This window comes from Pleurodeles waltl, chromosome 3_1 (assembly GCF_031143425.1).
Source record: "Pleurodeles waltl isolate 20211129_DDA chromosome 3_1, aPleWal1.hap1.20221129, whole genome shotgun sequence".
Taxonomy (NCBI): Eukaryota; Metazoa; Chordata; class Amphibia; order Caudata; family Salamandridae; genus Pleurodeles; species Pleurodeles waltl.
The window spans coordinates 204,969,729-205,041,817 of NC_090440.1; positions in this window are offsets into that span (position 1 = coordinate 204,969,729).

Sequence of the window (72,089 nt, forward strand, 5' to 3'; positions counted from 1 at the left end):
TGTTGCATGCAACATACCCATGGTGCACTCACCTGTTGGTCTGGAGGCCCATACCACTGGCCATACTGGGGTAAGACCCCATCCACATGGCACTCCAACTCCTCCAACATGAAGGCTGGGGCCCTTTCCCCTGTTGCACGAGCCATGGCAGGTTCCAGACACAGGTCACAACAGCACACTCAGTTGAGATGTCGTCCTGTGGAAAGTCAGGAATCAAGTGAAGTGGTACAAAGGAAATGGCGGTCACGTCCACGGCAGTGAACACCGTCACCGCCGGCATTGATCATCATTGGTTCCCGTTATCCATAGAGGGACATGTTAGCCAAAAAGGAATTGCACAGCAGTGCAGAACACCTTCCGCCATGATGCCAGCAGTTCACTTCCACCTGTCCCTGAATACAGGATAGGCGGTGCCATTTTTTAATGCTGGTACACATGTACAGATTAATTAGTGCATCATTGTAGTCGAATGTACTCACATACACAGTTCCAGTGTCCAACATATACACATGCTCTGTGTACACTGCTCTAGTGTGTTCATGGTTCCTATTGTCACTCCTTTCTCACATTTGGGTCCCTTAGATACCAACCACTGCGGAAGAATAGGAGGAGGTAGGCACCCATTTACAGACCCCTTGTGGACTTAGCTACACTGGAGGACCGGCACATCATATTCACCTATCGTCTGGACAGGGCCACAATCACAGAGTTGTGTGAACAAATGGAGACTGATTTGCTACCTGCTATCCGTAGCACCACAGCAATCCCCCCTGTTGTGCAGGTACTCTCAGTGCTCTATTTCCTGGCAACAGGCTCTTTCCAGCTGACAGTGGGCTTGGCTGCGGGGATGTCACAGCCAATGTTCTCTATTGTGCTTGCAAGGGTTTTGTCTGCCTTGATCAAACACATGTGCAGCTACATCGCGTTTCCGAGGTAGATGATTTACTTACTGTGAAGGCTGGATTCTATGTAATAGGACACACACCTCATGTTATTGGGCCCATCGATGGGACCCATATTGCCTTAGTTCCCCCCAGGACCAATGAACAAGTTTACAGGAATCAGAAAAGTTTCCACTCATTCAATGTCCAGATGGTGTGCCTGGCTGACCAGTACATCTCCCACGCCACTACCAAGTATCCACGGTCGGTGCATGATGCCTTTGTCCTGAGGAATAGCAGTGTCCCACAGCTGATGGCACAACTACAGAGGCACAGAGTGTAGCTAATAGGTGAGCCTGTGTCCCCACCCAATGAGTGTGGGTGTATGCCTTCAGTAGTCATGGCCCATGCCATTGTGCAGGGCTAATGTGTGTCCCTTACTTCTTGCAGGTGATTCTGGCTACCCAAACCTGTCATGGCTCATGACCCCTGTTAAGAATCCCAGAACAGGGGCTGAAAATAGGTACAATGATACTCATGGCCGTACCAGAAGGATGGTAGATAGTGTTACGACTCTGTCGTCCCATTTCTAGGGGCGCTGTAAGGGGACTGTCGGAAGCCTGGGAATCACCTCGAACACTTATCTAGAGTCCCTTGCTGAGTTCTGTTTGTTTCTCTTTTCACCATGGTATACTTTTGTAGTATTACATTTGCTTCCGGGGACTGAAAATCCCATAATGCACAGCCTGGTAGTCAGGAAAGCCTGGATTCTGTTTCCCATTGTTTTCTATGGGAGAAGTCCAGTTGCTCCTTTTCACTGGATCCTCTCCTCCAGGACTTGCGAGTGTCTGAAACTACACACACCTGAGACCTCTCCTGTGCAGCCCAGTCATGTGATTCCACCTGGGGTTTTCTGCAGCTTGGAACTGCTTATAAGCAGCCATTTCCTCAAGATCCCCGTCGTGCATTGGAGTTCAATTCCTTTGTGTTACAGACCCCTATTCGGATGGTGTTCCAGTCTTGTTCCTGTTCCTGTTCTGTTCCAGCTTGGCCCTGTTTCCTGTTTCTCTACCCTGCTCCTGATTGTTCCAGCCAGAGTCTGTTCCCTGTCTCTTAGCCTTGTACCTGTTTGTTTCTTCCAGAGCCTGCTCCCTGTTTCTCTGCCCTACTCCTGCCTTGTTTCAGCCTGAAACTGCTCTCTGTTTCCCAGCCCTGTTTAATGCTTATTCCTACTCCCTGTATTCCAGCCCTGTCCTTGCCTGTCCAGCCAGAGCCTGCTATCTGTTTCCCAGTCCTGTCTCTGTTTGTTCCAGCCAGAAGTTTGGGCCCTGTTTTCTAGTCCTAGTCCTGCCTAGCCTGAGCCTGTTCCCAGTTCCTGCCTCTGTCTCTTAGTTTGTCCCTTCTGTTTCTGTTTCCTCTCTGTATTTGTGTCTGGTAAGTGTTCTATTAGTCTTCACCAGTGTATAAGTGTCCTCCTTTGTACTATGGTTGGCTCCTGGTTTCCAGGAGGCAATTCCAGCTCCCACCCTTGTCTAGTGTTATACGTTGTCTTTCGTACCTAACAGTGACAGTGTGCTATTGCTGTTTTTACAGGAATCGCCACTGTGTTTCCAGCTGGACCCACAAGAGCGTGTCTTTTGTATGTAAGTGCTATCCTTGTTTGTGATCTATGGTCCAGAGACAGAGAGGCATATTTATACTCCGTTTGCGCCGAATTTGCGTCGTTTTTTTCGACGCAAATTCGACGCAAAACTAACTCCATATTTATACTTTGGCGTTAGACGCGTCTAGCGCCAAAGTTCATGGAGTCACCGTCATTTTTTTGCGTGAACACCTTCCTTGCGTTAATGATATGCAAGGTAGGCGTTCCCGTCTAAAAAAATTACTCCGATGCTATTGCGTCGGATTTATACTCCTGGGCAAAAATGACGCCCGGGAGTGGGCGGGACTAAAAAACCCGCATTTGCGCCGGATTTTAGCGCCTGGGTCAGGGCAGGCGTTAAGGGACCTGTGGGCTCAGAATGAGCCCAGAGGTGCCCTCCCAAGCCCCCAGGGACACCCCCTGCCACCCTTGCCCACCCCAGGAGGACACCCAAGGATGGAGGGACCCACCCCAGGGAAGAAAAGGTAAGTTGTGGTAAGTATTTTTTTTTTTTTTTTTGGCATAGGGGGGCCTGATTTGTGCCCCCTACATGCCACTATGCCCAATGACCATGCCCAGGGGACAGAAGTCCCCTGGGCATGGCCATTGGGCAAGGGGGTATGACTCCTGTCTTTGCTAAGACAGGAGTCATGTTAATGGCGTCTGGGCGCCGAAAAAAAATGGCGCAAATCAGGTTAAGACTTTTTTTTTGCCTCAGCCTGACTTGCCCCATTTTTGGACGCCCGAACGCCATTTTTCCCTACGTCGGCGCTGCCTGGTGTACGTGTTTTTTTTTCACGCACACCAGGCAGCGCCGGTCGGCTAACGCCATTCAATAAATACGGCGCCCGCATAGCGCTTCAGAATGGCGTTAGCCGGCGCTAATTTTTTTGGCGCAAAACTGCGTTAGCGCAGTTTTGCGTCAAAAAGTATAAATATGGCCCAGAATCACTTCTGCTGCCTCCTTTCTATGGGACTGGCAGTGTGACTATCTGTAAGAGCAAACTGCACAGAGGCATTGACATTCCCTGTCACTGTGGGAGGTTCTGCGCCCTACTCTGTGTACAACCCCAGCATGTTTGTCCATTAGTAATGTGTTTCTTGTTTGTTCACACAAGGGTTGCTCTGCTTTTACTTTCCTGTTTCCTGTGCCTGTCATAGCTGTCATTTCCCGTGTATGCCTTTAGCTGCTCTTCAACCCCAGTACACTACCTCTTTAGGATATTCAGTGACCTCAAGGGGTGTCCCAACCAGAGTCCTGATCAGACCCGCCCGAAACCGTGACAGAAAGGACCTTCGGTCTCCTGAAGGCTATGTTCAGGTGCCTCCATCTGGCAGGTGGATTCCTATGCTACTCCCCTAAGAAGGTCTTCAGAATCATTGTTGTGTGCTGCAAGTTGCACAATTTGGCCCTCAGATGGCATGTTCCCTATCTGCAGGAAGAGGGGGGTCACAATGCAGCTGTGGCAGCAGTGGACACTGAGGACAGTGAGAAGGAGGAAGAGGAGAAGGATGTGGACAACAGTTCACATTTGATCCAGCAGTACTTCCAATGACACTCAGGTAAAACTGTTAAACTAAACATTTCTACATTTCAGTGTTGTACTGTGTGACTGCAGAATATTGCCAGTCATTCCCTTGGTAATCCCACCTGACTGTCAGCCAGTGCTTAATTTTTGCTTGTTGTTTCCAGTGCAGAGCACTTATTTTTTAGGGCTGGCGCTTATTCTTCTGCCCCAAGCATTTGCTGCGAGTAAAAGACACATATGGAAAAGACAGAGGAATATAAAAATGAAAAAGCGTCACAATGGGAGAAAGCAGAAGGCTGCAAAAGTGAGCTAAAGGGGCAGGGATTGGCTTTAAATGGATTGAAGAGGCATGAAATGTCTTCAGGATTACGCTTTCTCAGTATTCCATGTTCCCACATTTAATTGCAGTAGCCGCATGTTTAAGAGGAGGGCTTTGAGCCCAGCACGTTTTTATTTACAAATTAAGCACTGCTGTCAGCTATGCCATCCCTTATTGCAGATGTTGGTGGTGTTCCAACAGTGCACTGCTGTGATGTGTACAGACTGCTGAGACACATTTGTTTGATGGATCAACATGGTACTGGACATTTACATAGGATCATGCAGTTCAATACACTGTACATTACCTGTAGATAAAGCACTATTACTCAAGTTGTGTCTAAGGGTGTTTATTGATAATTGTTCTACAATAGGAAGTGCAATAGAGTGGGATGATGGTTCGGAACAGTCTAGGGTAGTGGTCCAGTCTGTTGGTAGCACAGGTCCAGTGTCCAAGGGGCCATAGGAAGGGGAGAAATAGCAATTTAAAGTGAACAAGGTGACACAGTGGAACACAAGGGGGCCATTCAGGAGGGGCTCATTTCCTGGCGGTGGTCTTGGTCTTGGCAAGTGTCTCTGCTTTCTGAGTCGCAGGGAGCGTTTGCAGGGTGGTTCACCTTCTGCAGGAGGAGGGATGTTGGTGGCCTGTGGGTCCTGTGGCAGGGCCTCCGGTCCACTAGCTGCAGCAGATGTGGAGGGCTGGTCAGTTGACTGCCTAGTGGAAGGGGCCCGCTGGTGTGCTGTGTAGTCCCTCATGATGTTGGCCATATCACCCAGCATCTCTGCAATGGAGACCATGGTGGTGTTCAGGGCCTGCAATTCTTTCTTGATCTCCTGGTTGTGTTCCTCCTGCAACCGCTGGTTCTCCTGCATGATGTCTATCACCTGACCCATCTTGTCCTGAGATTGTTGGTAAGCCCCCAGGACATTAGTGAGGGCCTCCTCGACAGTCGGTCCCCTGGGCCTGTCCTCCTCCTGGCGCACAGCTGTCGAGTGTCCCTGACCCCCTGTGTCCCCTGAATGGAGTGCCCATTGCCACTGACCCAGGACCCTCATTGTCTTGCCTGTAAGATGTGGACTGGGGTCCCTGTACAGGTGGGCACACTGCTGATTGACGTGTCCTGGGGACAGAGGTCTGGGGATGTTGGGTAGCTGCTGTGGTGTTGGATACTGAGGGGGGAGGCTCTGTGGTGGACTGGGTGTGGGCTGGGGTAGCAGACTGACCAGTGGTCCCTGATATGCCAGGGAGTTTGACCAGATGCAGAACTCCAGAGTTTCTGACATCACTGAAGGCATCTTCTGGTGGGGGACTGGGTAGCCGTGGCACCTCTTCGCCGCTGACATTGGCTGGGGCACCTATTGGGATGTAAATGGTGTGTTATGCTACATGTCTGGGTCATATTCTGCATCCCTAGCTTCCCCTATTTTGTTTCTGTTGCCCTGCCACCTTTGGTAGTGTATGGTAATGTATTGTGAGATTGTTAGTTCTCTATGCTGTGTATGCATTGGTGGTGGGTGTTCATGCAGGGCTGGAGGGGATGTGCATGCAGTCGGTATGGCATGCAGGGGTTGCCATTTAGGTTTGTTAATTGCGGTGGTGCACTGTGTGTGATGGAGTGCAGTGAGGGGAGGTGGTGGCATGCAGGTATGGGGGGGTGATAGGTTAGTAAATGTTGACTCACCAGTGTCCAGTACTCCAGCAACTCTAGTGAGTCCCTCAGGATTACCAGGACTTGCTCCTTCCATGCTGTCAGCTGTGGGGGAGGAGGTGGGGGTCCACTACCAGTCCTCTGGATAGCGAGCTGGTGCCTTGCTGTATGGAAATTACCTTCCCCATAGGTCATTCCACCTCTTCCTGATGTCATCCCTTGTTCTTGGATACTGTCCCATGGCGTTCACCCGATTCACGATCCTCCACCATAGCTCCATCTTCCTGGCAATGGATATCTCCTAGATCTGTGCTCCAAACAGCTGTGGCTCTACCCTGAATACTTCCTCAACCATAACCCACAACTCCTCATCAGTGAAACAGGGGTGCCTTTGTGGGGACATGGGTGTTGTGTGGTGTGTGTGTTGTGCAGAGGATGTTGAGTAATGTGGTGGGCTGTGGGGTCTGTGGTGCTTGACGGATGAATTGAATGGGTGGCTGTGGTGTGTGTGTGTAGTTGTCTCTGTGATTTGCGTGGCTAGCTATTGCAGTCTTTTCGTGTTAGCAAAGGATTGTGGGTGATGTAGGTGTGTGTTTTATAGTGCTGTTGATGGGTGTGTGGGGTGTGTGTAATTGTGTGGATTTTTTTTGTTCTGGCTAATGTTGTCTTGTTTTGTCTTTGGGTGGTCTTATCCGCTGCGGTGGTGCTCACCGCAAATGGTTTACCATCGTTGAATGTCTGCTGCGGTGATTGGTGGGTTATTATTTGGAGGGCGTAGTGTTGCTGGCATAACAGTATGGGTGGTATTACCGACAGTTTATCATGTTCAGTGGGTCTGGCGGATTTGTGTTTGTGGCTGTTTTCTGTCGGTTTTGTATGTATGTGTCATATTGTGGCAGACGTATGTCCGCCTCTGTGGTGGTATGCTGGTTTTTACCGCCAAGGTCATAATGAGGACCATAATCATTACAAGCTAAACAGGTGGATTTTTAATATTTTACAAAACCATTCCTCACCCAGAATATTCCTAGATTGGAATGGCAGATGATTCCAAATCAAAGCAGCACAGAACAAAAAGGAAGACACTCCTCGTCTCATTCGTTTAAAGCAGGTTACCACCATCAACCGTGAATCTGCGGAGCGTAACACCTGGAAAGGACATTATTTCTGTATCCTGATAAAGAGGTAGTGTGGCCCCGTTCCATGAAAAGCATGGTAGGTTAACACTAAGACCCTTATAATGACATTGGCGGTAAATGCCGCTTACTGCCGCGGTGACGGCCATCAACATACCATCACGGAAGGGAACATCCGTTCACAATATTATGACACACACACACTAAACCAACAGAATACTGCCACAAACACATATCCACCAGACCAAAGGTTATAGGTAAAGTGTTGGTACGAACACCCATAATGTTATGCCAACAAAACAACGCCCACCACATTATGACCCACGAATCACCACGGCGGACATTTGTTGGCGGTACACACCAGCGGGGTCAGAATGGCCACCCAAATACAAAACAGCACAACATTGGCCAAAACTAAAATCACACACCTGACACTGATACACACACCACATCCACCCACCAACAGCACTATTAAACACACACCAACATTACCCACTACCCTTTACGAACATGGATAATAGCCAAGAGATTGCCACGTAAATCACAGCAACAACTACACATGCCACTAACATCCATCCATCCGTCACGCACCCCACATCCCAACAGATTATTCAACACCCACTGCACAACACACCACACAACATCCATGTCCCCACAAAGGCACCCCCGTTTCACAGATGAGGAGTTGCTGGTCATGGTGGAGGAAATAGTCAGGGTAGAGCCACAGCTGTTTGGAGCGCAGGTACAGCAAATCACCATTGCCTGGAAGATGGAGCTATGGCGGAGAAACGTGGACAGGGCGAACGGCATGTGACAGCATCCAAGAACAAGGGACGACATCAGGAAGAGGTGGAGCGACCTACAGGGGAAGGTACGTTCCATGGCAGCAAGGCACCAGCTCGCCATCCAGAGGACTGGCGGTGGACCCCCACCTCTTCCCCCACAGCTGATAACATGGAAGGAGCAAGTCTTAGCAATACTGCATCCTACTCACTGGAGTAGCCGGAGGACTAGACACTGGTGAGTCAATATTTACTACCTATCACCCCCATTCCTTCATGCCGTATCACCCCCTTACCCTGACTCCCATCACTCCACTCTATCCCACACAGTGCACCTACACATTTGACTAACCCCAATGCCAAGCCCTGCATGCCATACCAATGCATGTACAGCCCTCCCAGACGTGCATGTTCCCCCCCACCAATGTATGCACTGCATGGAGAACAAATAATCCCACAATACATCACCATACACAAACAAAGGTGGCAGGGCAACAGCAATGACATAGTAGAAGCTAAGGATGTAGTATATGTCACAGACATGAACCATAATAAATAACTTACATCCCCACAGGTGTCCCCGCCAATCCCAGCCAATCCAGGCAGGGAGGAGGTGCCATGACTATCCAGTCCCCCAACAAAAGATGCCCCCAGTGATGACAGTAACTCTGAACTTTTGGATCTGGATGAACTACCTGGCCCGTCAGGGACCAGTGGTCAGTCGGTCACCCCAGCCCACTCCTAGTCCACCACAGAGTCTCCCCCCCCCTCAGTATCCAACACCACAGTACCCACCGAAAGTCCCCACACTTCTGCCCCCAGGACACGTCACTCAGTAGTGTGCCCACCTGTACAGGGACCCCAGTCCACACCTCACAGCCCAGACAATCAGGGTTCTGGGGCCAGGCAGCAGGCACACCGTTCAGGGGACAGAGACACTCAGAGAACAGCTGTGTGCCAGGGGGAGGACATGCCCAGAGAACCGACTGTCCAGAGGCCCTCACTAATGTCCTGGGGGACATGCAGGAGAACCAGCAGCTGCAGGGGGTCTCCATTGCAGGGGTGCTGGCTGATATGGCCAACATCATGAGGGAATATACAGCACACCAGTAGACCCCTTCCACTAGCCAGTCAACTGAACAGCCCACCACATCTGCTGCAGCTAGTGGACAGGAGGCCTGCCACATGAGCCACAAGCCACCAGCACCCTTTCCCCTGCAGAAGGTGAATCACCCCACAAATGTTCCCTCTGACCCAGACAGATGCCAGAGACATTTGCCAAGACCAAGACCACCGCCAGGAAATGAGCCCCTCCTGAATGTCCCCCTTGGGTTCCACTGTCTCACCTTGTCCACTTTGAACTGCCATTGCTCCCCTTCCTATGGCCCCTCGGACACTGGACCTGTGCTACAAACAGACTGGACCAGTACCCTGGACTTACCTTTACCATCACCCCGTTCCATTGCACTATTCCTTCTATAAATATCACTACAATAAACACCCTTGAACACACCTTGAGTGATAGTGCTTTATGTGATGAAAATGTGCAATTATGTTAACAGTTACATCTTGTGCAATTGACCTGAACTTTGTTATAGCATACAAATAATGACCTGTAGCTGTCTGTAGTCATCACATCAGTACACAACTGTAATAACCCCAACATCTGAAAATTGAGATGCCATAGGTGACAGTCATTTGAGATGCAAAGGAAGTGACGGCCATCCTGCTACTGCCACACTGAAAATATAAATAATTAGAGGAATGGTCAGTTCCACTGTCTTACCCGTGTGTTACTGGAAGTACTGCCGTATTACTGATGTTCTGTTGTCCACATCCTCATCCTCTGCCTCCTCATCCTCACTGTCCTCAGTGTCCACTGCTGCCACAGTAGCATTTCCAATCTCCTCCTCCTGCAGATAAGGCATATGTCGTCTGAGGGCCAGGTTGTGCAACATGCAGAATACTACAACTATCTGGCAGACCTTCTCAGTGGAGTAGCACAGGGATTCACCTGTCAGATGGAGGCATCTGAACCTGGCCTTCAGGAGGCCAACGGTACATTCTGTTATCCGCCTGGTTCGCCCATGTGCATCATTATAGTGCTTCTCAGTCCCTGTCCTGGCATTCCTCACAGGGGTCAGGAGCCACGACAGGTTTGGGCAGCCAGAGTCACCTGCAAGAATTGAGGAACAAACATTAGCCTTACACAATGGTATGGGGGATGACTCCAGAAGGCATACACTGACATATATTGGGTGGGGACTCAGGCTCACCTATTAGCCACACCCTGTGCCTCTGTAATTGTGCCATCACATTTGGGATGCTGCTATTCCTCATGACGAAGGCGTCATGCACTGACCCAGGATACTTGGCAGTGATGTGGGTGATGTACTGGTCCGCCAGGCACACCATTCGCACATTGAATTCCTGAACACCTGTTCATTGTGGCAGGGGGAGACAAATGCAATATGTGTTCTGTCAGTCCCCCAATAATATTAGGAATATGTCCCATTGCATAGAGTCCAGCCTTCGCAGTGGCCAAATCTTCCACTTGGGGGAAAGCTATGTAGTTGCACATGTGTTTGAGCAAGGCAGACAAAACCCTTTCCAGCACTGTTGAGAACATTGGCTGTGACATTCCTGCTGCCAATCGCACTGTCACTTTGAAAGAACCAGTTGCCAGGAAATGGAGCACTGATAGAACTTGCACAAGAGGGGGGATCCCAGTGGGATGACGGATAGCTGGTATCAGATCAGGCTCCAATTGAGTACACAGCTCTGTGATTGTGGCACTGTCCAGTCTATAGGTCAGTATTATATGCCTGTCCTCCTGTGTAGCCAAGTCCACAAGGGGTCTGTAGACGGGGTCTTGCCTTCTTCTCCTATTCCTCCGCAGTGGTAGGTATCCAAGGGACACAAGAGTGAGAAGGGTGTCACAAACTGAACAATGGAACCATCACCCCAGTGTAACTGAGCATGTATGTAATCGGATAATGTGAATGGCAATGAATGTACAGTTTACAGCAATGACGCAGTTTCCAATTTCTGATTGTTGTCCACCACCATAAATGGCGACTGCCTGTCCTGTAAGTATGGGCAGGTGGAACTGATGTAACTCCGCCGGTGTTGAGCGTCATGGCGGTAGGCGGTCTTGCACCGCTGTGCTATTCCTCATTGGCTAAAATGGGGCTCTATGGAGTACAGTGTCCAATGGGGATCACCGGCAGCGGTGACGGTGTACACCTCCACTGACGTGACCGCCATTTTCTGTCTATTACCTCACTTGATTCCTGACTTTCCACAGGACAACACCAACACTGCGTGTGCTGCTGTGACCTGTGTCTGGATCCTGCCATGGCCCGTGTGACAGGGAAAGGGCCGCTACCTTCACTTCGGAGGAGTTATTGCACCTGGTGGATGGTGTCCCACCCCTGTATGAATAGCTGTATAAGCCTCCAGACCAACAGGTGACTACACTATGGGGACGATGCATGCGACAAGGGTGCCTGGAGATGTGTGTGCTGGCAGTGTGTCATTTGGGTGGGGGGTATGTCTGATGGCAGTGTACATGCAGGGCCCCGGGTGATGTGTGTGCCAATGGAGATGGAAATGTAATTTGTGGGCCATATGTGTGACAGGCTGGATTGTATGGTTAATGGTGTCCTCCTGTCTCTATTACCACTGCAGGTCAGCGGCTATCGGAAGAAAGATTTTGGTGTGCCATCATCAAGGAGGCGCGGACCCTGCGGGTCTATGGCAGGCAAAGCACCCACTGCAGGAAAAGGTGGGAGGACCTGAGACGCTGAGCCCGTAAGGCCGCGGAAGTCCAGCTAGAGATGGCCTCCCAACTAGGGCTGGGTGCCCGTCGGAACCTGACCCCCCTTATGGCCTGCATACTGTCTGTGGCCTACCCAGAACTGGATTGGCACTTAAGGGCAGCACAGCAGTCACAAGGGGCTGAGTACAGTGAGCGTGACAACCATTTTTGTTACCTGGCATGGGATCCTGGTGGTGGATTTGAGTTAGTGGGTGCCCCTTAATTCCAGCTCAGACATTGCTGCGTGGTCCAGCTCAAGGTAAATGGGTGTATAGCAAAATCTTGTATCCTAGCTAGGTGGCATTCCATGTCAGACAGGGCTTGGTGGGTCCCAGGAGGGGTGCAGTTGGGGGTTGTTGGCTCACATGTTGCTGTGGTACCTAGCCAATGGAATGCAACTGCGATGCTTAGTGCTCAATCCTGATCCCTGTGTGTGATGGTAATGTGTGTGCCTTCTGTGGTATTGGTGCTTTAACTGATCCACTGCTCCCTTTGTCCCCCCCTTTGTCATCCTGTCCATGTGTACATTAGCATCATCTGGCAGACGAGCAGGGGCACCGGTGAGTGAGGGAGCTGCATCCCACAGGACTCAAGAGACAGAGTCTACCAATGCCGAGGGGACCAGTGGGACAGAGGGTGAGGGGAGCACCACGACGGAGACAGGAGGTGACAACACTGACTCTGATTGCTCCTCTGATGGGAGCTCCCTGGTGGTGGCGGACACCTCTGGAACCACCCCAGCTACAGGTACAGCCGCCACCCCACGTACTAACACCGCCCTCCCAGTAGCCCCCCACCAAGTTGCCCCTGCCTGCTCACAGAGGAGCAGGCCTCCTTCGCCCAGACACCTCGGCCCCTGCCCAGTGAGCCTGGCTGCCCTCAGTGAGGAGGCTGTTGACCTCCTGAGATCCATCTCTGTAGGGCAGTCGACCATAGTGAATGCCATCCAGGGTCCAGGGTTACACCTCCACCAGCAGTGAGCAATGAGCCCTCACCTCCAGCAGAGGCAGCCAGGGTTACACCTCCACCAGCAGTGGGCAAGAAGCCCTCACCCCCAGCAGAGGCACAGCAGCCTTCACCTCCAGCAGAGGCACAGCAGCCCTCACCACCAGTAGAGGCACACCAGCCCTCACCTCCAGCAGAGGCACACCAGCCCTCGCCTCCGTGGCACAGCAGCCCTTGCCTCTAGCAGAGGCAAAGCAGCCCTCACCTCCAGCAGAGGCACAGCAGCCCTCACCACCAGTAGAGGCACACCAGCTCTCACCTCCAGCAGAGGCACACCAGCCCTTGCCTCCGTGGCACAGCAGCCCTCGCCTCTAGCAGAGGCAAAGCAGCCCTCACCTCCAGCAGAGGCACAGCAGCCCTCACCACCAGTAGAGGCACACCAGCCCTCACCTCCAGCAGAGGCACACCAGCCCTCGCCTCTAACGGAGGCACAGCAGCCCTCGCCTCTAGCAGAGGCACAGCAGCCCTCGCCTCCAGCAGAGGTACAGAAGCCCTCACCTCCAGCAGAGGGCATGTAGGCCACCCTCCAGGGACAGTTGTGCAAGGAGCCCCCTCCAGAACCAGTGGGCATGTTTCCCACTTCAGACTGTGGCCTTAGGCTCCCCACCAGAGACAATTGTGCAAGAACCCCCCTCCGGAACCAGTGGGCATGTTCCCAGCTTCAGAGACTGTGACCTTAGACTCACCACCAGAGACAATTGGGCAAGGAGCCCCCTCCAGAACCAGTGGGCATGTGTCCCACTTCAGAAACTGTGGCTTTACACTCCCCACCAGAGACAATCGGGCAAGGAGCCCCCTCCACAACCAGTGGGCATGTGCCCCACTTCAGCTGATGTCCCCCCCCACTGCCCTGAGGTACCTGCCCATTTCCAACATGATGCCCCTGCACAGTGGATTATGGATTGTGCCAGGAGTCAAGTTGGGCCGTGTACTGTGCCCTGTGGCCAAGTGGCCCTTTTGTACTTTGGACTGGCCATTGGCCCATTCTGGACATTGAAGCTTGCATTAGCTTTTGAATAGACAATATGGTGGCTGTTGGCATCAAATTACAGTGTCTGTTAATACCCAATGTGGTCCTTGTTTTAATTAGACGTGGGTCCGGTGACATTGGTTTTACTCTGCAGCTGGTTCTGTGTATGGTGTGTGTGTGAATGCTGTGTGTTGTGTGTGTGTGTATCTCTCTCCTTTTCCTCCCTCCCTCCTTTGTGTGCTAGATGGCTGTACTCACCGTCGTCATCTTCGTCAGCGTTGGTGCTCCAGGAGGACCATGGCATAGAAGAGCATCGAGAACACTTGAAGTTCCGATTCCATGGCGGCGGAGGTCTCCTCTGTATCCCTGAAGGTGAGTCTCTTGTCTTCTGTGCAGTATTTCTGCCAGGCTTTTGATGGCATTGGTACCGCCACAGAAATCCTGACTGTTTGCTATGTCATAATAGCTACCGCCGTGGTCAGTGGTGTTAACGCCCTGGCGGTTGGTGTGGTGCATTGGCTGTCTATGGGAGGTATCACCGTCATGGTCATAATTTGGTGGTATTAATCGCCATCCTGTTGGCGGTATTTCCACCACTTTAACACTCACCTCCCAGTAGGCGGAGGGCAATGACATTTTTTTAAATACAAACACGTAGACATCTATTAACCTGAAATAAGAGACGAGCTGCCATGTTCTGCATAACTTGCATCCACTGAATTAAATGGTCTGGCAGACCCAGGCAGAGTACATAAGGGTAGTCCAGTTGAGATATAATCAAAACTTGGAAAACTGCTCTCTGTGCTTCTCAAGGAAGAAAAACCAAGAATGTTTTCAAAGCTTTCATTATCCAGATATACATCCTCACCACCTAGAAAACCTGAACCTTAAGTGAGAGGTGACCATCATACAGCACTCCTAAAGAATTCCTAGCAACCTCAGTAGGCAGGGGATGTGCCGGACATGCCCTTGGCCAGCACCCTACCCAACCAGGCAGTGGATTGCGACCAAATAGCAGAATTTCTGTCTCATTTGGATGTCAGCCACCTCATAAATGCCCCCTTAAAATCTGAGAAGGTTTCTTTGGCTGGAGCAGAATCTGAGTATCATCTGCATCAGAGATTGCTTTAATGCCAAAAGATTCCACTAATAAGGCAAGTAGAGACATATATATTTTAAATAAAGTCAGACTCAGTGTAGAATCCTGCGGCACCCTAGATTTGAGTGTCTTGATATCACAAATATAAGGATTCCTCCAAACAGCCTGCTCTGTAAGGTTCGGAAAGTAACTAAACTATTTCCATGCCGCCTCTCCCTCTCCGAGTGTTGTGAAACATTGTAATATGATAACATGGGATATAGGTGGTCATTATGAACACGGCGGTAACAACTGCCGTGTTCATGCTGGCGTTCAAAACACTGACCGCCCTCGACCCCGGAACCCCGACGGCCACATTATGAACATTTCTGTGGGCCGGCGGGCGGAAACATTGTTTCCGCCCGCCAGCTCACAGAAAGGCCCGGCCGTGACATTGACGGCAGCTCCACATGGACATGATCAAAAGCCAGACTGAGAGGGTTGTAGAAGTTTGACTGTTTCCACAAACTCTGAAAGTTGGGTGTTGACAATTCTTTCTAAGATCTTTGAAGCTGCTGGAAGGAGAGAGATTGGTCTAAATTAGAAATAACAGAGGCATTTGCTGTGGGTTTATTCAGAAGAGGGACAACCCTCTTCCAAATCTTAGGAAAAAGGCTGTATTGCATAGAGAAAATAAACAAATTAAGATAAACTGGACAGATGATGTCAAGAACCTGTCTCATTATATATAGTGAATAGGGATGTAAAGGGGAGCCAGATTTACAATTCAAGAAGCTTGGTTTTAGCTCCTTCAAGTCAGGTGGTTTAAATTGAAAAAACTTACATTTTGGAGGAAGTATTTGGAATTTAAGAGAATTTGATTGGTATAGGCAGAGTTCAGCGACAAGAGATTCATCTGAATCTTAACAATTTTGCCTTTGAAAAAGTCTCAAAGCCTAGAACATAAGTCCAGGTTAGCCGTAAGAGACAGAGCAAAAGCTTTAGGATCCAAAAACTGGGATACGATTTTAAAGATCACTCTAGGCGTGTTATTTGCTTCGCTTATCTTCTTAGGTAGAGTTGAAGAGTTGGGTCTGAAAGTTCAATATCAATACCTAGTGCCCACTTTGGAGAAGAAGGTTCTGTAGGTTCCAACCCCCAGAGCTGTCCTGAATTTCCTGCCTTCATACACTGGCCCCAGTTTGTCTGGGGATACAAAAGACTAGTGTCAAACCCTTTGTGAGTGTGCTCATGCAGACACTTTATGATGTTCAAGTGTGGTAGGTGACAGCTCCTCCCCCTCATCAAGTCAGAGATCGCCCATCCTGCCAACACGGATTCCCCTTTGCCTCACTGTCTAGGAGCAATACACAAAGACCAACGGCCAGCTGCACACAGTCATGTGACCCAAGATAAAGACTGCAGACACCAAATGGTTAGGAAAAGAAAGTGACAACTTTCTAAAAGTGGCATTTTCAGAACTGTGACCTAGAAACTGACTTTGCCATTAAAGAGGGGTTTAAATTACAAATCTTTAGACACCAAACTTGACATTCCTACTTGTTCCCAATTGAAAGTTAAGACTTATAAAAAAAAGTAAAAGGGTAACACAATGTTATCCTAAGGGAGAGGTATGCTTTGCAGTATGAAAAACACATTTAAGGCTTTTTTTACTACCAGGACATGAGAAACTTGAAAGTACATGTTCAACTTTTTAAATACGCTGCACCCTGCTGTCTGGGCTTTTTAGGGCCTACCCAGGGGTGACTTACATGTATTAAAAAGGAAGGTTTAGGCTTCGCAAAATATGTACTTTGTCAGGTTGAAATGGCAGTTTAAATCTACACAAACATGCTACAGATGCAGGCCTGTTTAAAAGTCTACACAAGTGGGTGGGCACAATAAGTGCTGTAGGCCTACTAGTAAGTAGCATTTACTTTTCAGGCCCTTGGTACATGTATTACCACTTTACTTGGAACGTACAAGTCAAGTAAATGGGCCAGGTGGGTGTAAGCCAATGTTTCTGTGTTTAAAGGAGGAAGCACAACCACTTTAGCACTTGTTAGCAGTGGTAAAGAGTGCAGAGTCCTAAAGCCAGCAAAAATTAAGTCAGCAAAAACAGAAGGAAAGAATGCAAAACACTCGGGGAAAACCACGGCAAGGATGTCAGGTAAAACAGAACTCAGCTCTTTCTCTCTAACAAGATGACCAGCATTCAAGTCAGTAGCAAACAGATGTAATTTCCTACTAGGTTGTCCCAATAACTCCATTATCTGTAAAGAAGTCCTTACAGTGTGAAAGAAGGCAGGTATTTTAAAAGGGGACTCAGGGAAAGGCTACGGTGACATACCATATGGATGTAAATTTGCTCAGGAATGGTTTGTACCAGCTTAGGCCGGTCATCATTCCAGGGATCTCAGTCTGGGATTTTACTTTGTCTTTGTGACTATTTTGTTCAGTGTTTGTCTTCTTGTTACAATATTTTGTGTATCAAGCATAATATATACTGCAACCAACCTGTGCTTTTCTGTTTCAATAAATGCTTCATTGGATGAAGAGAAGGTGCAACGCCTACTTGAGCTCACTCACTATGTAAAAGAACTAAAACTGAGTGGTTGCCATTGACTGACTCCATAACTGTATGGAGGTTACATAGGTTTTACTCTCATTGCTGTCCAGGTGTTGCTGAAACCCAACTTGATCAGGCAGCCTCAGATCTTTGTAACCCTGGACTCAGTGCCTTGGAACACTATTTGTAGATTTTCACACTTTGTGGTCTGAGGTCTTACTTTACAAAGGCGGGCCATCCAAAATGTCCGTGATCAGAGGGATGCACAGGCTGTGTGCCTGTACAATCTCTGCAGCCTAAGAGATCTGTGCTGCATTAATAAAGGGTCTATAGAGTAGCTGGAGCCAGACAGATATCACTTGTGTTGAAGACCGATTCCTGTAATATCTGTATGACTTGAGTGATAGCTCGAGCATCTATGGACAGTACAGGTAAGATCTCTGCTCCCAGAGATAGCTGTACTAAAGACTGAGTGATCGCTAAAAACCCAAAATTCTTAATATGCACACTCTTCACTTATTTGCAATGGTGTCAGCTTAACCTATTTTGCCTGGTGCCTGCTTGTTTCTTCCTTCCTACTAAGAGTCCGGTGAGTCCAGTCAGGGGGTTTGGGATTCCTTTCTTCATGTAGGAGAGAAAGTAATAAACACATCAGCCTTCTGGATCCCCGCCCCTTGTTCTTACTCTCCTTTTCTTTCTTGTCTGATAGCCATGCTTTTCCTGTTTTCTCTGTCAACTCTTCTTTTGTCAGTAGTCTTTTCTGGATCATGTCCACAGCCCTAGCTGGGACACCATTTTGCACTTGGTGTGGGAGTCCTGTCTTTTTCATTCTGACAATCTCTGTGATCCTCCTGTGTGACACTGACTTCATCGTGTCACCATCTACCTGGTCTGCCTCCCTTCCTCTTTTTCTATGTTGTGGGCTCTATCACTGTGTAGATGGCATTGTGTCCTCCTGCAACCCCCATCACCTCTTCCCACCAGTGGCACAACAAAGGCCCCAGCAGCCCCTGTGATGCAGCGGGGGAGACAGGGTGCCCGAGCTGCAGGGGCCCCCTCAGCACAGCACCTGGCTTGAGTGAGTCCGGGGGGTACTCCATGTTCTTTGCGGGGGTGGGGGAGTGGGTGGGGGGCTTCAGTTTCATTATGGCACTGCCTCCCACAGCTCTATGATCAGCTCTTCTGTAGCCACGGTTGTGGTGACAACCCAGATGTTGATCTCTTATGTCTGTTCTATCCATATTTCTGCAAGGATTCTTAATACCAGTAACAGAGATCTTAGAAGCCAGAAGTTTTGTTACTCTTGCCTTAGGTCGGAGGCACTAAAATATAGGCAACCCAAGTAACTGCGTCATTGTCTAGAGCGTAAATGAGTGATGGAGGGAAGGCAAGGGGGTTAGAAGAGCAAAGGAGAAATATAATGAGACAGGGAGACGGAGAAAGAAAGCGAGAACCAGTAAGATGTGAATGTGCATATGATGTCCTAATGAGGGCCAGACGAGGGAACCAAAAGCAGCCCTGGCAAAAATGCTCAAATCAGCCCTGCTCCTTTCGTCTTCTTGCACTATCGCTCTCTTTTCATCTATCTATTCTTGCTCTCCTTCTCTCCGCTCCCCTTCTGATTGCTTTCTATCTTCCCCCTCCATCCCTTTCTCTTTCTTTATTGAAGCATCCCCATGCATTCTGCAATTAACCTCAGGGAGTGGGGAAAGTGACAGAGGCACCAGGGGTGGCTCTTCACTTTCAAGACCATCCTCTAAGGGCATCAGCCCACAGGGGAAACGTCTGGTGGAATAAAAGGTTTGCCCTTCCCTGGTCATAGTCCTATTCAATGTTTAAAAGGTCTGTTGGACATAGTAGAAATGTTATTCACTAGTAGCACTCTGTGTTAAATGCATGGCTGGCTCTAGGGTGGAGCAACCAGTGCCACCGCACCAGGTGCTGACTTCAGTTGGGAGTGCTTGTTTGCATGTATATTATGGGTTTCAAAGCACCTGCATTCCTTGCCTCCAGCAATTTTCAGGCAACAATAAAAATGTCAAGATATCACCAGTGGTTAATGTTCTTCCTGGAGAGAGATCAGAGTTTTGTCTATTGAAAGTTTTGACTCATTGTAAGCTAGAGCAGAGGGTTAATATGCCTGCTGCAAAGACAGTGTACCCAGTGTACCGCAGAGATCAAAAAGTGCATATTATGTATATAGGTCAGTGGGCTCCTGCTTTTGTCAGAGAAATTCTTTTGTTGCACGCAGTTTATAATTTAAAATCCTCAAACAGAACAGGAGCCATTTACTGTCATTAAAGGTTGGCATCCAAACTGCAAGGCACAGATTAGAGAATAATGATTTTTCCCAAGTCTTTCATTATCCTAATGTTGCAAAACGTGATAATTTGGGTAGAAATAAATTCTTATTGTTGAGAACCCCCAACCATGGTGTTACGTTTTAAATTATGAGTGTGTTCTGCTCCAGACCAAGCACTCTCAAACTATACTGCCTACCAATATAGATGAGTGACTCCCACACCTTGGAGTCCTCTCTTATGTAATATTTTCTATAGTGTTTTACACACACGCTTCAATGTCTCTGTGTAATGTGTGTGGTGTAAAGTGCTCTGACACCCTACGTTGGTATGAGAGCACTATAAAAGTAGTTTTATGCATCTGAGAGACAGTGGTTTTCTCCATAACTCTTAAAGGGTGTTTGTGAGGCAATCCTTGGTGGAGGTGGTCACTGGGGAGCGCCAACAAACGTTGTACCAGGCGCCACCAGCTCTAAAGCCGACCCGGTTATATGGAGGGGCTGCCTGCTCTCCCTCCATTATTTCCCTTGAAGCAGCTCTTTCAGAAGCACGGCGCTCATTACTCTCGTTGATGGTTCTGCTGGCCCACCCAGGCATGCTAAGAGCTATGAAGTGAGGGTGCGACATTAACTACCCGCCATGGCGCGGCCAGGTGATGTACAGCCGAGGCACGTGGCTCGCTCCGTGCTCTGCTCCTTGCCACGAGGAGTTTGTTTTCCATCACATAGCGATTGCCTTCCTCGAATATAGATTGTTAGAATTTATAGAGCCTCTCACATGTCTCTTACAGCGCCCAACGCTTTTCATCATCTCTCGTGCCCTCCCTCCCCGCGCCCAGAGACCTCGAGCCTACCTGTAACTCCTGCTGTCCGTGCAGGATCGATAGCGTCTGCGCTTATGGCGGGAAAACAGACGCACAGAGTTCACGTGATGTGTAGTGGTAAGTCGAGCTCTGCCCTTCTTTGATATACTACATCCCTTTCGCTCGCGCTCTCTCTTTCTCCGCCCTTTTCTTGACCTCACTCATTCTCTCTCCCTGCATTTCTAATTCTACTTCCTTTCTTCTCTTTTCGCTCAGACACATTCTCTCTCTCACTCACTCACCTTTCTGAATCACTTTACCTATCATCCTTTCTCCTTACCTGCACCTCTTTCTCTTCAGCACATTTTCATTGAATCTTCCTTTTACTTTAACTCTTTCTCGTTAGTTCCCAAACGTTATTCTTCCTCTATTTCTCTATCTCCTCTTCACCGTGCCCTCCACTATCTCTCTTAAATTCCTCTACTTTATTAACTTTCAAGTTCCCTTTGTTCTGCATATATTTCACTGCAAATCCTTATTACTTTCATTATTTTTTCTCTCTCTCTCTTTGACTCTTCCTTTCTCTCTCTAGTTACCAGTCCTGAACAAATCGCAGATGTTATACAGAGAATGTACTTTTGTTCATTTTTTTTGTGTCCGATTTTTTTGTGTAGTGACCTCACCGCACTCACTTCTAAGTTGAGGTAGGTGGAGAATATTGGTAGGAGAGTCAGAAAACTATGATTTCAGTCAATGTGGGTTGATTGGGTCTTGAAATCCCTATGAGTTTTGATGTTTTGAGCTGCTGAAAACGTGAGTTTGGAAACTCTGTGGTGTCAACGCAGATCTTCATCAGGTCTGAGGTGTAGGGAGAGCAGGTTTCTGAGGGATGAGCATTAAATGTGGGGTGATGAACACCTCCAACTCTTTTTTCCTTGACCTAGCAAATGATGAGTAGGGTGTGGGTCCGCAAACTTGACTGTAAAAAACCTGTGTGGTGTCCGGCATTGGGGCTAGTGCATTGTGAATTGAAGTCGGTTCTTTCCCATGCTCGGCTTTAGTACAGGGCTTTCAAGCTTGAGGTTATCTAGTCCATCCAGTGCTGTTGAGTCACGTTGAAAATTACTGATCCATGATGCTTTCCACTGGAATAGCAAGAATGTCACAGACCCCAATGTAAGGAAGGCCTCCATCTTCCACTTTTAATGTAATGCTACCTCCTTGGACACAGGTGCCACAACACCTTCGTCTGCCATGTCCCTGATGCCTGAAAGATTTTTGGTGACTGAAGGTTATCATACTTAGGCCCATGTTTATACTTTTTGACTCAAAACTGTGCAAATGCAGTTTTGCGTCAAAAAGTATAGCGCCGGCTTGCGTCCTTCCAGAGCTCCAGCCAGGCGCCAAATTTATGGAATCCTGCAAGTCGGGGCAAAGGGTGGGCTAACATTTGGGAAAATTACATTAGCCGGGTGGGGGTGGCGGTATGGGGGAAGGGAGTTTTGCACCAAAAAATGATGCTAGCCTGGTTAGAGGCAAAAACAATGCTTTAAACCAGCCTAGCGTCATTTCCTGACTCAAAACTTACCATACCATATGACTCCTGTCTTTAAAAAAACACAAGTCATGCCCATCAGCCCAGTGGCTAGCACATGGCGCCCAGTACCATGCAGGAGTGCCCACTTCACCCCTGATTTTTTTTAAAAAAAATACTTACCTCTACTTACCCTACTTACCTGGATGGGGTCCCCCATTGTCCAGTGTCCCTCTGCTGTGGGAGTGGGTGTTCCTGGGGCTTGGGGTGGGCACCTGTGGGCCCATTCCATGCTGTTTAACCATGGAAATATGTCCACAGGTGCCCTAACGCCTGGTCTGACCACGGCGTTAAATAATGGTCCTAAACAATCTTAGCACCATTATTTAGCCCCTCCTCCCACCAGTGCGTCATTTTAGCACAGGGGAATAAATATGGGGCTCTGGGGACAGCACCATTTTTCGATGGGAATGCCTACCGCGCATCTCATTGACGCAAGGTAGGTTCACTCATCCAAAAAATGGTGCAAACTCCTATATTTTGACGTTAGATGTGTCTAAAGCCAAAATATAAATATGGAGTTAGGTTTGCACCGAATTTGCCTAAAAAAAATTATGCAAATTTGGCACACAAGGCGGAAGAAAAATGTGGCCCATAGTTCATTATCATTGTATCACAGAGGTTTGGCAGCTGCTGCTGCTGGCGGGGGAGGCGACACTCCTCCGCCCTAGCGGAGGAGCCGCCCCTGACTGCTGGAAGAGGTTTACTTCTTCTCTGTGTGAAGACATCTTGCTTTCTTGTCCATGTTGTACCTGTTTTGTGTGCACAGAATGCTTGCAATGCCTCAGTAGGGCGTATGGTTTATGTTTACAATCCTCTGCCTGTGCCAATTTGTACTCTATGAAGACATCCTTGCTGTCTTTAGATCCTTGTGCAAGCAGTGATATCACCTCTACAGACACACCTCCACTTTGAGGTGTGCACTGATGCACAGCGTCTTAATTAAGGTGGGTAAGAAAATGACTTGACAAAGTTAAAGGACCATGGGTTGAAAATCTGTAAAGAAATGGTTGAGAAAGAAGTACCAATAGTTAAAAGATATAAAGAAGTGAGAGGTGTGCTAAAGGAAATGGGAGGACCACAGGAAGCGAGGTGAAATAATGAATCAAAGTGAAAGGAAGAAAAATGAAAAGGATAAAGCCAGCTTCTAGTATCACAGGCCATTCCAATTACCACCCCATTTCTCTCCTTCCCTTTTTAGCACAACTTTTTTTTCTCAGATCCTTATTGTGTACATCAGTATGACCCCCTCCAAGATAGCCAAACTTTCATCTGTACCAAGGTGTGAGATTGGCAGTGCTCTTGATCTGGGTAATTTGATAGGAGAGGTGTATGCTGGTAGTGTCACCGTCCAATCAATCAATCAAAAAATTTATAGAGCGCGCTACTCACCCGTGAGGGTCTCAAGGCACTGGGGGGGGGGATGAGAAAAGAAGGGGGAGAGGGATAGGGAGGGTCACTGTTCGAACAGCCATGTCTTGAGGCTCTTTCTGAAGAGTAGGAGGTCTTTGGTTTTGCGAAGGTAGGTGGGGAGGGAGTTCCAGGTTTTGGGGGCGAGGTAGGAGAAGGACCTGCCTCCTGTGGTGGTGCGTTGGATGCGGGGGACTGTGGCTAGGGCGAGGTCGGCTGATCGGAGGTTGCATGTCGGAGTATGGAAGTTCACTCTTTCGTTGAGGTAGGTTGGGCCGGTGTTGTGGAGGGATTTGTGAGCGTGGATGAGGATCTTGAATGTGATTCTCGTGTCTATGGGGAGCCAGTGAAGGGATCTGAGGTGTGGTGAGATATGTTCGTGGCGGGGGAGGCCAAGGACGAGGCGTGCGGCTGTGTTCTGGATTCTCTGCAGTTTGCGTTTGAGTTTGAGTGTGGTGCCGGCGTAGAGGGAGTTACTGTAGTCTAGTCTGCTGCTGATGAGTGTGTGGGTGACTGTCTTTCTGGTCTCTGGGGGAATAAATTTGAAGGATTTTTTTAGAGTGCGGAGTGTGTGGAAGCAGGAGAACGTTAGGGCATTAATTGGCTGTGTCATGGAGAGGGAGGGGTCTAGGATGATGCCGAGGTTGCGTGCGTGGTTTGCGGGGGTGGGTGCGGGGCCTAGGGCGGTGGGCCACCAGGGTTTGTTGGAGCCGAAGATGATGATCTCGGTTTTCTTGGAGTTAAGCTTGAGGTGGTTAGTAGTTATCCAGTTGGTGGTGTCGAGGAGAGCAGTGTGTAGGTTGGTTTTGGCGGTGGTGGGGTTGCGGGTGAGGGAGAGGATGAGTTGGGTGTCATCTGCGTAGGAAAGGATAGTGATTCCGTGTGTTCGGAGGATGTTGGCTATGGGGATCATATAGATGTTGAAGAGTGTGGGGCTGAGGGAGGACCCTTGGGGGACTCCGCAGATGATCTTGGAAGTGGTGGAGTGGAAAGGTGGGAGGCGGACTCTCTGGGTCCGGTCGGTGAGGAAGGAGGTGAGCCAGTCTAAGGCTATGTGACGAATTCCTATGTTGTGGAGGCGTGTGCGGAGTGTGTGGTGGCAGACGGTGTCAAAGGCTGCGGAGAGGTCTAGGAGGATGAGTGCGACGGTCTCGCCTTTGTCGACTTTGGTCCTGATGTCGTCAGTGCATGCGATGAGGGCGGTTTCCGTGCTGTAGTTCTTGCGGAACCCGGATTGTGAGGGGTCAAGAGTGTTGTTTGCTTCGAGGAAGTGGGATAGGCGGCCATTGACTAGTTTCTCAGCAACCTTGGCGGGTAAAGGGAGGAGGGAGATGGGGCGATAGTTGGAGAGGATCTCCGGGTCAGCTTTGTTTTTTTTAGGAGAGCTGTAATTTCCGCGTGCTTCCAGGGGTCTGGGTAGGTGGCGGAGTCGAAAGAAGAATTGATTATGTCGCGGAGTATGGGGGCGATAGTTGGACTGGCTTTGTTGTATATGCAATGTGGACAGGGGTCGGAGGGGGATCCGGAGTGTATGGAGTTCATGGTTTTTTCGGTTTCTTCATGTGTTGTGGGGGTCCAGGTGGTGAGTGTGGTGGGGTGGTCATGAGTGGGGGTTGGGTTGGGTGAGTGAGGGTCGTATGCGGTGGGTGTTTGTGGTATGAAGCTGTTGTGGATGTCCAGGATTTTGTGGTGGAAGTGGTTGGAGAGGGCGTCACATAGGGGCTGTGTGTGTGAGGGGTCTATGTTGCTGGCTTTGGTTTTGGCAAGTTTGCTAATGATGGTGAAATGTTCTTTGCTGTTTTGAGATTTGCTGTCAAGGCGTGTCTTGTAGTGATCTCTTTTGGCGGTGCGTATGAGTTGGTGATGGGTGCGAATGGTGGTTTTGAGGGAGGAGAAGTTGGTTGTGGAGGGTTCTAGTCGCCATGTTTTCTCCGCTTGGCGGCATTTGCGCTTTGAGTCTTGGAGTTCGGGGGTGAACCATGGGGTGTTCTTGATGTTGCGGGTGGCGATGTGTTTTCTGAGGGGGGCTAGTGTGTCTGCGCAGGTGGTGATCCATTTGGAGAGGTTGTGTGCTCCTGTATTGGGGTCGTTGGCGTGGGGGGGGGTTGTGAGCCAGTTGGGAGTTTAGTCCTTCTGTGGGGATCTTGTCCCACATGCGGTAGGGTGTGGTGTGTTGATGGTGGTGTGTGGGGAGTTTGGTGAAGGAGAAGTGGATGCAGTGGTGGTCAGTCCAGAGGAGTTTGGTGGTGTGGGTGTAGTCTATGTGTTGGCTTGATGTGAAAATTGCATCGAGCGTGTGTCCTGCTGAGTGGGTGGGTGCGGTGACCAGTTGTTCGAGTCTGAGGTTGGTGAGGTTGTCTATGAGGGAGGTAGAGTTGTGGTCTTGTCGGTTTTCCAAGTGAAAGTTGAAATCACCGAGGAGGATGTAGTCTGTGGAGGTGAGGGCATGCAAGCTGATGGTGTCGGCGATGGTGTCGCAGAAGGCGGGGCATGGTCCTGGTGGTCTGTAGATTAAAGTACCTCTGAGGGTGGAGTTGTTGTTAATGTGGATCAGGAAGTGCATGTGTTCTGTGTTGTTGATAGTGTCTTGGGAGCTGGTGGTGACTTTGATGGTGTCCCTGTGTAGGATGGCGATGCCACCCCCTGGCCTGTTGGGGCGGTCTTTGTGGTTTTTTTAATATGTATTTTTATTATTTTCACAAAAAACAAAAGGAAAAGTTAAGAGCATCAGTTACATACATTGCCCACAAGATCAAGAGGCCGTCTACTGATTATAGGTTGTAGGAGGCTGGCCTGGTTTGTAGTGGTACCAAGGGGTACTTACACTCTGCACCAGGTCCAGTTATCCCTTATTAGTGTAGAAGAGGTGTCTAGCAGCTTAGGCTGATAGAAAAGGGTAGCTTAGCAGAGCAGCTTAGGCTGAACTAGGAGACGTGTAAAGCTCCTACTATACCACTGGTGTCATATGCACAATATCATAAGAAAACACAATACACAGATATACTAAAAATAAAGGTACTTTATTTTTATGACAATATGCCAAAAGTATCTCAGTGAGTACCCTCAGTATGAGGATAGCAAATATACACAAGATATATGTACACAATACCAAAATTATGCAGTAATAGCAATAGAAAGCAATGCAAGCAATGTACAGTCACAATAGATTGCAATGAGAGCACGTAGGTATAGGGGCAACACAAACCATATACTCCAAAAGTGGAATGCGAATAACGTATGGACCCCAAACCTATGTGAGCTTGTAGAGGGTCGCTGGGACTGTAAGAAAACAGTGAGGGTTAGAAAAATAGCCCACCCCAAGACCCTGAAAAGTGGGTGCAAAGTGCACCTAAGTTCCCCAGAGAGCACAGAAGTCGTGATAGGGGAATTCTGCAAGGAAGACCAACACCAGCAATGCAACAACGATGGATTTCCAGACAAGAGTACCTGTGGAACAAGGGGACCAAGTCCAAGAGTCAAACTCAAGTCGTGAGTGGGCAGATGCCCAAGAAATGCCAGCTGAGGGTGCAAAGAAGCTGCCACTGGATGGTAGAAGCTGTGGATTCTGCAAGAATGAAGAGGACTAGGAACTTCCCCTTTGGAGGATGAATGTCCCACGTCGTGAAGAAGCTTGCAGATGTGTTTCCGTGCAGAAAGACCGCAAACAAGCCTTGCTAGCTGCAAGGGTTGCGGTTAGGGTTTTTGGATGCTGCTGTGGCCCAGGAGGGACCAGGATGTCGCCAATTGCGTGAGGAGACAGAGAGGGTGCCCAGCAAGACAACAAGCCCTCTCAGAAGCAAGCAGCACCCGCAGAAGTGCCGGGACAGGCACTACGAAGAAGAGTGAACCAGAGCTCACCCAAAGTCACGAAAGAAGGTCCCACGATGCTGAAGGACAACTCAGGAGGTCGTGCACTGCAGGTTAGAGTGTCGGGGACCCAGGCTTGGCTGTGCACAAAGGAAATCCTGGAAGAGTGCACAGGAGCCGGAACAGCTGCAAATCACGCGGTACCCAGCAATGCAGTCTAGCGTGGGGAGGCAAGGACTTACCTCCACCAAACTTGGACTGAAGAGTCACTGGACTGTGGGAGTCACTTGGACAGAGTTGCTGAGTTCCAGGGACCACGCTCGTCGTGCTGAGAGGGGACCCAGAGGACCAGTGATGCAGTCTTTTGGTGCCTGCGGTTGCAGGGGGAAGATTCCGTCGACCCAGGGGAGATTTCTTCAGAGCTTCTAGTGCAGAGAGGAGGCAGACTACCCCCACAGCATGCACCACCAGGAAAGCAGTCGAGAAGGCGGCTGGATCAGCGATACAAGGTTGCAGTAGTCGTCTTTGCTACTTTGTTGCGGTTTTGCAGGCGTCCAGAGCAGTCAGCGGTCGATTCCTTGGCAGAAGGTGAAGAGAGAGATGCAGAGGAACTCTGATGAGCTCTTGCATTCGTTATCTAAAGAATTCCCCAAAGCAGAGACCCTAAATAGCCAGAAAAGGAGGTTTGGCTACCTAGGAAGGAGGATAGGCTAGCAACACAGGTAAGAGCCTATCAGAAGGAGTCTCTGACGTCACCTGCTGGCACTGGCCACTCAGAGCAGTCCAGTGTGCCAGCAGCACCTCTGTTTCCAAGATGGCAGAGGTCTGGAGCACACTGGAGGAGCTCTGGGCACCTCCCAGGGGAGGTGCAGGTCAGGGGAGTGGTCACTCCCCTTTCCTTTGCCCAGTTTCGCGCCAGAGCAGGGCTGGGGGATCCCTGAACCGGTGTAGACTGGCTTATGCAGAGATGGGCACCATCTGTGCCCATCAAAGCATTTCCAGAGGCTGGGGGAGGCAACTCCTCCCCAGCCCTGACACCTTTTTCCAAAGGGAGAGGGTGTAACACCCTCTCTCTGAGGAAGTCCTTTGTTCTGCCTTCCTGGGCCAAGCCTGGCTGGACCCCAGGAGGGCAGAAACCTGTCTGAGGGTTTGGCAGCAGCAGCAGCTGCAGTGAAACCCCGGGAAAGGTAGTTTGGCAGTACCCGGGTCTGTGCTAGACACTCGGGGCATCATGGAATTGTCTCCCCAATGCCAGAATGGTATTGGGGTGACAATTCCATGATCTTAGACATGTTACATGGCCATGTTCGGAGTTACCATTGTGACGCTATACATATGTAGTGACATATGTATAGTGCACACGTGTAATGGTGTCCCCGCACTCACAAAGTCCGGGGAATTTGCCCTGAACAATGTGGGGGCACCTTGGCTAGTGCCAGGGTGTCCACACACTAAGTAACTTAGCACCCAACCTTTACCAGGTAAAGGTTAGACATATAGGTGACTTATAAGTTACTTAAGTGCAGTGGTAAATGGCTGTGAAATAACGTGGCCGTTATTTCACTCAGGCTGCAGTGGCAGGCCTGTGTAAGAATTGTCAGAGCTCCCTATGGGTGTGTCAAAAGAAATGCTGCAGCCCATAGGGATCTCCTGGAACCCCAATACCCTGGGTACCTCAGTACCATATACTAGGGAATTATAAGGGTGTTCCAGTATGCCAATGTAAATTGGTGAAATTGGTCACTAGCCTGTTAGTGACAATTTGGAAAGAAATGAGAGAGCATAACCACTGAGGTTCTGGTTAGCAGAGCCTCAGTGAGACAGTTAGTCATCACACAGGGAACACATACAGGGCACACTTATGAGCACTGGGGCCCTGGCTAGCAGGGTCCCAGTGACACATACAACTAAAACAACATATATACAGTGAAATATGGGGGTAACATGCCAGGCAAGATGGTACTTTCCTACATAGGTGAATATACGATATAATAAAGCAAACATGCCACAGCATGTGACCATATGTATTTAATGAGTGCAGGTGTATACAGTGTCGTACAGTTATAATCTGGCCCCCTGCTAGGGGAGTGAATCAAAGAACCATTAGAAGCAAGCAAAAAAAGCACCTGAGCCTTCCACCACCACCCTCCATCCACTTCCCTCTCCACTTTGTTTATTATAACCTTTAGTAATGTAGTAATTAGCATGGGATTGTTTACTTGGCTATGTTCACAGTTCCCTTCCTACTTTCTTAAAGGATTTGACTGACATGGGTATCCAAGACACCGTCTTAACCTAGATAGCTATGACACCGCTTTGGATACTGTGAGAAATTGGTTTGTTGGTTGAGGGGGGTGTGAGCCCTTCTCAAGCAACAAAAATAATCCTTGTCAGGGCAAATCACAAAAAAGTGACTAAATTAACATGTGTTTAACGCTCTGGTAGCTTGGCACAAAAGCAGTCAGGCCTAACTTAGAGAAAATGTGTAAAGTATTTATGCAGCACTTCAATCAGTACTAGAGTGAAAACACAACAAAAAACAAATCCTACACCAAATGTAAAAAATAGATTAAAATGTAATAAATTATTTGAGCCCAAAGTGGCAAAAATACTATCAGTAGTACCGGAGATTTGCAATTTCAAAGATTTAAGGTTAGTGTAATGCCTAAAAGAACATAGGCCCTCATTATGACATTGGCGGTAAGTGCCGCTTACCGCCATGCTGACTGCCGCCAATATACCGCGACCGCGGCGGTATACCGCTATGGGTATTATGACCCACACATAGAAAAACCACACTATACATACACACACATAAGTCCGCCAGCCCAAAGGTCAGTGATAAACTGGTGGTACCAAAACCCACACCGTTACGCCAACAGAAATACGCCCACAGCATCATGACCCACGAATCACCGCGGCGGTCATTCAACTGCGGTAAACCATTGGCGGTACAGACTGCCGTGCTCAAAATACACACACATACAAAACTACACCACATTGGACAATTCAAACTACACTCACCTGACATACATACACACACCATACCCACACCAATATAAAACACCCACCCACACTTCCCACAACCCTTTACGACCCAAAGAATTTGGCAAGTGAGAGAGAGACAAGCCAGGAGCACCCACTGAATCTGAGCCACAAAACACCATCACCTATACACCATCCACGCACCTCACAGCACACACCCCAACACATCACCCCACACACCCTCACACACACGACACCAATGGCACCACAAAGACACCCCAGACACCACAGATTCTCAGAGGAGGAGCTAAGGGTCATGGTGAAGGAAATCATCCAGGTAGAACTACAGCTATTCGGATCACAGGTGCAGCAGACGTCCATTGCTAGGAAGATGGAGCTATGGCGTGGACAGGGTCAACGCCGTGGGACAGCACCCCAGAACAAGGGATGACATCAGGAAGAGGTGGAACGACCTACGGGGGAAGGCGCGTTCCGTGGTTGCAAGACACCAGATAGCAGTACAGAGGGCTGGCTGTGGACCCCCAACTCCTCCCCCACATCTAACAACACGGGGGGAGCAAGTCTTGGCGATCATGCATCCTGAAGGCCTGGCAGGAGTAGCAGGAGGTCTGGACTCTGGTGAGTCAAATATTTACTACTTTATCCCCTCCCTACCTGCATGCCATCACAAACACCTACCCCTACCCTCACCCCATCACTCCACCACCTCTCATATACCCCACCATCACAACCCACCCATCCCAATTCCAACCCCTGCATGCAACACCAATGCATTGACCCCCATCACCACAGCATGCACTCTAATGACAATCGCTTAGCCAACCAAATCACAACTCATACAAGCCAAAGCTGCCTTGGTTATAACAACCATAGAGGGAAACATACCCATGCACAAGATGTCACATGCAGAAACAATAACACTGCATTTACATCCCCACAGGACCCCCACGCAACGTCACCGGAGGGGAGGAGCCAGCCACATCCAGCCCCATCCCCCCAGAAGAGGCCCACAGTGATGACAGCTGCTCTGCATGCCTCTATCAGGATGACCAACCTGGTCCATCAGGGACCTCTGGACAGTCGGTGACCCAGCCACATTACCAAACCACCACAGAGCCTCCCCCCTCAGGAAACACCAGCACAGCACCCACCCAGCGGGCCCATCCCTCTGTCCCCAGGACACGTCAATCAGCAGTGTGTCCACCACTACAGGGAACCCAGCAACCCCACAAACACAGGATGATCAGGGACCTGGGGTCAGTGGCAGTGGGCACACGGTTCAGGGGACAGAGGCAAAGGACAACAGGGAAGCTGGGAGGACTGCTGTGCGACAGGGGGAGAACAGGCCCAGGGAACCAACTCTCCACCAGGCACTCACCAACACCCTGGGAGCATACCACCATTCCCAGGAGACCATGGGCCAGATACTGGCCAAGCTGCAGGAGACCCAACGGCTGCAGGAGGGACAGTTCCTGGGGATCAGGGAGGACCTGAGGGACATCCACACCACTGGGATCACCATTGCAGGGGTGCTGACAGACATGGCCAACACCATGAGGGAGGCAGTGGCACACCAACGGGCTCCTGACACTAACCACACAGAAGAAGATCCCTCCACCTCCGCCGACGCTAGTGGACAGGATGGTCCACCACTGGAACAACAGGCCACCAGCACCCCACCCTCTGCAGGAGGAGAACCACCACGCAAAAGGTCCCTGCGATCCCGGCAGAAGCCAGAGAACATTGCCAAGACTGCCGCCAGGAAATAAGACTCTACGGATTGTCACCCTTGTGTCCCACTCTGTCGCCCTGTCCACCTTTAACTGCCATTGCTCCATTTCCTATGCCCCCTTGGACAATCCACCTGTGATACCAATAGACTGGACTCTATCCTGGACATTTCTCCACCATCAACCTAGCCCATTGTAATACCCCCTACACATATTATCACACAAATAAGCACCCTTGGAATAAATACAAGTATGGAGTCTGTCAATTGATTGAAATGTGTATTACTTAAACAAGCCGTAAACATTGCAATTCAAATGTATAGTTATATTTATATAAGTATGACCTGTAGTGGGCAGCAGTAAAAAAACCAGGAGCCAGAGTGGGGCACAGATATCTGAAAATAGAGATGCCAAAGGGTACAGTAAGTGGCCATAGAAATAGGGAAATCAGGCGGCCATGTACAATGTCCAATACAAAACTGCAATGGAAGGTGAAGTTACAATGTCTTACTTGTGTGTCACTGGAAGTACTGTTGAATTATTGTATTTCTGTTGTCCACATCCTCTTCCTCTGCCTCTTCTTCATCACTGTCCACAGGCTCCACCACTGCCACACAACTATCCCCAGGCTCATCCTCCTGCAGAAAAAGCACCTGGCATCTCAAGGCATCATGCAACAATGATTTGGCACACCTTCTTGGGTGAGTAGTACAGAGATCCACCTATCAGATGGAGGCACCGGAATCTGGCCTTCAGGAGGCCAAAGGTACGCTCAATGATTCTTCTTTTTTACCCATGTGCCTCATTGTAACGTTCCTCTGCCCTTGTCCTGGGATTCCTCACTGGGGTCAGTAGCCCTGAGAGGTTGGGGTAACCCGAGTCACCTGTAAATATCGAGGGATACCTATAGGCCACACACTCACCCATAGGGGCAACCCCACACCCATATACCTACATCCCCTGGGTGGGGACCATGGGCTCACCTATTAGCCACACCCGGTGCCTATGGAGTTGAGCCCTCACACATGGGATGCTGCTATTCCTCAAGATAAAGGCATCCTGCACAGACCCAGGATACTTTGCATTGACATGGAAGATGTACTGGTCCACCAAACACACCATCTGTACATTCAGAGAGTGAAAGCTCTTTCAATTTCTGAACACCTGTTCATTTCTCCGGGGGGGGGGAGGTAAGAGGCAATATGTGTACTATCAATGGCACCGATGATGTTGGGGATATGTCCCAGTGCATAGAAGTCAGCCTTCACTGTGGCCATATCATCCACCTGGGGCAATACGATGTAGCTGCGCATATGTTTCAGCAGGGCAGACAACACTTTGGTCAGCACGTTTGAGAACACAGGCTGTGACATCACTGATGCCATGGGCACTGTCGCTTGGAAGGAACCACTTGCCAAGAAATGGAGCACTGACAGGACCTGCACTAGAGCGGGGATACCTGTGGGGTGGCGGATAGCTGAAATCAGGTCTAGCTCCAATTGGACACACAGCTCTTGGATTGTGGCCCTATCAAGTCTGTAGATGAAGATAATGTGCCTGTCCTCCATTGTCGCCAGGTCCACCAGGGGTCTGTACATGGGGGATGTCTCCATCTCCTATTCATCTTCAGTGGTTGAACTCTAGGTTGAAAATCTGTGAGCAGAAGGTCAGATTCAAACATATACTCAGATTAATATGCCATTTTTGTTTTACAGAAACAGTATGTGAACCTGTAAGTCAGTTGATGTGCCTATGTCTGATGTGACGCAGTTAGGTGCCATGGCCTGTGCCCCCCTGAAACGGCGGCTGCCTGACCTGTGAGGAGGGACAAGTGTAATGAGGTAATTCTGCTGGCGTTGTGCGCCGTTGCGGTTGGCGGTTGATGACCGCCGTGCAACACCGCATCGGTTATCATTGGGGCCTACGGGTTCCAGGAGCCAATGGCGATGTACGCCGGCAGTGAAGGTATGCACCGCCGCGGACGTGACCGACATTTTCTTTCTGTTCACTCACTTGCTACCTGACCTTCAACAGGAGAGGATCTACACTGCACGTGCTGCTGTGACCTGTGCCTGGAAGCGACAATGGCTCGAGTGTCTGGGGAAAGGGCCCCTGCCTCACTTCGAAGGAGTTGGAGAGACTGGTGGATAGTGTCTTACCTTAGTACAGTTTACTTTATGGTCCTCCAGACTAATAGGTGAGTACACTGTGAGCATGATGTGTGGGCCACGAATGTATGGAGTGCTGTGTGTGTAAGCCTCGTGTAGGGGGGGGGGCTGAGGGGTCCTGGGCAGAGTGCTGCATGTATGGTGGTCAATGTCTGTGTGTAAGGGGATGGGAGGGATATGGTTGGCCATGAGTATGACAATCCGGATGGTATGACTTTTTTATTCCCTTTTCTACTGTATTTTTCGTACAGGTCAGCGCCCATCAGAAAAAGGGTGTTTTGGTATGCCATCGCCAAGGAGGTGCGGACCCTGGGTGTCTCTGACAGGCAGAGCACCCACTGCCTGCAAACGATGGGAGGACCTGTGCAAGAAAGACGGCGGAGGTCCAGCTGGGGCTGGCCTCCCAACGAGGAAGAGGTGCCCGTCGTACCTAGACCCCCCTGATGTTCCACATCCTGGCAGTGGCCTATCTGGAGTTGGATGGGCGCTTGAAGGCATCAAAGCAGCCACAAGGGGGTGAGTACAGATTCAGATTCTTGACTTTGCGCGCGTTAAGGTGTTACCTGGGTGGGGGATGTGGGCTGTGGGTGCCCCTAGGCCAGGGCGAACATGGCAGGGTACATTCCATGATGGGCAAGCTCAGATGCACTCCAACCACAATAATGTTAGTGGGCATCTACTACTGGGCAGGGTCCTGTGGGTTTCAGGTGTGCAGCTAATGGTGTTAGGCATCGTACCCCATGGGCTGGTGACTAGCATTGTAACTGGTACTGCATGGCCTAGTGCATAGGGCTGTTCCCTGTGAGTTGTGTACGACAACGGTAGTGTTGTTGCTGCCATTGACCAAGTGTATCCTCTGTCTCTCCCCCCTTTTTGTTTAGTCACCCTGTTCTTGTGTGCATTAGCATCATCTAGCGGAGGAGCAGAGGCACCGGCGACGGAGGGAGCTGCATCCCACATGGGCCTGGAGGCTGCATCCACCGAAGGTGAGGGCACCAGTGGGACGGAGGGCGAGGGGACCACCACGACGGAGACAGGAGGGGATAGTACCGACAGCGACTCCTCCTCCAATGGAAGCTCCCCGGCGGTGGCAGACACCTCTGTCCAACTACAGGTACAGCTTCCAACCCCCATACCAGCACCCCCCTCCCAGCAGCCCCTCAGCGTGTTTCCCGTGCCCGCTCACCCAGGAGGGTGGGCATCTCCTTCGCCCCAGGCACCTCAGGCCCTGCCCCAGTCAGCACTGCTGCCCTCAGTGAGGAGGCTATTGACCTCCAGAGATCCCTCTCTGTTGGGCTGTCAACCATACTGAATGCCATCCAGGGACTAGCAGGGAATTTGAAACAAATAAATGCATACCTGGAGGGCAGTCACTCTGGTGTGGCAGCCCAACAGGGAGCATTCCAGGCTCTGGCCAACTCACTGATGGCAGCCATTGTCCCTATCTCCAGCCTCCCCGCTCCAACTTCCTCTACCCAGTCCCAATCCCCCTCAACCCCAGCCTATCCCAAGCACACCTTCAGACCAGCATTCACCCAAATCAACACACAGAAGTGGCTCAAGCAAACACAAGGACCACACTTTATCCCACAGGCACTGGCATAAGCATCATCCAGATGCAGACACACCAACATCCACTGCCTCCACTGTGTCCCCCTCCTCCTCCTCGTCCACCTCCCTCCCAGAAGCGTCTCCACTCACACCTGCATGCACTGCATCCTCATCCACTACCTCCATCACCAGCACGCCTATCACTACACACCCCTCACTAGCAGTCACCACCCCACATCCATGCACACGTCCCCTGTGTCCTCTCCCACTGTGTCTGTGAGCCCTCCTCCCAAAGTACACAAACGTAAGCACACAGACACCAAACAGCCATCCACCTCACAACAGTATCCAGCCCATGCACATGCATCTAAACACACCAGACTGACACCTTCTACAACCACTCCCTCTTCCTCCACTCCCAAACCTTCACCCTCTTCCTGCCCCAGTGTCCCTAAGAAGCTTTTCCTCGCCACCATTGACCTATTCCCTACCCCTCCCTCCAGTCCTTCACTTCGGGCCAGGGTGGCCAGAACCCAGCCTAGCACCTCAGCCACCCAGTCCACGGCCACTGTGGTTTCTGCAGCTACTGCAGGTGTGAGAGGCTCCAAGGAGGCACCCGTCAGCACAGCCAGTGTGCCAGCGCCACCTGCCAAGGCCAAAAAGGGGCCTCCACCTAGCAAGAGCGAGATTGGGATACCAGCCAGCAAGGGGAAGGAGGCACCACCAGCCAGCAAGGGAAAGGAGGCACCACTAGCCAGCAAGGGGAAAGAGGCACTACCAGCAAGCAAGGGCAAGAAAAAAACACCAGCTGGCAGAAGCAAGGAGACACCACCATTTGCCAAGGACAGGAAGGGGCACACAACACCAGCCATGGCACTTCAGCTGTCTGAAGCTGCAGGGGAAGGACTGGAGCCTCCCCCCTCCACTGACAGCACAGCAGAAAGCACCGCTACCTGCACCGCGGCCAGCAGCACCACAGCCAGCAGCAGCAGCCCCAGTGGGCAGCCGTCCGAGGCTGCAGGGGAAGGGCTGGAGCCTCCCCCCACCACTGACAGCACCGCGACCTGCACTGCTGACAGCACCGCCACCTGCACCGCGGCCGGCACTGCCACCTGCACCGCAGCCAGCAGCACCACTGCCAGCAGCAGCAGCAGCCCCAGTGGGCAGCCTTCCAAGGCTGCAGGGGAAGGGCTGGAGCCTCCCACCACCACTGACAGCACCGCCACCTACACGGTGGACAGCACCGTTACCTGCACCGCTACCTGCACAGCGGCCAGCAGCACCACTGCCAGCAGCAGCAGCCCCAGTGGGCAGCCCTCTGAGGCTGCAGGGGAAGGGCTGGAGCCTCCCACCACCACTGACAGCACCGCTACCTGCACCGTGGCCAGCAGCACCACTGTCAGCAGCAGCAGTCCCAGTGGGCAGCTGTCCGAGGCTGCAAGGAAGGGCTGGAGCCTCCTATTACCACTGACAGCACCGCCACCTGCAGCTCAACTGCCATCCACTGAGCAGCCATCACCGCCGGCAAGCAGTGAGTCCTGGCCCCTGCAACACCTGTCGGTGTGACACCCAGGTGAGAGACTGTCACTTTGCCCCATCCAGGATGAAGCACACTGGGCACAAAGCCCCCTCGAGAACAAGTGGAAGAAGGCATCCACTCACCCCCTCCTTGGTAGGATGAAGCACACTGGGCACAAAGCCCCCCCTCCAGAAGCAGTGGAAGAAGGCATCCACTCACCCCCTCCTTGGCAGGATGAAGCACACTAGGCACAAAGCCCCCTCCAGAACCAGTGGAAGAAGGCCTCCACTCACCCCCTTCTTGTCAGGCTGAAGCACACTGGGCACAAAGCCCCCTCCAGAACCAGTGGAAGAAGGCATCCACTCACCCCCTCCTTGACAGGATGAAGCACACTGGGCACAATGCCCCCTCCAGAACCAGTGGAGAAGCCATCCACTTGAGAGACTGTGGCTTTGCACTCCCCAGGACCAAGCAGTGGGCAAACCACCCACTAGAGAGACTGTGGCTGTGCACTCCCAGCACCAAGCAGTGGGCTGAACTCCCCAGGACCTAGCAGCGGGCAAACCACCCACTAGAGAGACTGTGGCTTTGCACTCCCCAGGACCAAGCAGTGGGCAAACCACCCATTTGAGAGACTGTGGCTTTGCACTCCCAGGGCCAGACGGTGGGCAAACCACCCGCTTGAGAGACTGTGGCTTTGCACTCTCCAATACCAAGCAGTGGGCAAACCACCCACTTGAGAGACTGAGGCTGTGCACTCCCCAGGACCAGGCAGTAGGCAAACCACCCACTTGAGAGACTGTGACTTTGCACTCCCCAGTGTTGAAGTAAGCCTCAGCAAGGCCTACTAGTGCAAGGGGTTCACCTTTCTCTGCACAAAGTCCTCAGACCATGTAGGAAGAAGTTGGCACAGAAACTGGAATAAAAGACAAAAGTTTATTAACCTCATGAGGTGGTACTACAGTACAAACAGCACCCTAGGGTAATGTCGGAAGTAGCACACTGAACTGAGAGAGCATGGTCCTTTTATACCCACACAGGGGCTAAAAGGAGATGGTACAATTATGGAAACAAGACTTGTATACATGTAAGGTCATGTGGAAAATGCACAGTCGACAGGTAGGAGGAGCTAACAGTTTCCAAGGACTAACGGCTGCAGACCTTACTGAGCATGTGCGAAAGTAAGAGATGCTAAATATAACTTGTCACTAGGCAGATTTCAAGAGCAGTTAACAGAAAGGTAGGACAGAGCACATGGTGAGCACATGGCAGCATGTAGCAGAGAAAATGGCTGCCATGAATACAAAATGGATTCCGCAAAATGTTCACAATAGTTACTAAATACAAGATGTCTTCTGCTAATGCTTAATCTAATCACTGCTAAATTACAACACTAGGACCAAGCAGTGGGCAAACCACCCACTTGAGAGACTGTTGCTTTACCCTCCCCAGGACTAGGCAGTGGGCAAACCACCCACTTGAGAGACTGTGGCTTTGCACTCCCCAGGACCAAGCAATAGGCATGGAGCCCCCTCCAGGCCAGTGGCATTGTACCATCATCCGGCTGAGGTGCCCCCCTATTCCCCGTCCCCCTAAGGTGCCTGTGTTTTTTCGACCTGATGCCCCTGCAGTGTTCTCTCCGTATTGAGGCAGGACTCAAGTGTGGCCTTGGCCTATGTGTTATGGCCCCGTAGGCCACGGACATTTTGGAGTGGGTATTGTCCCTCCTTTTGTGTATATTGTACATACTGTTTGTTGATTTAAGGACGTATTTATCTAAAACTGTACTATTACACTCATTTTACTCCATTCCTTTTGTCCTTGCGTTATTCCTGAGGGTTACGGGGTGTATATGTAATGTTGTTGCATCTGTTTGTGTGTATGGTGTTGGGGGTGAGGGTGGGGGTAGGGGTGTTGCGTGTCTGTGTCACTCTCTTTTTCCTCCCCCTCCCTTGTGTGCTAGATGCAGTACTCACCCTGGTCATCTTCGCCGGCGTTCGTGTTCCTGGTGTATGAGGAGGTACACCAGCATTGGAAAAATGTGCAGTTCGGGCTCCATGGCGTTGTGGTTCTTCCTTGAGTGTCGAGAGGTGAGTTGTTTCCCTTCAGTGTTCTTTTTCGGCCGTGCTTTTGATGGCGTTGGTACCGCCCCGGAAAAGGTGGCGGATAGGCCTGTTGTAGTGCTTTGGGCGGTACATTGTCTTTCGCCTGGCTGTTGGCAGTTACCGCCACGTTGTTTGTTGCTACCGCCATGGCAGTCGGTGTGTTAAAGTGACTGTCTGTGCTGGCAGTTTCCGCCGTGGTCATGATTCCATTTTTTTACCGCTGGCCTGTTGGCGGTATTACCGCCACTTTATCACCAACCACCAGGGTTGTGATGAGGGTCATAGTGCCAATTGTGGTTATCTGGTTGTGTGAGACCAGGTAAAAGTTATAAGTTCAGGCCCACTGCAAAGGAGCGTGGGCTGGATAAAGCTACCAGTTTAGCCCCACTGAAGAAGTTGCATTCCAAACTCCAGCACAAAGAGTTCTGTTCACGGTGGAGAAGGCCACGAGGAGGAGGGAGAGTGCTGCAGATGGTTGTCGCTGTAGTGTGATGAGGAGGCCGGGTGTCACGAATAGTCATCACTGTAGTGCAAAGATCCTGTCAGGCACCGTGAACAGTTGTTGCTGGAGTTTTGCATTGGCAGTCATGGCTGAATAGTGATGCTGTACCACGAAGTGTAATCTCCCATTGCCGGGCTTCACTGGCGGTTGCTGTAGTGCAAAGATTCAGGTTCACTGGAACTGTGGGAGGCAGGCAGCAGAGGCAGAATGACCTTGGCATGAATGGACATGTCTATGATCACAAAGAGCCCAAAACGTTAGGATTTCTATTTTTTCTTTTAGGAGGAGCACAACTGATGCCACACCAAGAGTCCAGGGCCTGGGAGGTACCTCTTGAGGATCAGAATCTAACTCCAGCAGAGGCCCTCACGGCTCATACAGGTCCAGTTGCAGGTCCAGGCAGGTCCATTGCAGAAGGTGAGATGGTCTTGTGCAGAGAGGCCTCTGGAGATTGTTGTGTCCCTGTAGCTCAGAATAGGTCAGTCAGCTGACCCTTGGAGTCACTTCAGCCTGGGATAAAGGGCGCAGGGCCAGTGTTCCTTCTCAGACAGCAGGGCAGGCAGGTCCATATTAAGGTCCAAGCAGGTGCAGTGCAGTAGGTCAGCATGGAAGTACTTTTTCTGTAGTATCCACAGGTCCAGGAGTGTACTGAAGATTGGGTATGAGGGTCCCCTTTTTATAGCTGGTGTCCATTTTGAAGTGGAAGAAACTTCTGGAGTCTTCCCCCCAACAAACGTTCTGGAATTTCCTGTCTCCTGGTCTTAGCCTTTCTGCAGGCACAATAGGATAGTGTGAGGTCCTTTGTGTGTGAGCTGAGGCTGACTCTTTAAAGTGCAAGTGTGACAGGTGACAGCACCGCCCCCGTCATCAAGTAAGAATGTCCCATCCTGCCAACACCCAGACCCTCTATAGAATGGCTTTCTGGGAGGAATACACAAGGATCAACTGCAACCAGACTTAGTGGTGACCTAGGAACAGGCTGCAGGCACCAAATGGTTAAGGCAAGAAAATGTAAACTTTCCAAACGTGGCATTTTCACAATTGTGATTTAAAATCCAACATTACCATAAAAAAGGGTTTTACGTTACAATTCTTTAGACACCAAACATGAAATTCCTACCTGCTTGCAAAGAAAAGTTATCACTTATTTAAATGTAATAAGGGAGTCCAGTGTTATCTTATTGGAGAGGTAGGCCTTGCAATAGGAAAAACTGAGTTTTTCAGTACCAAGACATGTAAAACTTAAAAATAAATATCCAACATTTTACATACAATCCACCCTGCCCTATGTGCTGTTTACTGACCACCCTAGGGGGACTTATATGCATTAGAAAGGAAGGTTTAGGCCTACCAAAAAGTGTATTTTGCCAGGTCAAAATGGCAGTTTAAAACTGCACACACATGCTGCAATGGAAGGCCAGAGACATGTTTTAAAGGGCTACGTAAGTGAGTGGCGCTGTAACTGGTGCAGGCCAACTAGTAGCATTTAATTTACAGGCCTTGGGTACCTATAATACCACTTTACTAGAGACTTATAAGTAAATTGAATGTGACAATTGGGTGTAAGCCAATTTTACCATGTTTAAAGGAGAAAGCAAACATGCTTTAGCACTGGTTACCAGTGGTAAAGTGTGCAGGCTGCTAAATGCCAACAAAAACAGGTTCAGAAAACAGGTGAGGTGAAAACAAAAGGTTTGAGGGTGGCCCTTCCGAAAGAGGCAAGTCCAATATATAGCCCCTCATCTGTGTTTTGTATTGCTGGATGTTGTCATTGAAGATACAACAAGTTCACATGTGGGCTCCTTAGTAAGGATAATGTAGAATGAGAGCTGAATAACACACTGGCCTAGCTCACTTTCTGTGTGAGGATGTATCATAGACGGCACATCAATTATGAATGAATACAGAGTTGTTTTAAAAATATAGATGTCTTCTGCTATGCTTAAAATCCTAACATACAGCAGTTAAAAGTTAGCAATATATGTGCAGTTTTTGTCATTTCAAATACCACTAATTGGTGCCAGATTCGAGTAACGAGTCAATAAATATACTTTAAGAATTAATTATACTGTCCATTAGTAGTACAATAGTTCTGCTGAGAAGTGCTGATGTGTTATAAGAATTTTACAAGTATGCCTTTTTTATGGTGCCAGTTTAGTAAAGCAGCAACACTGAGCATTGCGTTTATGATGTACCTTTAATGTGTGCAACAGAGTTGGAATGTGCTTGTGTTACTGTATTTGTGAACTGATTTGATTCTGAAAAATATTATGCCATAATGTGCTGATTTCTTTTTATCCCAATCCCAGAATAGCATGCAAAACTAGCATTGATTTTCAGAAAACGTTTCAATACGTTATGTGACTTCAATATCATAATAAAAATGAATGGATTACAAAAGTAGTTTAAGATATTAATGACATTAGATTAGATAGGTAGACTAATGCTATTTCCAGTTGTGATACTTCTAGAGTTCTGAAGCACACCATGGAGAATATCAAAATGCAGTACACTCACTGTAGACTTGGGCCCATATTTATGGGCTTTGTGGAGCAGGGCAGTGCAGCAAGTCACCTTGCTGTGCTGCCCTGTGTCGCAGACAAAGGGCAGGAGCATGTGGTATTTCAAAGAATACCGCACACTCCTGTCCTTTCCCCTGTGCTGACATCCTTTAGGGAGCCTAGCGCCAACACAGGCACCCTTGCACCGTAGTGCAAGGGTGTCTGCATTGCATGCAGGATTGTTTTTGTGCAGGAAGGGACAGCTTCCTGCACAAAAACAATAATGGGAGGCCTTTTCCCCTTTTTATTTGTGCTGAAAAATGCAGCATACATAGAAATGGGAAAAAACAAGAAGAAATAAGTGTATTTCTCCTCGTTATGCCTCTCCTGGGGAAGCTTATCTTTTTGGCACATTTCCAGGTTTACAAGTTCTTATAAATCAGGAATGTGTCAAAATCCATGGATGTTGAGTGGGAACACCCGTGCAACACACATCGAAACACCCCCCGGTGCAAAGTAATGCAACACAGCGATTTGCACTGCGTAACATTACTTGAGAATTATGAAGCCGCACATGGCCACGCAAGGTGGCCTTGCATGGCTTCATAAATCTCACTTAAGATTTGCGTCACTCTAGCACTACAGTGCGTGGTGTATGAGTGGTGCAAACTAGGTAAAAAATATAGCCATAGGCGTGAAATCTTGGGTTGCACCCAAGGAGGTTGCACCGGGCTCTGGAGGTTGGAGTTAGGTTTTGGAGCCCCAATCTGGGTATTGGAGGTTGACATGGAGGACACAGTGAGCATTTAATGTAAGGGTTGCACCCGTGGGTGTGCACTGAGCTCTGAAACATTCTTTTGAGGCATCTGGTGTTTTGTAAGATGAGAACTAACATATATGTACGGTTTATTAAATAATCTGTTCTATTCGACATGTTGGTTCCAAAAGACGACATGCTCTGGTATAAATGAAACTAATTAAAAACTTTAGATGCTATTTATCATATGAATTTAAAGATTTGGAGGCAAATACTGGCAAGAATAGGAAAGCAATGAAAAGTTGGACATACAATGACTGTGCATATGCATTTTAGACATAAGACTGTCTAAGCAGGATGAAGAACCTAGTTAAAATGTAGGTGGTATGAATAAAACCGCACCAGGGCCTTAGTAACTAGTAACTGTGCACTTAATGCGGGCTCTGTGGGTGATCTGAAGGTGGAATGGGACACAATGAAGGTGGTTATGAGAGGTCATTGCATTGCCACATCCTGGGGGTGAAATCCTGACTCACACGCAGTGTGCTAGACCTTGAAAACACTATCTGTGCACTTGAGAAGGAAGTGGTCCATGCCCCAACGGCACGCCCTCTCCTAACTGCCCATCAGCACCAATATCGGGAGGAGCTACAATGCCTCCCTAATCTCGATTACTAGACATACCTAGCCTGTCAACACATGAATAGAGACAAACCGGGACACACGCTAGCATGCTTACTGTGCTCAAACACTCCTAGAACTCCCTGGGAGCGATCCGAGATCATGGGGGACAGGTGGTGAACACCCAAGAAGCAATTAATAACACCTTTGCCCTTTACCACAAGCAATTATACTCTTCACCAGCCGATCCCTCCCTTTTCCCGCATACCATCGTTCCTGCAGGATCTCAACCTGCCCAGAAAAGCGCACACTCAAGTGAGTGACTTGGAACAACCCCTGCACATAGATGAAATACATAGGGCTATCCAACAGATGGCTCGGAGGAAAACACTGATGGGTTCCCAGTCGAGTATTAGCCCTCGGCTGCTGGATATGTATAGAGCCGCCCATCAGCGGGGAGAACTACCAAGTTCGCTACGCGAGTCACTTATAGTGGTGATACCCAAATCGGGCAGGGATCCACTTGAGGTGAGCTCATACCACCCACTTTCAATGTTGAACATTGATTATAAGATGTAGAGTAAAATACTGCCAAATAGATTGCTTCCACTGATCCACTATCTAATAAACCCAGATCAATGTGGATTTGTGCCATGTAGAGCCACGCACCATTATATCAGACGCTTGTGCCATATCACAGACGCTGTCTCTGGGGAGGCAGGCCACCCAGTGGCTGTCTCCCTGGACTTTGAAAAATCATTCGATACCCTTAGTTGGGCATATTTGATGCAGGTCCTGGAGTGGTTTGGGTTTGGCCCTAATTTTTTGCGCTGGGTGAAGCTGCTATACACTGCTTCGCAGGTGCAGGTTCGAGCTGCCACTCTGGTCTCCCGCTCATTTCCTGTACAGAGGGGGGCACGCCAGGGCTGTTCTCTTTTGCCAGTGTTATTTGCCAGTGTTATTTGCGCTGGCTATGGAGCCCCTGGCATTGTGGCTGAGGGATAGCGGTCTCGACTGGGGAGTCTGAGTGGGAGGGCACTGGCACATCACATCATTACATGCAGATGATGTCCTATTTAATGTGCAGGATGTGGTGAGCACCCTCCTGGCCCTATTTGACCTGTTGGAACATTTCGGCGAGGCAGTTGGCCTTAAGGTAAACTGGGGGAAATCTTGTATCTACCCATTGCGGACAACAAGCAATCCGTATCAGCAAAACCCAGGTTGGGGGGGGTGCCCCACGTGGGCCCTCTGGACCTTCCGATACCTTGGGGTCAATATTGTACCACACAGAAGCTGACTTAATAGAAGGTAACCATGACAAGGCCCTCACTTTTATTCGGCAATCCCTGCATTTTTTGACACGCCTACCCCTCTCTCCAATAGGTAGGGCCTAATGGTAAGGCTGCCATAGCTAAAATGCTGCTTCTTCCTAGGCTCCTGTATTTCTTCACAGCGCTGCCCACGTCTCCCGACAAAACCTTTTTTCTCACTTTACATAGCCTGCTAACAGCACTCATATGGGGATCGGGCGCAAGATGTGTCGCTGGTCGCGCTTCAACACCCCCTGGGAGAATGCAGAATGGCAGTGCCTGAAATGGAATACTACTTTGCAGCAGCCCAGCTGCAGTGGCCAATGTGCTGGATAGCGGGAGAACCTACAACTGAAGTGACATGGTTCGAGATGCAGTGGGAGAGGGGGGTGCTTTAGTGGCTCCTTGCCTCAGGCTCGCACCGTACCCCTGGGCTGCTCATGCGGACTGCGAAGTTGGTTTGGAACCGCTATATCCAACCTAGGTAGATTCCGATGCCTTACTCCCCACATCTTCGTATGTGAAGTGTACTCCAGTTAAGATGCCTCTGTCGGTTTCACTGTTTTGCCCCATGGAGGGAGAAGGGGCTATATCATATCTGTGATCTATATGAAGACGGCTCGCTGTGCACTTTCCCAAACCTTGCGGAGGCACATGGTATGGGACAGTTTCTCTCCTGCACTGCCATGAGAACAGTGATTGGGGAGGTCTGGCAATTGGGCCATTGGAGCTACATTGTATACTGACTTAGGCCTTGGTGGGAAGGTGATCTCAGCCTTGTATACGGCCTTGCGGGAGGTCCATCGTGCCCCGCATCCACGTAGTAAAGTGAGACGGGACAACTGTCTGGGCGTTAACTTAACAGACAAGCAATGGCTGATGGCATTGGAATGGGTGAAATTTGTTTCATGCAATGCTAGACTAAAATACTTGCAGTTCACCAAACATACTTAACGCCCCATCGCCTCCACAGAATATTCCTGGGTGCTTCCTCCCGCTGAGCACCATTTGGTCCCAAGTACAGCATGTTTCAGAATTCATAGACAAGCAACTTGCCCCGGACCCATTCCTTTGCCTTCTAAGGGTTACAAAGAGGTCCAAGCAGACCAAACACTACTTAAAATTTGTGGACCATGCGTTAGTATTGTTTAGACGACTTATTGCCATGTCCTGGAAGGCGGCCCAGCCCCCTATGATAGATAGCTGGCTGAGTAACTACTCGCTGGGCCACGGCGGAGAGTAATGTGTTGGCACAAGACAGCAGGCCACGGGTGGTAGCGGGGTAGCCACACTTTGGGGCACCTATTTGCAGAAGTTATCTGATAAACTGACCTCCCATGTTGCCGGTAATGCAGGACCCCATAGCCCATCTCTGGCAGCAGAGGAGCAACCTCTGCTCTGAACACCACTCTTGCTCACTGTTACACGACTGAGATTGTAGGGCAATGATTGGCAGGCCCCTGTCTCCCCCACCGTACGGTAGAGCGTGCTCCAGATGCCCCCCAGGCATGAGCTAACTTGGGTGACACTTTAGTGGTTCTCCTCTCTCATCTTCTGCCAACCTAGACACATTTAAATGTTAATTACCCCTTAGTTTTCTTCCCTCTCCCCTTGCATGTTTGACAGGGGTGTCCCTGCAGGGTATAAGATAAGAGGACAACACGTTTGTACATTTAGCGAGAAGAAGGGAGTGTGGCCAGATGGTGCCCCCAATGAGGTAGAGGAACACCCACTTATCGAAATTGACTGAGCTGTCATACATACTTAATTGTGTCAAATAGCTTGTATTTTAACTGATGTATCATTGTAAATGTATGCATTGTGGCTGATTGCTTATTTACACTAGCATGCTGAATCTTGCTTGTTCTTTCCTTTTTGAAAAAAAAACAATAAAAGAAATTAAAAAAAAAAAGCTGTGCACTTAATTTTGAGTGTCAATTTGTCTAATGGTATTGGGTCAAAAATCATGTGAGTTCACATCCTGGGATGACAGCGATGCTAATTCATGTGATGTCATTGAGCACAAAGGCTTTGTTATATCACTACTTAGGACATATAATACAAATTATATCGCATTTTTGCGAATTGTCACCCATGGGAATATATCTACTTGTAGCCCATGTGTAAATCCAGTGTGCTCACCCTTTTTTATTGCATTCCAACAGTGGTCCATGCTTTCCAGATTGAGGATCTTCTTTCTGGAACAGAGTATCAGAAGAGCAGCCCCAGCTTGGTGGTAGCAATGCCTTCTCAGCGTGTCCCTCAGAGCCTCAACTGACTCTCTACACCCACCAAAAAGTGTTGTCCATGCTTTTGCCAGTCTCATCAAAGATCTTCAAAATTATGACAAAGTCGCTCCTTTTCTTTCGAGAGCGCAACTAGTTCCCTCCACCAGCTCGCTTTTCAATCACGATTAAGTGTATCATCTTCAAAACAGTTAATTTTAGCCGCCTCCTGTTGTGTCTAACAACCAAGATTAAGATTGATGGTGTGACTCACAACACCAGCATTATCAGGCTACAAACCAGGAAGGGGAAGATCATATAGAACACTATGCTACTGTGCACCAATGGCCCAGAACTTCCTCCCAGCTAAGATCTGACAAATATCCCTCTGCCTCTTCCTCCATTTATCCCCTTTACAACTCTGTCTGCTGTATTCTTTACAGCTGTCCAGATCCCTACAGTAAAGCTCACTCCACCTTCCTTTGCTAGGCCTCTCTCCCCTTGTTCTTTGACCTCCAGTAGCCTTTGTATTTTGCCTTTTATCTATTCCCTCTTGTAAACCTATTGAAAAGCCGACTTTATGAGCAAGGTTCACACTTAAAAAGCCAGATACATTGTTATTTTTAAGATTAATTAAACATTTCACTCACTTAGGGGCAGATTTATGAAAAGTGGCGCTGCTGGTAGTGCAGCGCCACTTTTCTTGTGCCCCTTAGCACTCCCTAATACCACCATGTGCATGCTATATTTAAAATACGGTGCACCATGGCGGTAGTCAGGGGTACTAGTGTCATAATTTTTTACGCTAGGCCGGCACTTTGCAGGATTAGCATCAAAAATGTTGATGCTAATCCTGCAAAGCACCCAGAGGCCCATTGGAAACAATGGGTGCCTCCCTTTAATGCCTGCTCTTAGCAGGCATTAAAAGTGCCAAAGAAAATGGTGCAAGGAAATCTGTTGGATTGCGCCATTCCCCCCCGCCCCAACGGGGGAACGCTCCCTTTGCATACATTATGCCTGGCGTAGGCATAATGTGGAGCAAAGGGTTACAAAGTTGAGCACTGCACCACTTTGTAAATATGGCACAGCGTTTTTGGCCTTCTAACACCACATTAGTGTAAACAATATGACGCTAATGTGGCGCTAGAATGGCACGAGGCCCTCTTAAATCTGTGCCTTATTTTTTTTCTCAGGGAAGTGCCCTAAATTGTATGGTTATGCCCAGTTGTGGGTCTTGTCCTAACGTGCGTCACCCAGCACTTCTCATCTCTACCCTCGGGCAGGGCCAGGTATCATCACACCTGCCATCTGTTTTCTTGGCACTCCCTTTTATGCTCAGGAAAGAACAACAATTGTTACCTTGTTCTTTGTCAGAGGCTGCTTTGGCGCCTTTTTACAGAGGGGCCTGGAGCCCAGCTGCTCCACGCACGCAGGCCACAGGCACCAAAGCAATTACAGGCTCATAAAGCGCCCAGCTGCCTCCCTCTGCGCAGAGACGGATGTGCTAAAACTGTCAGAACATCCCATATGCAGCCTGTTTTTTGCTTCTGCAAAGCGACGAGAAAAATGCAAGCGGGACCGATCGTACATCAAGTCACAGCTCAACGTGAGATCCAGACTTGGATTCACTGGAAGAGCTGTGTGAGAGACTCCACATAAGGATAAGAAGCAATGCCTGCCGGGTAAATACTGATGGGCACTGGAATGTCGGGATGTGAGGCACTGAGAATGAAGATGTGAAGTGATGGCTGCTGGGAGTGAAGTGAGGTGCACTAGCAGAGGTTTCTCTCAGAGAGTCTGCATCAGTATAGCAAATGATGCATGTCGGGAAGTACTGAGATGCACTGATGGAGCTGTACGAGGGACTCTACAAGACTATATGAAGTGAAGCTTGTTAGGAAGGCCGAGGAATCTCGCAGAGATCAGTGTGAAACTGCATGAGGACTGGTGATGATTGTCAAGAAGGAGTTAGGGGAGAAGCAGCATAATATATCTTCCAGGAAATTATGTCACAGAAGTGGTGACAGCTGACCACACACTCCAGACGGATGCCCCAACCATCCCATAAGATGCCCCTTTCTTCTCTCGAAACTTTATGAAGGAGATTCCGCCTTAATGGATGTCAGCATTTAGGATAGTCTGCACTCTAGTCTTAGTTTTGCCATTTTGAGGAGTCAATCCCTGTCATAACAGCAGCCATTAACGGCAGTGTATACCCTACTCCAGCGCTACAATTTTGAGGAAGCCAGCTCCCTATCTCAACTAAGCCCAATTGGGATAGGCAGCACCCCATACCAACAATGCTTTTTTCCCCCTGGGAGACGATGTTTTCTCTTAACAATTCACTGCTATGGTTGGTATAGGAGGTGTTTATATTGGTCAATAAATCATACATTAAACTCTGTATTTTGCAAAGGTTAACTGAAGTCCACACTACCTTGGGGACTCTCATTCCCTCCCATATTTATGGTGAACAGATTTAGATTCACAAACTGCTCACTATGACAGCCTAGAAAATGGATGGACTTCCCTATATTGCTAGCTTTATAGATGGGATGTAGAACTCCTAAAGCCCAGACTACACAAAAACAGTGGTGCCCGTTGGTGTATGATATTGCGGACGTGGGTGTGGACAAAGAAAATCAGACATCAATTGAAAGTGTTCAGGTGCCCACTGGAAGAGGTGCAGTCACTCGCAACATCTGTTGTGATGTAATTTTATGGAAGATGTAGCATCCCTCTATCTGGGGTGCACTGAGAGGGCTGTCTATGCATCAGACTGTTAATATTCTGACTTACATTAGTACAGCTCTGTTTGGGGATCTGAATAGGAATAAATGGACAGTGTTGGTCAGGAAAATTGGAGGTGCATTCACCGAGCTGTTCTCTAGGCCGCACAACCTTGAATTAGCAGGATATGCTCTTGGTAAGGGTTGAAGTGCAACAATGTATGGGACTCTGAATTAAGACATAAGGAGGGATTGTTGGCCAGGTCTGACCTGCCTAGTATAGCTAGTTGTATGGCTCTGTATATGAATGTCAGGAAGTGTTGTTTGCCATGAACGAGCAACAACAACAGCACACAAAACAGCAACGTGTTACAGATAGACATAATCGAGGGTAGCAATAGGTCTCTGTTTTGCTCTACTTAAGAATAGCTGTCATTTAAGACTGAGATACATTGTAGGCTTTGGATGGGTTGCCAGAAACTCTGACCAGGGTTCTGCAGACCAGGAATGGGAGTGCTGCCGGCCATACTCAGAGAGAATGGCTAATATGTTGCAGGCAATGGCCAGAATGATGTAGCCTATTGTGGGATAGCATACCATATTTGCAGTGATGGAAACTATGACTAGGATGGTGCAAGCCATGACAAGAAGTTGTAATTCATTATTAGAGCACTGCAGATCATGACCACGGTTCTGCAATCCAGTACATGGGTTATTAATGTCATGCCTAGGTTGCCAGAGGTCATCATTGGTGTTCTGCAGGCACTAGCCAGGCTGATGCAAGATAGAAGAGTCCTGCAGGACGTGGTCTGTATATGTCAGCCCATGTGTGGGGTGATGTAGCCCATTGATGGGTGCAACAAGTCACGGTCATTCTGATGCAGGGTACAACAAGGATGCCACCCATGATGTCGCAATCCATCCACGCATGGGTTGCTGGGTGCAATGATCTGGGTGCTGTAGAACAAGGCTGAATTACCGAAGGCCAGAGCTAGGATGCTGCAGGGCATGGGTTGGTTGATGAAGGCCAGGAGTCGGTGCTCTGTTCAATAGTGGTCTGTTGCAAGTTACAGCCTGGATGTTTTATGCAAAATGTCATATTTATTTTGATTCAGGCTTTGACTGGGGTGCTGCAATCCTGGGTGAGGGTGCTGCCATCTGTGTCTGTCACTGGATGCTATGACCTGTGTGTAACAAACCATGGTAGAGAAGGCAAAGGACAGGACCGAAATGCTGGGGCACGTTTGGCTGTTTTGCAGAGTAGAACTATGGTGCTGCAGGACATGACAAAGGTGCTGAAGGCTGGGACCTGTGTTCTGCATGACCTGGCAGGGATGCCGTAGGCCAGGACCTGGGTTTTGCAGGATACAGCAATACATGGCAGCGGTTCTGGAGGCTAGGAGCTAGGTGCAGCAGGACATGATGGTCGGTATGGTGCTGGCAAGTAATGTGCATTTTATGCTGCAGGCAATTTACCCAGAATGCTTCTTCGAACATGGGGGCGCCGGCAGCAGCTTTTGCCTTTTATTACTGACGTATAAACGTAATTGAATTATAAATAATGTTTACTTTCCAAAGAAAGGCTGTCCGGCAGCTTCTAGACGTGCTGATGGCTCTTCCTCTCTGCGGTGATAAAAAGCTATAAACAAGCCTGACATATTTATAATAACCTTATCCTTTTTATCCATCCTCGCCATCTCTGGCGGCATTTAACACACGCCGAGCAGCTTAATTTCTTATGAGGGTGTCATTAGACAATAATCCCTTGATCTCCTTTAAATGGCCGGCTTCTAACCTTCACCCCGTCCCCGCCCTCGTCCGCTTGGAGATCACATTGGATCAGGACAGGCTGCGCTAAGCCTCCCTTGACTGAGCATCCACAGCGGCTCCGCCATTTTAGAGTCTGCCAGAGATATGCGCAGCCTCGATGATGCGGCTGTCTGTCCTTATCTGCTGTCAAATGCAACTTTTCTATAACCAACGCTAGACGTGTCTCATTTCTCAATTTCCTTACTAATAAGTTCTTCCTACTGCAGGCTGCTCAAGTACAGTTGTGGGAAGATACTACTATCGGCGGAATATTCTCATTACAGCGAGGACGCGCAGAGGAAGATACAAACAGGACCGTGGGGAGAGATTTCAGTCAGGGAAGCGCTGCTGTCAGAGGGGTTAATTTGATAGCGAGGGATATCAGAGGGATATGTTCATGAAATGTATTCCTTTTACGGCATTCACAGAAAAGGAACACGCGTTTAATCTTCCTCAATTAGCACGTGATCACTACAACTATCTTTCCACTTATGTAAATGTCTCCATCTTTTCCGATGTAGAAAATGCCATATTTTGTCAAGAGCGTCACTGATTCCTAGTGTAGTTATATAGCCTAGGAGCCATGCATGGACCTCATTTAGGGCTCGCCAGGGATTGGGGTGGCAGCCGCAGCCCCGGGCTTGCCCCTTGCGACCCCTGGCACTGCCTTTGCGACCCCCAGCCTCAAAAGTTGCAAAATCAGTGTCAGTAACAAATAGGCAACTGACAGGCAGTCATTACTGATGTCAGTTGAAGCTCCACTTTTCTTGCTTTCTGCCAATGTTTTATTACACTAGTAGTGAATCATGCTACATTTTTCTGGGCGAGCACAAAGTGCTCGTCCATTCTGTAATCTCTCTTTGGGCTTCAAACCACGCCCATGCTACGTCAGTCACTTACATTGGTTCGTGGGCTTGCCTTTTAAAATCTGCTTGCTTTCATTTGTGAAAGGCATGCATATGCCATGCCTTTTCCGGTGTTTAGCCCACCTACACAGCACCGGTAAAGTACCAAAAACATACGAGTCTCGATGTTTTCAGCCTGGAGTCCGGACTACTTAATCTGTTTATTTTCCACTTAGCGCGATCGTGCTGCATTTTACATAGCGCGATCGCGCTGCATTTTTTTTTGCTTTACAACACTAATAGCTCTAACTCGAACAAATCCGAGACCCGTTGCATTGAAAATGCTTGTTCTCTGTAAGTGTGATAAAGAATGGCGAATAATTGGCTGGAATATCACTGTTCCAGGGAGCAGACACAAGTAAAAAACGCTTCTATATGTATACTGTGTGCATGCGCGGGTGAGAGTGTTTATGTGAGAGAGAGCTTGTGTATGGGTGAATGTGTAAGCATATCTGTGTGAGTGAAAGTAAATGTCAAATGGTGTGTGACTTCACTTCCACTGCCCCTGGCATTTAGGTGAATTGACGTTCATGGTGCCATGGTCCCTAGTACAAGAAAGGAAAATGCCCCCGCACACATGCCAACATTTTGGAACAGAAAAGTAAGATTTTGACAATAAAATCGTAGGGATGTATTTTCACATTTAACTTCTATTGAGCCACAGGCAATTTCAGGTGGGAGGCAGCTCAAATTAAGCCATTTTTTCCTTAAAAAAACCCAAGAGTAGGGTAGTGGCCAATATGGCGACTGCATTAGATGCATGCGGTGCTTCTCCGCTCCCCTGGACTGCCAGTAAGAAACATAGCTGGGACCTGGAGCCCCCATAGCTGCGGACTAGCAGATGTAACCCCCATGGGGCTGACACAAGAGCCAGACAAGATGGGTGGCGGTAAAAGTGGTTACAGACACGCAAGGAAGTCAAGATGGCGGCCATGTCCTGATCTTGACCTGTGCCATAACTGCCGACAAGCAATAAGGAACAAAGGTCCCTAAGCGTACACATAACAAAAAAATGCCCTAAGTGCACAATAATAATGCATAATAGTGCACAGGGAATACTCACTCAATCAGTAATTTATTTGTATGAAAAAGGTAAAATCAGTTCTTTTAGGCGTATGTACCCCTATGGGGTGCACCAAAGCAGGTAGTACCACTGCACCCAAAAAAGCAATTTTATAAATTCATGCAAATTGCTTCTTTTAATAAGAAATGTGACCTTTTAATTCTATGTAATTCTAGATGTGACACACTTGTTCTTTTGCCTATTTATTTGTGTAATACCTGCTTTGATGCACCCCAAAGGGGTACATACCACTAAAAGAACTGATTTTAACTTTTTCATACAAATAAATTACTGATTGTTTTGAATATTTCCTGTGCATTATTATTGTGCACTTAGGGCTTGAGGTACTGGGTTTTTCAGAACCGGTACTGATCCGGTAACCCAGCGGTGCCAGGGTACACCCAAAGACCTCGGGTACTTTCCTGATTCAGACTACAGAAACTCAGAGTCTTCTAGGTGAAGTCAAAGATCGAATTTATTGGCTGCAACCAATTGACAGGCGTCCTAGAAGTACAACAGCACGACTTGTATGTTCTCAGGAGACTGTGTGTCTATGCAAAATCAGGTTTCCTTATATACAGTTTTTTAAGCTTCAGGCAAACATTCTTGACATTTTGGTTGGTCATTCACATGTTTTCACTACAAAGGAAAAAACAGTGTCATGATGAAACCTCATATTTCATGTCATCCAACCCATAATAAATTACCCGGCAAGGCCTAGAATTTCACATCAGATAAGTGTGGACCCCCAATAAAAACAGGCACCTCCCCCTCGTAAAGTAAGAAGAAGAAAAGAGCAGGTGCAGGTGTGAGCAAGATTAGGCAGGGTGTGTGAGCGATAATAAGGGTTTTATAGCATGGTGTGCCTTGATGCTATCTGATTCGGCCACTGGGAGAGAGACTGACCAAACAGGTTTGGCCTGAGGCAATGGTTCCAGCTTGCCCAGGTCAGAGAAAAGTCAATCAAGGTGTACGTGTCCTTGGAATCAAATCCGACTGTATTATAAGCCTATGTGAGGGCAACTTTTAAAATGGCTGTCGTGTATAAAATGGGAGCCACGAGTGCAGGACGAAAATGGCGATTTCGAGGTGAAAACGCTGCTGGAATTGAGCGAAAATGCTCATGCTTAGTGTACTAGTCATTATCGGTCTTTTGATACTAAAATCGTACTGCTGTGGCAAAGCAGATTACATGGGTCCAGAATTTTTAGAACCACAAACCCTCCTTTTGCCCTTACATAGGCAATAAACCTATTCTCATGCTAATCTGAGTCCAGGTCTATGTTTCTAAAGTCGTTGAGATGTTGCTGTAACATCATCCTTGTATTTAGCTTGTCTCTTGGTGCAGGTTTCCTTATGCATGATGTAACACAGAGGCCACATATCGCAGGAGCACACTGCACGCATAGACAGAACAGGAAAAGAATGGCCAAGATCATCCCAATGACCATCAGAATCTTCCATCCCCATGCTGATATCAGTTCCCAGAGCCATCCCATTAATGACCAATCTCCTTTATCTAAATGAATAGATTCGGAAATTCTATGCAGTTTGGAGATGGCCTGGTATACTGTTGGAGCGTTATCTGGGACAAAAACACAGCAACTCGACTGGATCAATGTACATACTCCACCCCGGTCTGCAAGTATGACATCTAATGCGACCCTGTTCTGAAGGGTCATAAGACGATCCGACTGGAGCTCAGCAGTCAAGTTACCAAGGGCACCAGCGGTTTCAGCCACAGTGGATTCAACCACTCTTATCAATTGCCTTATACTCCTGCTGTTACTTATTTGTCCCCAGAACGGCAGAAAACCCTTTACGAAGTCCCCAAATTCTTGTCCTGCAGTGTCTTCTTCACTGAAGACGCCTCTAACTATCCTTGTCTTGTGGTAATCTGCCGCTGCTGTGTAGGTAGGGGGCAACAGGAACGAAACGAAGCATGTGCCCGAAAAGTCAGGGGGCAACCATGTAAAGGCTCTATCATGGCAGATGAAATAGGTACCCTTAGCTGCCAAAAGCGGAGGGGAGGTCTGAGATGCGAAGACATATGTCTCAGTGCAGACGCTTTCCCCTAGCTGAGCTCTGGGATTCTTGCCAGTACCTTGCAGACACAGGTGACCCTGATGGGGTACAACCCAAATCAGGGAAGATATCTTAGCTTGCTGTTTCTCATTCATTGTGGCTTCATATCCGGTCATGTTCCATCCTATATATGCCATTGTCTCATCTCTGGGGATAGTCTCGTAGGAGATATTGTCCTTCATCATGTCTATGATTCCTTTAACCAAAGCATTTTTCTTAGGGTTGTCTTCCGCAAAACGTAGGGGGTAGTGTGCATAGATGAATATCGTTCTGAATGCCCACACGGAACCATTGTGGCTAAAAGGCAGGATCAGATAAGGGATACCTTTATCTGCTGTGTGAGGCATAAGGCCACACACCCAACAGTTAGTTGTATTTATCACTAGTTGGTGTTGGTGCAAAAGCTGGATGAAGGAGTTATTAATGAACTCTAGTCTCCTTGCAGATTCATGTTTAGGGAGGAGTTGAAAAGAATGTGGGGAAACTGTGGAAGGAGGAGGTGCAGACGAGGTAGTGGGTGCCAATATCACATTAAATAAAATATATCCTATAAAAAACATAAGTATACTAAATAACATAAAAATGCACAGCAGCAAAAACCGTTTCCTGGTTATCGTTTCACATATTCTCTTCTTGAAACTCAGTCTTTCAACATGTTCTCCATTTTGGAAAGATTCCATCCTCTAACCGTTGCCGCTCGTGGCGGTTGGTTTACTTCACTTAGGAGTGTTCTGAATGTTCCAGGCCGCCCTAGAACAAACCAGACCTGTAGACCTTGTGTCCACAGGCTACCCCCCTAAGTCTTTTCAGCCACGATCCTACAGCTGAACCCAGATGGAGGTTCAAAAAATACAAAAAGCAAAAAGTCATTCAAAAATAATTTTCCATATTGGAGAACTTTGCTAAAGAGAAGAAAAGTAAACTGTTTTATTTGTCCTTTATTCTTGGTCGTAGATTATAACGGTTAGTCCCAGGTATCGTGTGGTCCTGAAAAAGGAGTTCAGGTTCTGTAGTGTCCAATCGGACTGACGGTGATACTGCTGATTGTAAAATGTCATCACTTTCTTTCTCAGTGAGTGTTCCTTTTATTCGTGCATCGCTGAAAGGCAAAAAACGTGGCACGGTTTCAGTCTCTGAGTCGGCGATACCTTCCTGGACCCACCGGTCACATGTCAGAGGTAGGGGTACCCTTTTGCAATGGGTCCCATGGATCCAGTGTTTCTTCCCTTCTACTCGAACAGCTGATCTTGTGGAGAGAAGAACGAGGTGCGGTCCGGTCCACCTGGGCTGCTCGTTTTTGGTTCGCTGAAAGTTCTTTATTAAAACCCAGGATCCAGGCTCAATGGGATGACCTGGAGATTCAGAGACCGGAGGCAAGGTGTCGTGGACCTGTTGATGTAAGACACGCAATTTAGCCGTCAATTCATACAGATAGTCAAGCAAGACAGGATGCTCTATCTCGCTGAATTTCTTGGGCCTAGGCACTCCCCATATATTGGCCGGGCGGCCAAAGACTATTTCGTAAGGACTAAGTTTCACTCGTGAATGCACAGTCATTCTAGTTGATAGGAGTGCTAAGGGTAGAGCGTCAGGCCATTTGAGACCAGAGCTCGCTTGTATCTTGGCCAATTTTAGCTTTAGAGTGCCGTTATAGCACTCCACTAATCCAGCTGATTGGGGGTGATTTGCAGCGTGAAACTTTTGGTTGATGCCTAGCCCTTCGCATACTTTCTTCATCACTTGACCCACAAATTCACTTCCATTGTCACTCCAGATCATTCTCGGCATTCCGAACCTAGGGAAGAACTCTTTCACAAGGGCTTTGGCTGTGGATAGCGCAGTATTGTCTTTTAGGGGATAGGCTTCCACCCATCTTGAAAAGGCACAAACAACAACGAGTACATATTTTAAGTTGTTGCACCTCTCCATGTGGATGAAATCTAGCTGCAAAACCTCAAACGGATACGTAGGAGGTGCAAAATGACCAGCTGGAGTTGGGGTTCCTCTACCAGGGTTGTGTTTCAGGCATACCATGCAATTTTTAACTACATTTTCTGCGCACTTTAGAATTCCTGCATTTTGCCATACTGGGGCCAACAACTTACAAATTCCTTTCACACTGATGTGAGCCATTCCATGAGCCATTGTAACTACTGCAAGCACATACGAATCGGGTAGCAACCATCTCTGATGTTCTGACAACTCGACCCAACAACCATTCGCATCCAATTTACCCGTACTTTCTCTCCACACACTCAATTCTCTCTCTGTGGCTTCAGCTTGAATCGATTTCACGCTTTCTATCGTGTCTTCACACATTCCAATATCACCAATCCATCTTGCAGGGCTCGCGACATACATTCGGCTCATCACATTCCTTGCCGTTTCTTTTGCGACCTCGTCAGCAAATGCATTCCCACGACCAACATCATCAGTCACCTTTTTATGTGCGCTACACTTCACAATCGCAACTTGCAACGGTAAAGTAAGTGAATCAAGGAGCTCATTTACCAACTGACCATGCTGTATTTTAGTTCCATGCGAGGTCAGGAACCCACGTTCCTTCCACAAACGCCCCAAACTATGGGCCACACCAAACGCATATTGGCTATCGGTATAGATAGTCACTTTCATTCCTTTTGATACTGTACATGCTCTTGTTAGGGCTATTAACTCAGCTGCTTGGGCTGAATTATGTGGGATACGTGCAGCTTCAACAATCGTACACAAAGTTGTCACAGCATACGCCGCAGTCGTGTCACCATTCGGGAGCTTAAAGCATGAACCATCCACCCACAAAGTACCATCACTCTTTGCAATGGGAGTGTCCAGAAGGTCTATTCTCCCTTTCGTTTCCTCTTCTGTTCTACGGAGACAATCATGTTGTTCAGAAGTATCTAACTCCGTCACAATTGGCAATAACGTAGCTGGGTTAAGTGTAGTGCATCTTTTTATATGTACATGGCTTGCTAACAATGTCAACTCGTAACCTGACAATCGAGCACTAGTTAAATGCTGTGTCTTGGTTCTGTTTAACAACGTGTCCACTGCATGTGGAACCATTACGACTAATGTGTTATTCATCACTAAACCAGCAGACTGTCGGATAGAAACAGCAGCTGCCGCTGCCGCTCTTAAGCAGCTCGGTAGTGCCTTAGCTACTGGGTCTAAGGTTGAAGAGAAATAGGCGCATGGACGCTCCCTGTCTCCAAACTGTTGTGTCAAAACTGCTAACGCACAACCTTCTTTCTCATGGACATACAATGTAAAAGGCTTGCTGTAGTTGGGGGTACCCAACACAGGAGCTGAACATAATGCATCACGTAATTCGACAAAACTTTTCTGACAATCTTCAGACCATGGGACGGGATTCGGTATATCTTTACAAGTTAATGCCACCAAGGGTTTGGCTATTAACGAAAAATTAGGTATCCATTGTCTGCAATATGATGTAATACCCAAGAAAGCACACACTTCTCTTTGTATTCTTGGCACACTCATTGCTGCAACAGCTCTGATTCTCTCTGGGGTCAGTTGCCTTCCCTCCTTCGAAAAGAGATGACCTAAATAGGTCACTTCTTTTTGACAATACTGTAACTTTGAAAGGGACACTTTGTGGTGTAAATCAGACAAATGACGCAATAATGACAATGTTGCTTCTTTGCAGATCTCCTTAGTATCTGCGGCAACTAGCAAATCATCGACATATTGAATGAGAGTGGCGCCATCAGGTAACATAAAAGTGTCAAGTTGTGCTTTCAAAGCCTGACTATAGATGGATGGACTTTCACAATAGCCTTGAGGAGCTCTCTTAAATCTGAAGCTTCGTCCTCCCAAATTGAAGCCAAAAATGTCCCTGCTCTCTTCTGCAATAGGGATGCTGAAGAAAGCATTCTTCAGGTCTATTACTGAGAACCAAGTGGCTGAAGCCGGAATCATTGTCAACAATGCAGTGATATCGGGGACGACTGGAAACTGTGGCACAACTATTTTGTTCACCTGTCTAAGATCAATTACAAACCTATAAACAGGTGGCTGAGTAGGGTCAGTATGCTTCAAGACAGGCAAAACAGGACTATTGCAAACGTTGCCTCTTGTCTCTTCAATTACATCCTTCTCAATCAGATCACGAATAATTGCCATCAACGCTTTTTCCCCCTCACTAGAGATCTTGTATTGGGGAATACGTGGCATTTTAACATTGGCTTTTATTGTTATCACATATGGCTGAATTTCCAAAAGACCTACATCATTAGGTCCAGTAGCCCAAAGAGTATTAGGAAGAGACGAAAATTCTGGTGGAAATCTGTCCTTTGACAAATACATTGGTGAAACCACTTTCTTACCCAATGTGAGTTGCACTCCAGAAGGAGAGCAATACAATGTCGCATACAATCTTTTTAACAAATCTAATCCTAACAAGTTCTCGCCACAACCTGTCGTCAAAATAAGGGGTGTTTCAAATTTACAAGGTCCAACAGAAAGAGATATAGGGTTAGAAATCGGATTTCTAACTGGGGCGCCGGAAAAACCTACTGATACATTTGTTTCGCCAGACAAAGGTGCGCCAGGGAGTTTTGAGTGCATAATAGAACTCTTGGTAGCACCAGTATCCAACAGAAAAGGTTCTGACACACCTGATGCAATCACCTCAACATAAGGCCCACTCTGATCTACTGGAACTGAAACAACTCCCTCTCTTTGTCTATGGCTGTCCTAGCAATCATTACTGTCCAAATGCTCACCCTCTGTATAGTAATCATCAGTATAGTACTGAGCCGTCCTACCGGATGCATTAACCTGTTGATCAAATCTGTTCATTGAGTTTTGAGGGAGGAATGGGCGAATGTTCTGGGGAACATATCCACGTCCTCTTCCTCTAGGTGCTTGTGGAACACCTCGACCTCTTAAACCGGAAGTACCATTTGCGCGCTGCAGCAAAGCAGGGCAACTATACTTGAAATGACCCTCTTCCTTGCAATATGAACACTGATTGGGACCTACTGGGATACGTGGTTGAGCATACTCGGCTCTTTGTGAGTTTCTCTGAAACGGTTGGGGCTGATAGTTATTCTGATAGTTGTTCTGTGCACCACTATTCTGACCACCATGTGGCGGGTACGCTTGTTGTAACAGAACCTTCGTTTTCAAATCTTTTGTTTTCTTCTCTACTCTATCTCTCTCATATTTATCTCTATTTTCGTAGTATTGTGCAGTAGCCAATATCTGCGCTGAAGAGGAAACTGCCCAAGAACTTTCTGAATCTTTTAACTTTTTACACAACTCAGGAAGCAGATTATGCACAAATTTATCGACGAACAAACGTTGACCACCTTCCGTGCTCATATCTTGACCACTGTGGTCCACAAACGTTTCTTCAAACCTGGTGAAGAAATCTGATACCGTTTCTTCTTTCTTTTGCTTACATGCAGACAATTTATCCCAGTTTACACGCATCGCAGGCATTTACAGTTTTCATGTAATCAATAATTCTACCAGGAAGTTCTGTCACTAAAGGCTCAGGTTTAGCACCACCAATTTGTCGGGCATCTGCAGCAGCAATATTAGCCCATGTGTCACCTAATTCTTGAGCATGGTCTGCATGGCGAATCTTTCCCCATAAAGGCTGTGGAACAACATTCCCAAACAACATGTCTATGTCCGCTAAATTCATAATGCAAGACCCCGCAGTCTGTGACAATTCCTTGTAATACCCTGTAGGGTTCTTACGGGGATCAGGCAATGTCTGCTTAAGGGCTAAAACTTCAGCTCGCTTCCATGGAACGTGTACCCATACACGCTGGAAGTGAGGCAGGACAGGTGGATTAGCATTTGGGTCCCCTTCCCTCCACTGTGGGGGAACTTCTCTCATGGGGTACTGTTTCCCTTTCTTTTTAGCAGAAGAATCATATTTAAACAATAACCTGGAAACACCTTCAGTCCTAAACGACAATAACGTCGCAACTGCTTTCTCGACATCTGAACCCACAATCAAACCTGTCGAAAAATCAAACCGTACACGACACAACTTAGGCGGATTGGGCTCCAAACCATTTTCCTCTAAATCCTCAGAAAGAAAAGTACACATTTTCTCAAAAACGTATCTCTGTTTCGGTTCTTCCCACTGATGGAAGACATCCATAACAGACTCTAGTTCATATCTCGCTGGTTCAGTAACCCATTTATGCGCCAAATAATTCAGTGTCTCTTTCTCCATACCATCAGGCAATTGGCTACGCAATTGCTTACGCTCTGTAACTGGGGTCGTAGCTAATGACCCAAAGAGAGGGGATAAAAGACTAGTCACAGTGTTTGTCATTCTCTGACGGATAGAGGGAGAGGTTGACAAATGAACAGGAGGAAAAACAGAATGAGACAAGGCAGAGACAGAAGCAGTATCAGAAACAATACCAGGAGTGGTAGTCGCTATAGTAGTCAAAGTTGTAGGAAGTAAAGGCAGAGCAGATGTCAAAGCCGGTGGCCCTTGAGAAGGCTGCACCGGAGGAATAGGAACCAACTGAAGAATAGCTGGTGGGTGCTGGGGAGGAGCAGGAGGCAATGCAACCACTGGTTGTGCAACTAGAGGTTGCGGAGGTGCCGTTGCATTCTGCGCATAGGGTGGTGGCGAACTTAGCAAATGCGACATTAGGGGATCTTTTTCATAGTCTTTTGCTGCATCTTGCTGAAGAGGCGACAAAACTGGATAGCATTTATCTACTGTCATTGTATGTCGCCTATGCAACTGCTCATTCAACTGTTCTGCTTCGTTATCTTTAAACTGTATAGCAGCTTGCATAATCGAAATACCTTTTTCTCTCTTATTTTTCTTAGCTAATTTAATTTCCTTTTGCTTGGCTTCTTTACGCCATAAGCGGAAAGAATCAAACATTGCCGGCCGGGCTTTCTTCTTAAAAAGTCTAACTTCGAGGTTATCTAAGATTTCTGTGTCAAAGCTACCATTTTGGGGCCATTTTAAAACACCATCTTTTCTGGTGTAACGGATCCATACTTCATTATATGTGATGGGGCCTACTCCGTGCTTCACATATAGTTCCTAAGTTGGAGTTCCAATCGGAGGAACCGGACATGAGTCCTCCAACCGGGAGTCCCTTTTACAACCAAGACAAAACAAATTTCCAAGTCTGCTAAGACCAGGCATCTTCGCTCACTAGTCTAGCTTCAAACTTCAAAGGATTATCGTTTACGATAGTCTCGTGAATACACGAGTCCTTCGGCTTTGGTACTTGCAAGTTCCAAATCAAAGTGATCCCGAAGGGATACCAAACCAAATGTCCAACTTAAGGACCAAACCAAGTGTCCAACTAAGGACCAAACCAAGTGTCCAACTAAGGACCAAACCAAGTGTCCAACTAAGGACTGGGAGACGCTCCACTTATACTTAACTGAAAATATCAATGACGTCACCAGAAGACTCGTCTTAACGTTTCGCTCTACCAAAAATCCAGGGTCCAAATCAGGGCGATAGCCAGGGCAGCAGTCCTTCGTAGCCGTCGGGAAGCGGGGAACCTCGCAGCAAAGACTTTCGGACCACGTCGACATGCAGGGGTCGATGAAGTGGCGGCCTTCCTCCAGAATTTTCACACGAAGCTCCTCACGAACCTCAGGCTTGGACCGGTACCGCTGGTATCGCCCCACGTTGGGCGCCAACTGAGGTACTGGGTTTTTCAGAACCGGTACTGATCCGGTAACCCAGCGGTGCCAGGGTACACCCAAAGACCTCAGGTACTTTCCTGATTCAGACTACATTGCCTGAGGCAATGGTTCCAGCTTGCCCAGGTCAGAGAAAAGTCAATCAAGGTGTACGTGTCCTTGGAATCAAATCCGACTGTATTATAAGCCTATGTGAGGGCAACTTTTAAAATGGCTGTCGTGTATAAAATGGGAGCCACGAGTGCAGGACGAAAATGGCGATTTCGAGGTGAAAACGCTGCTGGAATTGAGCGAAAATGCTCATGCTTAGTGTACTAGTCATTATCGGTCTTTTGATACTAAAATCGTACTGCTGTGGCAAAGCAGATTACATGGGTCCAGAATTTTTAGAACCACAGGCTTTACTCCGTAATGTGTACGCTTAAGGAACTTTGGCCCTCATTACAACCCTGGCGGTTGATGGTAAAGCGGCGGTAAGACCGCCAACAGGCTGGCAAAAAAAAAAATGGAATCACAACCATGGCGGAAACCGCCAACATAGACAGCCACTTTAACACTCCGACCGCCACGGCGGTACAAACAAACAGCTTGGCGGTCACCGCCAACAGACAGGCGGAAGACAATGTACCGCCCACACTATTATGGCAGGCCAATCCGCCGCCTTTTCCAGGGCGGATTCAACGCGAACAAAAACACGGCAGAAACAGGACTTGGAAGTGAAAACTCTCACCTCTACACACCCCACAAGGAACCAGGACGCCATGGAGCCGGAACTCCGAATCCTCCCTGCGATTGTCTTCCTGCTCCTCTACCAGGAGCACGACCGACGGCGGCGATGACCACGGTGAGTACTGCACCTACGACACAGGGGAGGGGGGAGGGAAAAGAGAGTGACACACACACACAATACGCAACACCCCCCACCCTCACCCACAACAACGCACACACAAATACATGCTGAAAGGTTACATTTCCCCCCCCAACTACCCCTGGAAGAACGCAAGGACAAAAGGAAATGATTTGAATGAATGAAATCAAGAAAAATCCATTACTCAAAAATTTCTATACAATATTAACAAATACGTACACCAAGAATTCAAGTCCAGGTACTGCACCTATATAGTGCGTGAACCACTGGGCCCAAAATGCATGGGCGAGGCCCACACAAGATACCCGATCCAAATGGAGAGAACACTGCAGGGGCATCAGATCAAAATAAAACAGGCACCTGGTTCTGGAGGGGGCTTTGTGCCCAGAGTGCTTCATCCTGCCAAGGACTGAGGTATTGGATGTGATACTCCACCGACAGTGGGGCAACATGGAAGCTGCCCAGGCCCCTGGAACTGACCACCAGCCTTGTACGAATGACCAGTGGGGATGGCAGCCACTCTCTCGGGATGTGGTGTGGCCGCTGGCGGTGCTGGCGGCGGGCTCAGTAGCGGCGGTGCTTGCGGCAGTCATTGTGCAGCGGTGCTGGTGGCGGGCTAACTGACCTCGGTGCTGGCGGCAGTGTCATGAGCGGCGGTGCTGGTGGGTGGCTCACTGACCTCGGTGCTGGCAGCGGTGTCCTGAGCGACGGTGCTGGTGGGGGGCTCACTGACCTTGGTGCTGGTGGCGGTGTCATGAGCGGCGGTGCTGGTGGCGGGCTCACTGACCTCGGTGCTGCTGAAGGGCACAGTGTCTGTGGTGCTGGTGAAGGGCTCAGTATCTTGGGTGCTGGCGGCAGTGCATGTGGTGGTGCCGGTGGCGGTCTTGTCCGCCGTGCAGGTTGGTGGCGACTTGCCTTTCTTTTTCAGGCCGTTCCCCACCTTGGATGGTGGCACAGCTGTCTTGCCACTCCCAACTGTTGTCTTGGCTGAGCCCTTGGTGGAAGGTGTTTTGGCCTTCTCCCTCCGGGATGTGGGCAACTTCTGTTTTGGAGGTGGGGGAATGTCCTTGGCCTCGCTTCTTGGGACACTGGCAGCCCTGCTGCTTGGCGCACTCCAGAAGCCGGTTACAGCTGGCACCACTGTGCCCGGTGATGTGGTGGCTGAGGTGCTGGGTTGGGACCCAGAAAGGCGGGCCCTAGATGACGCAAGGGGTGGGGGAAGTGAAGGGAAGGGGTCAAGGTTTGACAGGAAAAGTTTTTTTGACACACTGGGACGGGTAGATGGAGGGGGTTTGGGAGTGGAGGAAGAGGTAGTGATCGTAGGAGGTGTCCGTTTGCTGACTTTGGGTGAAGGTGCATGGGCTGGAGGCTGTCATGAGGTGGATGGCTGTTGGGTGGGTGTGTGACTGCATTTGTGTACTTTGGGAGGAGGGCTCACAGACACACTGGGAGAGGACACAGGGGATGTGTGAATGGTAGTGGGGGTGGTGACTGCACGTGAGCGGTGTGTGGTGATGGGCGTGCTGGTGATGGAGGTAGTGGCTGAAGATGTAGTGCATGCAGGTGTGAGTGGAGATGTGACAGGGAGGGAGGAGGGAGACGTGAAGGAGGGGGACACAGTGGAGGCAGTGGATGTTGGTGTGTGTGCATGGGTATGATGCTTGTGTGAGTGCCTATGGGATGTGTGGTGCTTATGTTTGCCAGAGCTACCCTTGTGTGTTGAGGTGTTTGCATGCTGGTATGATGGTGTGCTTGGGATAGGCTGAGGTACTGGGGATTGGGTCTGGGTGGAGGAAGTTGGAGGGGGAGGCTGGACACAGGGACAATGGCTGCCATTGGTGCTGAGGCCAGAGTCTGAAATGCTCGCTGTTGGGCTGCCTGGTCGGAATGAATGCCCTCCAGGTATGCATTTGTCTGTTGCAACTGCCTCTCTACACCCTGGATGGCATTCAGAATGGTTGACTGCCCAACAGTGAGGGATCTGAGGAGGTCAATGGCCTCCTCACTGAGGGCAGCAGGGCTGACTAGGGCAGGGCCTGAGGTGCCTGGGGCGAAGGAGATGCCCACCCTCCTGGTTGAGTGGCCATGGGGCACACGCTGAGGGGCTGCTGGGAGGGCGGTGCTGGTAGGGGGGTGGCGGCTGTACCTGTAGATGCGGGGGACACAGAGGGGCCCGCCACCGCAAGGGAGATCCCATCAGAGGAGGAGTCGCTGTCACTGGTCTCTGCTCCAGTCCCCGCCATGGAGCTCCCTTCGCCCTCCGTCCCACTGGTGAATTCTGACTCCGTAGTATCGCCCTCCAGGACCATGCGGGATGCAGCTCCCTCCTGCTCCGGTGGCACAGCTCCTCCACCTGATGATGCTAATGCACACAAGAACCGGGAGAGCACAAAAAGGGTGGGGGAAAGAAAGTAGAAAGACATGTTCAGTGCATGCAACACCGCTACTGTTGGCGGACACTGCAGACACAGCAGCCCTCTGCACTACACCATGCACTTAGAGTTCCCTAATTTATCACAGGGACATGGGGTACATGGCCTATGCCCGATTGCTGCACACATGGAAGTCACAGGAGCCTGACTAGGTGTAGATGGCTCTTACTACTGGTGGGGTTGGGGTGCCACTTAGCCTGCCTCACAAAGGGTCCTTGCACACAAGGCTCGCCCTAGCCTAGGGGAACCCACAGCCCACCTCCCCCATCCAGACACCTCCTAATGCACGCAGAGTCAGATGGATGTGACTGTACTCACCCCCTTGTGGCTGCTGTGATGCCCTCAAGCGCCCATCCAACTCTGGATACGCCAGGATCCGGAACATCAGGGGGGTCATGGTGCGACGGGCACCCCTCCCATGTTGGGAGGCCATCCCCAGCTGGGCCTCCGCCGTCTTCTTGCTCCAGCGGCGAATGTCCTCCCATCTTTTACTGCAGTGGGTGCTCCGTCTGTAGTGGACCCCCAGGGCCCAGACGTCCTTGGCGATGGCACGCCAAATATCCTTCTTTTGGTGGGCGCTGACCTACAGGAACAGTACAGGCGAAAAGGTAAGACATTAACCTTCCGGACCGTCACAGTCATTGGCCCACGTTCCCACCCTTGCCCTGATGCACATACACTCACCGTCGTATCATGGACGCCTCATCCCCCCCCATCTCCCATCCAAACCACTCCAAACAGGCATTGCCCATACAGCATGCTCACAGTGTACTCACCTGTGTGTCTGGAGGACCATAGAGTAGCGTGTATTGGGGGAGGACCCCATCCACTAGTTTCTCCAACTCCTCCGATGTGAAGGCTTGGGCCCTTTCCCCAGACACTTGAGTCATTGTCACTTCCAGACTGAGGTCACAGCAGCACTTGCAGTGTAGGTCCTCTCCTGTCGAAGATCAGGTATCAAGTGAGTGAACAGAGAGAAAATGGCGGTCACGTCCGCGGTGGTGTGTACCGTCACCGCCGGCGTACATCGTCATTGGCTCCTGGGACCCATAGGGTCCAATGTTAACCAATGCAGGATTGTGCCGCGGTCTTCGACCTCCTACCGCGACGGTGTACAACGCCAGCGCAGTTACCTCATATCCCCTTGTCCCACCTTACAGGTCTGGCAGCCGCCATTTCAGGGGGCCACATGGCATTAAATTTAAATGCATCACACATATATAGGCCTTGCATACACACTAAGACAGGCACATAGCGGATTGACAGTTGTGTGCAATAAAGTTGTTTTTTTTGTACCTCAGTGTTGGCTGACCCCCTGATCACTGTTCTCATCCATAGAGTACGTCCGCTAGGGCAGGTGAGGAGATGGCGGCATCCTCCGGTGTACAGACCGCTGGTGGACCTGTTGACAATGGAAGAGCAACATGTAATAGTCACCTACAGACTTGATCGTGCCACAATCCAGGAACTGTGTGCCCAATTGGAGCCAGACCTGATGTCAGCTATCCGCTATCCCACAGGAATCCCCCCTCTAGTGCAGGTCCTGTCAGTACTCCATTTCCTGGCAAGTGGGTCTTTTCAAACAACAGTGGCCATTGCATCAGGGATGTCCCAGCCTATGTTCTCAAAAGTGTTGTCCAGAGTGTTGTCTGCCCTGCTGAAACACATGCGCAGCTACATCGTTTTCCCTCAGGTGAAGGATTTGCCTACAGTGAAAGGTGACTTCTATGCCCTGGGACATATCCCCAACATCATAGGTGCTATTGATGGGACACATGTGGCCTTGGTACCCCCCCCCGCAGGAGTGAACAGGTGTAAAGAAACCGGAAGAGCTACCATTCTATGAATGTGCAGATGGTGAGTTTGGCTAACCAGTACATCTCCCATGTGACGCTTACATTCTGAGGAATAGCAGCATCCCTTATGTGATGGGGCAACTCCAGAGGCACCGTGTGTGGCTATTAGGTGAGGACAAGGACCCTATACAGTGTGAATAGTTGTCTGGGTCTGGGGTTGTCCCTAAGGGTTAGTGTGTGTCTAACAGTTGTCCCTCGACATTTGCAGGTGACTCTGGCTACCCCAACCTGTCATGGCTACTGACTCCAGTGAGTAATCCCAGGACAAGGGCAGAGGAACGCTACAATGAGGCACATGGGCAAACTAGGAGGGTTATAGAGCAGACCTTCAGCCTCCTGAAGGCCAGGCTCCGGTGCCTCCATATGACAGGTGGTTCCCTTTACCACTCACCAAAGAAGGTGTGCCAGATCATCGTGGCCTGCTGTATGCTGCACAACTTGGCTTTGCAACGACAGGTGCCTTTTCTGCAGGAGGATGGTCCTGAAGGAGGTGTTGTGGCAGCTGTGGAGCCTGTGGACAGTGAAGAAGAGGAGGCAGAAGAAGAGGACATAGACAACAGAAACACTGCGATCCAACAATACTTCCAGTGAGACACAGGTAAGAAGACATCACTGCCTCCTACATCTGATAAAATTGTTCATCCTCTCATCTGTCTGTCACTTTCACCCAGTGTATGGACCCTAATTTGTCAATCTCTTTCGATTTCATAGGTGTGGGTCCCACTGTATGACCTCTGCTATGTTACCTCATGGACTAGAGCTGTGTGACATAGGTATGTTGACAATAGAATGGACATTGCTGTTTCCCGCAGTTATTGCAAATACACATACGTGAAAGCACAGACTGACTCCAGATTGTTTTGGGGTTCAAGGGTGTTTATTTAAGTGCTAAATAGTGGAGGGGGTTGTAAAATGGTCAGGGGTGATGGTGGAGGAATGTCCATGGCAGAGTCCAGTCTATTGGTCTCACAGGTGCTTTGTCCAAAGGGGCATAGGAAGTGGAGCTAGGGCAGTTTAAGGATGGACAGGATGACAAAGTGGGACAGAAGGATGACATTCAGGGTGGTCTCATTTCTTGGTGGGGGTCTTGGCATTGTTCTCTGTCTTTGTCCTGGATCTCAGGGACCGCTTGCAGGGTGGTTCTCCATCTGCAGGGGCTGGGGTGCTGGTGTTGTGGTCCTGTGGCGTTGCCTCCTGTCCACTAGCGCTGGCAGAGGTGGTGGGCAGTTCATCGTCCAGGCTAGTGTCAGGGGCCCCTTGTTGTGCCACAGTGTCCCTCCTGGTGTTCACGAGGTCCTTCAGCACCCCTACAATGGTGCCCAGGGTGGCATTGATGGATTTGAGTTCCTCCCTGAACCCCAAATAATGTTCCTCCTGCAGCCGCTGGGTCTCCTGAAACTTCAATCAATCAATCAATCAATCAATCACATTTATACAGCGCGCTACTCACCCGTGAGGGTCTCAAGGCGCTAGGGGAGGGGGGGGTCACTGCTGCTCGAAGAGCCAGGTCTTGAGCCGCCTCTGGAAGGCGAGGTGGTCTTGGGTGGTCCTGAGGTGGGCGGGGAGGGAATTCCACGTCTTGACTGCCAGGTAGGAGAAGGATTTCCCACCTGCAGTGGTTCGGCAGATGCGAGGGACGGCGGCGAGAGCGAGGCTGGTGGATCGAAGTTGATGGGTGGGCGTGTAGAAGGTGAGGCGACGGTTGAGGTATTCGGGGCCCTTGTTGTGGAGGGCTTTGTGTGCGTGAGTGAGGAGCCTGAAGGTGATCCTTTTGTTGACGGGTAGCCAGTGCAGGTGTCTCAGGTGGGCGGAGATGTGGCTGTGGCGGGGTACGTCGAGGATGAGGCGTGCAGAGGTGTTTTGTAATCGCTGAAGACGTTTCTGAAGTTGTGCGGTGATTCCTGCGTATAGGGTGTTTCCGTAGTCCATGTGGCTTGTGACGAGGGCGTGGGTAACAGTTTTTCTGGTGTCGGCGGGGATCCAGCGGAAGATCTTTCGGAGCATGTGGAGTGTGACGAAGCAAGAAGACGAGACGGCGTTGACTTGCTTGGTCATGGTGAGAAGGGGGTCCAGGATGAATCCGAGGTTGCGTGCGTGGTCTGAGGGGGTCGGTGCGGTGCCCAGGGCCGTGGGCCACCAGGAATCGTCCCAGGCGGATGGGGAGTTTCCGAGGATGAGGACTTCCGTCTTGTCTGAGTTCAGCTTCAGGCGGCTGAGTTTCATCCATTCTGCGACGTCTTTCATACCATCCTGCAGGTTGGTTTTGGCGGTGGCTGGGTCTTTGGTGAGGGAGAGTATCAGCTGGGTGTCGTTGGCGTAGGAGATGATGTTGATGTTGTGTTTGCGTGCGATGTCGGCGAGGGGGCTCATGTAGAAATTGAAGAGAGTAGGGCTGAGTGAGGAGCCCTGTGGGATGCCACAGATGATCTCGGTGGGATCCGAGCGGAAAGGCGGGAGGTAGACTCTTTGGGAGCGGTCAGAGAGAAAAGAGGCGATCCAGTCCAGGGCCTGTCCTTGGATACCGGTTGAGCGGAGGCGGGTTAATAGGGTGCGGTGGCAGACGGTGTCGAAGGCAGCCGAGAGGTCGAGGAGGATGAGGGCGGCTGTTTCTCCGTTGTCCAGCAGGGTTCGGATGTCGTCGGTGACTGCGATGAGGGCGGTTTCCGTGCTGTGGTTGGCCTGAAAACCGGATTGGGAGGGGTCTAGCAGGTTGTTGTCTTTGAGGAAGTTGGTCAGTTGTTTGTTGACGGCCTTCTCGATGACTTTGGCCGGGAAGGGGAGGAGCGAGATGGGGCGGAAGTTCTTCAGGTCGCTGGGGTCCGCCGTGGGTTTCTTCAGGAGAGTGTTGACTTCTGCGTGTTTCCAGCTCTCGGGGAAGGTGGCAGATGAAAACGAGCTGTTGATGATGGTCTGGAGATAGGGGGCGATGCTGGCGTCGGCTTTGTTGAAGATGTAATGTGGGCAAGAGTCCGAGGGGGCACCGGAGTGGATGGTGTTCATGGTAGTTTTGGTCTCTTCGGCGCTGATGGGTGTCCAGGCGTTGAGGGTGACGGCTGGGGCTGTGGGTTCCGTGGTGTTCGGCGGGATCTGTGGACCGAAGCTGTCGTGTAGGTCGGTGATCTTTCGATGGAAGAAGGTAGCGAGGGAGTTGCAGAGTTCTTGTGAGGGCGTGATGGAGTTGGAGCTGGCGTTGGGATTGGTGAACTCTTTGACGATGTTGAAGAGTTCTTTGCTGTTGTGGGTGTTCTTGTCCAGTGTCTCTTTGAAGGATGCTCTTTTGGTGGTGCGGATCAGCTGGTGGTGTTCGCGGGTGGCGAGTTTGAGGGCTGACATGTTTTCTGCGGTGTGATCTTTGCGCCAGGTTTTCTCGAGGGTACGGCA